General features: G+C 35.6%; 1 protein-coding gene across 1 annotated transcript; it reads left to right on the top strand.

Moving 5' to 3' along the window:
* The first annotated feature begins 19,261 nt into the window (after positions 1 to 19,261).
* LOC140149297 (uncharacterized) lies at positions 19,262 to 70,681 on the top strand. Its single transcript, XM_072171563.1, is given in 47 exon segments — positions 19,262 to 19,403; positions 21,487 to 21,644; positions 27,084 to 27,239; positions 27,985 to 28,098; positions 28,849 to 28,983; positions 31,193 to 31,300; positions 31,930 to 32,208; positions 33,062 to 33,097; positions 36,200 to 36,207; positions 36,210 to 36,521; positions 36,820 to 36,964; positions 38,382 to 38,557; positions 39,125 to 39,283; positions 39,721 to 39,865; positions 42,051 to 42,391; positions 42,545 to 42,692; positions 42,962 to 43,375; positions 45,173 to 45,298; positions 45,983 to 46,164; positions 46,517 to 46,736; positions 49,077 to 49,239; positions 49,590 to 49,834; positions 50,224 to 50,601; positions 50,711 to 51,130; positions 51,321 to 51,530; positions 51,856 to 51,940; positions 52,119 to 52,279; positions 53,492 to 53,542; positions 53,647 to 54,033; positions 54,570 to 54,695; positions 54,882 to 54,992; positions 56,563 to 56,679; positions 58,210 to 58,326; positions 58,921 to 59,070; positions 59,811 to 59,927; positions 60,704 to 60,820; positions 61,064 to 61,172; positions 61,418 to 61,528; positions 61,915 to 61,986; positions 62,456 to 62,527; positions 62,840 to 62,911; positions 63,127 to 63,198; positions 65,130 to 65,201; positions 65,359 to 65,430; positions 65,834 to 66,933; positions 68,617 to 68,828; positions 69,572 to 70,681. Coding segments are annotated over 46 exon segments (8,445 nt in total). The 5' UTR covers positions 19,262 to 19,403; positions 21,487 to 21,553; the 3' UTR covers positions 69,803 to 70,681.
* Positions 70,682 to 72,089: the final 1,408 nt, after the last annotated feature.

Raw genomic sequence — 72,089 nt, 5'->3', positions numbered from 1 at the left:
GCATATATTGATATGCATGTGAGGATTATTTCCTGAAAATTTGGTGGTTATACCTTTAACGGTTTTTATTTTACAAGCCAAAATATGAAATTAGATGGATATTTTTGGAATTGATTCGGACATGTCCGAGTCAAATCCTAAATATTGCATCTGTTTTCCGTTTTTACTCAATAACTTTGCAACGGAATGTTGTATTATCTTCATATTTCACACAAACACATGTAAGTGATAGGGCTTTACGATAAATAAAAAAATAGAAAAAATGTATTTGTTTATTTAGGGGGTGGTCAGTAAAAACATCGCTAATGCCTGGTTTTGCGTCTTGGCTTGGGTCTGAATTACGCGAAAACTCTTTGACAAAAAAAAGAAAGAATGATTTTTAAATGCAGTATTACATCGAATTGCTTCTAATTCAAGTGATAAATAAAAAGAACTGAATGAGCAATTTTCAATCAGCTATTATTACATCAAATTAATGTAATTGCACCCGTATCATAGATAGGGCAATTTTACGTATGTTTATATAAAAACATCATCAGTGCGGAAATTACGATGATATTTGTACAGTGCAGTAAAATATAGGTAGACATACAGAAAAAAGACGGACATTGGCTTATGACAAATATAATATGATGAAGAATATTGTAAAATAAAAATGAAAAAGAAATCTAAATACATTCAGGGGCTCGAACCCGTCTCCCACTGCGCCTGAGGCAGATGCCGTAACAATTGCGCCACAGAGCTGTGTAACTTCAACAGGCTTAAACTATAATATAATGCTATTCAAGATGCATGTATATAAATATACGCTCTACAAACGGTATACAGTCCGAAAAATTACTCTCTTACGGCATTTGTTTCATTAACTGAATATTTATCATATAGCAGGTGTTGGCTGACATTGTGCTTCACATTTAGTTCAGTTTTTGTCCGGGATAAATGACTACGGGACAAAATCGGACGGTATACACGTCTTTAAAGAGTAAAGAATTTTAATATAATATTACTTTCTTGTTTATTTATACAAACGTGTATATCGTTCGTTTTTGTCGCAAAGTCATTTTACCCCGGCCCAAAACTGAAATAATTGTGGAGCACAATGTCAACCAACACCTGCTATATGATAAATATTCAGTTAATGAAACAAATGCCGTAAAAGTGTGATTTGTTTGACTGTATACCGTTTGTAGAGCGTATATTTATATACATGCATCTTGAATAGCATTATATTATAGTTTAAGCATGTTGAAGTAACACAGCTCTGTGGTTCAATGGATACGGTATCTGCCACAGGCGCATTGGAACACGGGTTCGAGCCCCTGAATATATTTAGATTTCTTTTTCTTTTATTTTTGTTATTATTTTACAATATCCTTCATCATATTATATTCATCATTATATTAATTTTTGCCAATGTCCGTCCTTCTTTTTTTCTGTATTTCCACCTTTATTTTACGGCACTGTACAAATATCACCATAAGTGCCGCACCGAGTTGTTTGTCAAAATGGAAACTCGGATGGCTTTCAAAACAGAGCATCACGTGTCCACGGCCATGATGATTGAACTGAAAAAAGTTTGAAATTGCCAATCACAATGCCTAATATGGCCATTATATACCATGAGAGAATTTTCAATTCAGAAAAAAATATTTGAACCGTTTTTTACGAAAAATGTGAATTTTAAGGTGTTACAATCCAAACCGGAAACAAGTTTCGTTCATTCAGGTTGCATGAGATATGATGTGCATATAAATGGTAAAAAATGATGCTTTTATAGCACTTAGGAGAAAGTCATATTTTCAAATTACTGCAGATATACAGTTTTGTTGGTTGCGTTGGCCTATACAATTTAAACATTGAATATTGAAAAAGGATTTATTGATTATCGATAATCGATAATAATTGATTATCGATATTATTTTTGATTAATTTTAATTTTTGCATATTGAAACGAATATGGGGATTAATCCATGAAAATTTAGTGGCCATATGCTTAATGCTTTATATTTTATAAGCCAAAATATGAAATTAGATGCATTTTTGGAAGAATTATCATAGCTTTAAACTACGAAAATAATCGGCAATCATATAATATTCTTTTGACTTATCCTTTATTTCACAATATTTTTTATCAATATGAACTTTACATATTGATATGAATGTGAGGATTACTCCCTGAAAATTTGGTGGTCATAACTTTTATGGTTTTTAGTTTATAAACCAAAATATGAAGTTAGATGCATATTTTGGACGAGTTATCATAGCTTTAAACTTCGAAAATAATCGGCAATTATAAAACATTCTTTTGACTTATACCTTATTTCACAATAGTTTTTGTTAATATTATTTTCATATATTGATATGCATGTGAGGATTATTTCCTGAAAATTTGGTGGTCATAACTTTTATGGTTTTTAGTTTATAAACCAAAATATGAAGTTAGATGCATATTTTGGACGAGTTATCATAGCTTTAAACTTCGAAAATAATCGGCAATTATAAAACATTCTTTTGACTTATACCTTATTTCACAATAGTTTTTGTTAATATTATTTGCATATATTGATATGCATGTGAGGATTATTTCCTGAAAATTTGGTGGTTATACCTTTAACGGTTTTTATTTTACAAGCCAAAATATGAAATTAGATGGATATGTTTGGAATTGATTCGGACATGTCCGAGTCAAATCCTAAATATTGCATCTGTTTTCCGTTTTTACTCAATAACTTTGCAACGGAATGTTGTATTATCTTCATATTTCACACAAACACATGTAAGTGATAGGGCTTTACGATAAATAAAAAAAATAGAAAAAATGTATTTGTTTATTTAGGGGGTGGTCATTAAAAACATCGCTGCGCGCTAATGCCTGGTTTTGCGTCTTGGCTTGGGTCTGAATTACGCGAAAACTCAAAAAAAAAAAAAGAAAGAATGATTTTTAAATGCAGTATTACATCGAATTGCTTCTAATTCAAGTGATAAATAAAAAGAACTGAATGAGCAATTTTCAATCAGCTATTATTACATCAAATTAATGTAATTGCACCCGTATCATAGATAGGGCAATTTTACGTATGTTTATATAAAACATCATCAGTGCGGAAATTACGATGATATTTGTACAGTGCAGTAAAATATAGGTAGACATACAGAAAAAAAGACGGACATTGGCTTATGACAAATATAATATGATGAAGAATATTGTAAAATAAAAATGAAAAAGAAATCTAAATACATTCAGGGGCTCGAACCCGTCTCCCACTGCGCCTGAGGCAGATGCCGTAACAATTGCGCCACAGAGCTGTGTAACTTCAACAGGCTTAAACTATAATATAATGCTATTCAAGATGCATGTATATAAATATACGCTCTACAAACGGTATACAGTCCGAAAAATTACTCTCTTACGGCATTTGTTTCATTAACTGAATATTTATCATATAGCAGGTGTTGGCTGACATTGTGCTTCACATTTAGTTCAGTTTTTGTCCGGGATAAATGACTACGGGACAAAATCGGACGGTATACACGTCTTTAAAGAGTAAAGAATTTTAATATAATATTACTTTCTTGTTTATTTATACAAACGTGTATATCGTTCGTTTTTGTCCCAAAGTCATTTTACCCCGGCCCAAAACTGAAATAATTGTGGAGCACAATGTCAACCAACACCTGCTATATGATAAATATTCAGTTAATGAAACAAATGCCGTAAAAGTGTGATTTGTTTGACTGTATACCGTTTGTAGAGCGTATATTTATATACATGCATCTTGAATAGCATTATATTATAGTTTAAGCATGTTGAAGTAACACAGCTCTGTGGTTCAATGGATACGGTATCTGCCACAGGCGCATTGGAACACGGGTTCGAGCCCTGAATATATTTAGATTTCTTTTTCTTTTCTTCTTTGTTATTATTTTACAATATCCTTCATCATATTATATTCATCATTATATTAATTTTTGCCAATGTCCGTCCTTCTTTTTTTTTTGTATTTCCACCTTTATTTTACGGCACTGTACAAATATCACCATAAGTGCCGCACCGAGTTGTTTGTCAAAATGGAAACTCGGATGGCTTTCAAAACAGAGCATCACGTGTCCACGGCCATGATGATTGAACTGAAAAAAGTTTGAAATTGCCAATCACAATGCCTAATATGGCCATTATATACCATGAGAGAATTTTCAATTCAGAAAAAAATATTTGAACCGTTTTTTAAGAAAAATGTGAATTTTAAGGTGTTACAATCCAAACCGGAAACAAGTTTCGTTCATTCAGGTTGCATGAGATATGATGTGCATATAAATGGTAAAAAATGATGCTTTTATAGCACTTAGGAGAAAGTCATATTTTCAAATTACTGCAGATATACAGTTTTGTTGGTTGCGTTGGGCTATACAATTTAAACATTGAATATTGAAAAAGGATTTATTGATTATCGATAATCGATAATAATTGATTATCGATATTATTTTTGATTAATTTTAATTTTTGCATATTGAAACGAATATGGGGATTAATCCATGAAAATTTAGTGGCCATATGCTTAATGCTTTATATTTTATAAGCCAAAATATGAAATTAGATGCATTTTTGGAAGAATTATCATAGCTTTAAACTACGAAAATAATCGGCAATCATAAAATATTCTTTTGACTTATCCTTTATTTCACAATATTTTTTATCAATATGAACTTTACATATTGATATGAATGTGAGGATTACTCCCTGAAAATTTGGTGGTCATAACTTTTATGGTTTTTAGTTTATAAACCAAAATATGAAGTTAGATGCATATTTTGGACGAGTTATCATAGCTTTAAACTTCGAAAATAATCGGCAATTATAAAACATTCTTTTGACTTATACCTTATTTCACAATAGTTTTTGTTAATATTATTTTCATATATTGATATGCATGTGAGGATTATTTCCTGAAAATTTGGTGGTCATAACTTTTATGGTTTTTAGTTTATAAACCAAAATATGAAGTTAGATGCATATTTTGGACGAGTTATCATAGCTTTAAACTTCGAAAATAATCGGCAATTATAAAACATTCTTTTGACTTATACCTTATTTCACAATAGTTTTTGTTAATATTATTTGCATATATTGATATGCATGTGAGGATTATTTCCTGAAAATTTGGTGGTTATACCTTTAACGGTTTTTATTTTACAAGCCAAAATATGAAATTAGATGGATATTTTTGGAATTGATTCGGACATGTCCGAGTCAAATCCTAAATATTGCATCTGTTTTCCGTTTTACTCAATAACTTTGCAACGGAATGTTGTATTATCTTCATATTTCACACAAACACATGTAAGTGATAGGGCTTTACGATAAATAAAAAAAAATAGAAAAAATGTATTTGTTTATTTAGGGGGTGGTCATTAAAAACATCGCTAATGCCTGGTTTTGCGTCTTGGCTTGGGTCTGAATTACGCGAAAACTCTTTGACAAAAAAAAGAAAGAATGATTTTTAAATGCAGTATTACATCGAATTGCTTCTAATTCAAGTGATAAATAAAAAGAACTGAATGAGCAATTTTCAATCAGCTATTATTACATCAAATTAATGTAATTGCACCCGTATCATAGATAGGGCAATTTTACGTATGTTTATATAAAAACATCATCAGTGCGGAAATTACGATGATATTTGTACAGTGCAGTAAAATATAGGTAGACATACAGAAAAAAGACGGACATTGGCTTATGACAAATATAATATGATGAAGAATATTGTAAAATAAAAATGAAAAAGAAATCTAAATACATTCAGGGGCTCGAACCCGTCTCCCACTGCGCCTGAGGCAGATGCCGTAACAATTGCGCCACAGAGCTGTGTAACTTCAACAGGCTTAAACTATAATATAATGCTATTCAAGATGCATGTATATAAATATACGCTCTACAAACGGTATACAGTCCGAAAAATTACTCTCTTACGGCATTTGTTTCATTAACTGAATATTTATCATATAGCAGGTGTTGGCTGACATTGTGCTTCACATTTAGTGCAGTTTTTGTCCGGGATAAATGACTACGGGACAAAATCGGACGGTATACACGTCTTTAAAGAGTAAAGAATTTTAATATAATATTACTTTCTTGTTTATTTATACAAACGTGTATATCGTTCGTTTTTGTCCCAAAGTCATTTTACCCCGGCCCAAAACTGAAATAATTGTGGAGCACAATGTCAACCAACACCTGCTATATGATAAATATTCAGTTAATGAAACAAATGCCGTAAAAGTGTGATTTGTTTGACTGTATACCGTTTGTAGAGCGTATATTTATATACATGCATCTTGAATAGCATTATATTATAGTTTAAGCATGTTGAAGTAACACAGCTCTGTGGTTCAATGGATACGGTATCTGCCACAGGCGCATTGGAACACGGGTTCGAGCCCTGAATATATTTAGATTTCTTTTTCTTTTATTTTTTGTTATTATTTTACAATATCCTTCATCATATTATATTCATCATTATATTAATTTTTGCCAATGTCCGTCCTTCTTTTTTTCTGTATTTCCACCTTTATTTTACGGCACTGTACAAATATCACCATAAGTGCCGCACCGAGTTGTTTGTCAAAATGGAAACTCGGATGGCTTTCAAAACAGAGCATCACGTGTCCACGGCCATGATGATTGAACTGAAAAAAGTTTGAAATTGCCAATCACAATGCCTAATATGGCCATTATATACCATGAGAGAATTTTCAATTCAGAAAAAAATATTTGAACCGTTTTTTACGAAAATGTGAATTTTAAGGTGTTACAATCCAAACCGGAAACAAGTTTCGTTCATTCAGGTTGCATGAGATATGATGTGCATATAAATGGTAAAAACGATGCTTTTATAGCACTTAGGAGAAAGTCATATTTTCAAATTACTGCAGATATACAGTTTTGTTGGTTGCGTTGGGCTATACAATTTAAACATTGAATATTGAAAAAGGATTTATTGATTATCGATAATCGATAATAATTGATTATCGATATTATTTTTGATTAATTTTAATTTTTGCATATTGAAACGAATATGGGGATTAATCCATGAAAATTTAGTGGCCATATGCTTAATGCTTTATATTTTATAAGCCAAAATATGAAATTAGATGCATTTTGGAAGAATTATCATAGCTTTAAACTACGAAAATAATCGGCAATCATATAATATTCTTTTGACTTATCCTTTATTTCACAATATTTTTTATCAATATGAACTTTACATATTGATATGAATGTGAGGATTACTCCCTGAAAATTTGGTGGTCATAACTTTTATGGTTTTAGTTTATAAACCAAAATATGAAGTTAGATGCATATTTTGGACGAGTTATCATAGCTTTAAACTTCGAAAATAATCGGCAATTATAAAACATTCTTTTGACTTATACCTTATTTCACAATAGTTTTTGTTAATATTATTTTCATATATTGATATGCATGTGAGGATTATTTCCTGAAAATTTGGTGGTCATAACTTTTATGGTTTTTAGTTTATAAACCAAAATATGAAGTTAGATGCATATTTTGGACGAGTTATCATAGCTTTAAACTTCGAAAATAATCGGCAATTATAAAACATTCTTTTGACTTATACCTTATTTCACAATAGTTTTTGTTAATATTATTTGCATATATTGATATGCATGTGAGGATTATTTCCTGAAAATTTGGTGGTTATACCTTTAACGGTTTTTATTTTACAAGCCAAAATATGAAATTAGATGGATATTTTTGGAATTGATTCGGACATGTCCGAGTCAAATCCTAAATATTGCATCTGTTTTCCGTTTTTACTCAATAACTTTGCAACGGAATGTTGTATTATCTTCATATTTCACACAAACACATGTAAGTGATAGGGCTTTACGATAAATAAAAAAAATAGAAAAAATGTATTTGTTTATTTAGGGGGTGGTCATTAAAAACATCGCTAATGCCTGGTTTTGCGTCTTGGCTTGGGTCTGAATTACGCGAAAAAAAAAAAAAAAAAAAAGAAAGAATGATTTTTAAATGCAGTATTACATCGAATTGCTTCTAATTCAAGTGATAAATAAAAAGAACTGAATGAGCAATTTTCAATCAGCTATTATTACATCAAATTAATGTAATTGCACCCGTATCATAGATAGGGCAATTTTACGTATGTTTATATAAAAACATCATCAGTGCGGAAATTACGATGATATTTGTACAGTGCAGTAAAATATAGGTAGACATACAGAAAAAAGACGGACATTGGCTTATGACAAATATAATATGATGAAGAATATTGTAAAATAAAAATGAAAAAGAAATCTAAATACATTCAGGGGCTCGAACCCGTCTCCCACTGCGCCTGAGGCAGATGCCGTAACAATTGCGCCACAGAGCTGTGTAACTTCAACAGGCTTAAACTATAATATAATGCTATTCAAGATGCATGTATATAAATATACGCTCTACAAACGGTATACAGTCCGAAAAATTACTCTCTTACGGCATTTGTTTCATTAACTGAATATTTATCATATAGCAGGTGTTGGCTGACATTGTGCTTCACATTTAGTTCAGTATTGTCCGGGATAAATGACTACGGGACAAAATCGGACGGTATACACGTCTTTAAAGAGTAAAGAATTTTAATATAATATTACTTTCTTGTTTATTTATACAAACGTGTATATCGTTCGTTTTTGTCCCAAAGTCATTTTACCCCGGCCCAAAACTGAAATAATTGTGGAGCACAATGTCAACCAACACCTGCTATATGATAAATATTCAGTTAATGAAACAAATGCCGTAAAAGTGTGATTTGTTTGACTGTATACCGTTTGTAGAGCGTATATTTATATACATGCATCTTGAATAGCATTATATTATAGTTTAAGCATGTTGAAGTAACACAGCTCTGTGGTTCAATGGATACGGTATCTGCCACAGGCGCATTGGAACACGGGTTCGAGCCCCTGAATATATTTAGATTTCTTTTTCTTTTATTTTTGTTATTATTTTACAATATCCTTCATCATATTATATTCATCATTATATTAATTTTTGCCAATGTCCGTCCTTCTTTTTTTCTGTATTTCCACCTTTATTTTACGGCACTGTACAAATATCACCATAAGTGCCGCACCGAGTTGTTTGTCAAAATGGAAACTCGGATGGCTTTCAAAACAGAGCATCACGTGTCCACGGCCATGATGATTGAACTGAAAAAAGTTTGAAATTGCCAATCACAATGCCTAATATGGCCATTATATACCATGAGAGAATTTTCAATTCAGAAAAAAATATTTGAACCGTTTTTTACGAAAAATGTGAATTTTAAGGTGTTACAATCCAAACCGGAAACAAGTTTCGTTCATTCAGGTTGCATGAGATATGATGTGCATATAAATGGTAAAAAATGATGCTTTTATAGCACTTAGGAGAAAGTCATATTTTCAAATTACTGCAGATATACAGTTTTGTTGGTTGCGTAGGCCTATACAATTTAAACATTGAATATTGAAAAGGATTTATTGATTATCGATAATCGATAATAATTGATTATCGATATTATTTTTGATTAATTTTAATTTTTGCACATTGAAACGAATATGGGGATTAATCCATGAAAATTTAGTGGCCATATGCTTAATGCTTTATATTTTATAAGCCAAAATATGAAATTAGATGCATTTTTGGAAGAATTATCATAGCTTTAAACTACGAAAATAATCGGCAATCATATAATATTCTTTTGACTTATCCTTTATTTCACAATATTTTTTTCAATATGAACTTTACATATTGATATGAATGTGAGGATTACTCCCTGAAAATTTGGTGGTCATAACTTTTATGGTTTTAGTTTATAAACCAAAATATGAAGTTAGATGCATATTTTGGACGAGTTATCATAGCTTTAAACTTCGAAAATAATCGGCAATTATAAAACATTCTTTTGACTTATACCTTATTTCACAATAGTTTTTGTTAATATTATTTTCATATATTGATATGCATGTGAGGATTATTTCCTGAAAATTTGGTGGTCATAACTTTTATGGTTTTAGTTTATAAACCAAAATATGAAGTTAGATGCATATTTTGGACGAGTTATCATAGCTTTAAACTTCGAAAATAATCGGCAATTATAAAACATTCTTTTGACTTATACCTTATTTCACAATAGTTTTTGTTAATATTATTTGCATATATTGATATGCATGTGAGGATTATTTCCTGAAAATTTGGTGGTTATACCTTTAACGGTTTTTATTTTACAAGCCAAAATATGAAATTAGATGGATATTTTTGGAATTGATTCGGACATGTCCGAGTCAAATCCTAAATATTGCATCTGTTTTCCGTTTTACTCAATAACTTTGCAACGGAATGTTGTATTATCTTCATATTTCACACAAACACATGTAAGTGATAGGGCTTTACGATAAATAAAAAAAATAGAAAAAATGTATTTGTTTATTTAGGGGGTGGTCATTAAAAACATCGCTAATGCCTGGTTTTGCGTCTTGGCTTGGGTCTGAATTACGCGAAAACTCTTTGACAAAAAAAAGAAAGAATGATTTTTAAATGCAGTATTACATCGAATTGCTTCTAATTCAAGTGATAAATAAAAAGAACTGAATGAGCAATTTTCAATCAGCTATTATTACATCAAATTAATGTAATTGCACCCGTATCATAGATAGGGCAATTTTACGTATGTTTATATAAAAACATCATCAGTGCGGAAATTACGATGATATTTGTACAGTGCAGTAAAATATAGGTAGACATACAGAAAAAAAGACGGACATTGGCTTATGACAAATATAATATGATGAAGAATATTGTAAAATAAAAATGAAAAAGAAATCTAAATACATTCAGGGGCTCGAACCCGTCTCCCACTGCGCCTGAGGCAGATGCCGTAACAATTGCGCCACAGAGCTGTGTAACTTCAACAGGCTTAAACTATAATATAATGCTATTCAAGATGCATGTATATAAATATACGCTCTACAAACGGTATACAGTCCGAAAAATTACTCTCTTACGGCATTTGTTTCATTAACTGAATATTTATCATATAGCAGGTGTTGGCTGACATTGTGCTTCACATTTAGTTCAGTTTTTGTCCGGGATAAATGACTACGGGACAAAATCGGACGGTATACACGTCTTTAAAGAGTAAAGAATTTTAATATAATATTACTTTCTTGTTTATTTATACAAACGTGTATATCGTTCGTTTTTGTCCCAAAGTCATTTTACCCCGGCCCAAAACTGAAATAATTGTGGAGCACAATGTCAACCAACACCTGCTATATGATAAATATTCAGTTAATGAAACAAATGCCGTAAAAGTGTGATTTGTTTGACTGTATACCGTTTGTAGAGCGTATATTTATATACATGCATCTTGAATAGCATTATATTATAGTTTAAGCATGTTGAAGTAACACAGCTCTGTGGTTCAATGGATACGGTATCTGCCACAGGCGCATTGGAACACGGGTTCGAGCCCTGAATATATTTAGATTTCTTTTTCTTTATTTTTGTTATTATTTTACAATATCCTTCATCATATTATATTCATCATTATATTAATTTTTGCCAATGTCCGTCCTTCTTTTTTTCTGTATTTCCACCTTTATTTTACGGCACTGTACAAATATCACCATAAGTGCCGCACCGAGTTGTTTGTCAAAATGGAAACTCGGATGGCTTTCAAAACAGAGCATCACGTGTCCACGGCCATGATGATTGAACTGAAAAAAGTTTGAAATTGCCAATCACAATGCCTAATATGGCCATTATATACCATGAGAGAATTTTCAATTCAGAAAAAATATTTGAACCGTTTTTTACGAAAATGTGAATTTTAAGGTGTTACAATCCAAACCGGAAACAAGTTTCGTTCATTCAGGTTGCATGAGATATGATGTGCATATAAATGGTAAAAAATGATGCTTTTATAGCACTTAGGAGAAAGTCATATTTTCAAATTACTGCAGATATACAGTTTTGTTGGTTGCGTTGGGCTATACAATTTAAACATTGAATATTGAAAAAGGATTTATTGATTATCGATAATCGATAATAATTGATTATCGATATTATTTTTGATTAATTTTAATTTTTGCATATTGAAACGAATATGGGGATTAATCCATGAAAATTTAGTGGCCATATGCTTAATGCTTTATATTTTATAAGCCAAAATATGAAATTAGATGCATTTTTGGAAGAATTATCATAGCTTTAAACTACGAAAATAATCGGCAATCATATAATATTCTTTTGACTTATCCTTTATTTCACAATATTTTTATCAATATGAACTTTACATATTGATATGAATGTGAGGATTACTCCCTGAAAATTTGGTGGTCATAACTTTTATGGTTTTTAGTTTATAAACCAAAATATGAAGTTAGATGCATATTTTGGACGAGTTATCATAGCTTTAAACTTCGAAAATAATCGGCAATTATAAAACATTCTTTTGACTTATACCTTATTTCACAATAGTTTTTGTTAATATTATTTTCATATATTGATATGCATGTGAGGATTATTTCCTGAAAATTTGGTGGTCATAACTTTTATGGTTTTAGTTTATAAACCAAAATATGAAGTTAGATGCATATTTTGGACGAGTTATCATAGCTTTAAACTTCGAAAATAATCGGCAATTATAAAACATTCTTTTGACTTATACCTTATTTCACAATAGTTTTTGTTAATATTATTTGCATATATTGATATGCATGTGAGGATTATTTCCTGAAAATTTGGTGGTTATACCTTTAACGGTTTTTATTTTACAAGCCAAAATATGAAATTAGATGGATATTTTTGGAATTGATTCGGACAACCCAGGAAATTAATAGTTGGCACACCTGCACTAAACAATGGAAATGCGTGCCCTATTAAAATTGGGGAGGCGAGGGAAACATGCATGCAATATATGTGAAGTACAGACTCCCCCCTATATCTCACCCTTCCCCACTCCCCATCATTCAATGTTGGAGGGTCTCACGGACCTGTTGACAACATGGCTTGGTCCAACATTGAATTGGGGGAGCGGGGGCAGAGATATACCAAAAGACAGGCAAACTGTGCCAACCTTTTTTTCCTGGATTGTGGCTGACCATAATAGCGCATTCAACCGGTGCTAACGATTTTGAGGCCGAGTTTTGAAGCGATTTTAACTTAATTAGAACGGATCAATACGATATACGTAATATTAACCATATTGACCCATATTCTAGAAGACTTTATTTACACTGAAAAAAATATCCAGGGTTGTTTAGGTGCTCTGCTTAAACAACATTCCGAGGTTTCAGAACCAGAAAGACGTAACTCACTATGACCAGCTCTCACAAAATGAGCATTTAAAAGTTGGCTCTTTGTTTTCGTAGGGGATCTTGGAATTTCATTATCTGGACATCTGTAAGGGGTACAGGGCTCAAACTTGGTGACAACAACCCTCATGACCCGGGGAACATGTTAGAACATTTTTGCAGGGGTCAGGTAAAAGTTCATCTGGGAATAAATCTTAGAATTGCCTTATTTGGACATCTGTAAGAGGTACGGGGTTCAAACTCGGTGACAAAAAACTCATTACCAGATGGACATTATGGAACACCTTGCAGGGGTCGGGTCAGAGGTCATCGGGTCAAATCTTAGAATTATATTATCTGGACATCTGTTAAGAGTACAGAGCTGAAACTCGGTGACAACAAACCTCATGACTAGGAGAAAATTTTGGAACATTTTGCAGGGGCCAGGTCAAAGGTCATCTGAGGTCAAATCTTAGAATTGCATTTTCTAAACATCTGTAAGGAGTATATACGGGGCTCAAACTCGGTGACAACAAACCTCATGACCAGGGGAACATTTGTGGATCATTTTGCAGGGGCCAGAGACCTTCAAAACACGTCTCAGCTAGGTTTGTGGTCTATGACCACGATTTGGGACTAGTATTCAGCCTGTTTCAAACAACTCGATTTTTGAACGACCTTTTAAACAGCGTTCTTGCAGTGTACTATTTATTGAGGTCAATTCAGCGCTTCATGAAGGAATCCAATGAAAACGACCAATGATGTTGTTCTAATTGAAAAGTAAGGATTACAGATCGAATGGATAAATATAGTGGTCTTTGGATGACAGCTAGAGCATAGGCCTACCGTTATGAATTCGGCAGAGTGACGGATCCATAATTTTGAGCAAGTTGAGTTCTGACTATGTTTTAGGTGATCTTTCATTTCCATCAACAACAAAAAAAGAAAAATGTTATTCCCTGACGTATAATATCGAAATTTGGATTTGGACAAATCGCACCTACGGGTGCTAAAAAGGGGTCTTAACAGCCGTAGGCCTACATACGCGTCACCTCCAACTAGAGTCTATGGTGGAAGCTGGTGGAAGCCCGGGGTGGAAGCCCTTCCCCCGGGTGTTTGGTCTTAGTTATGACATAATGATACATGTATTATATGGCATCATATTAACATGAGAAACAGTCAATATTTTTATTTTTTAGTCGAAGTTTCAATCTTTGTTTTGGGCGATGCTTGATGCCAACCTTGTTGGCATTTTTCTTTCTTAATATTAAATGTGCAAGTATTAATTTTAGAAGGAAAACATTACACGCGTACCAATCCAAATATTTAGTGGTACGTTTTGTTTTTGCTGTTGCAGTGTTGTATTGAAACTTAATAAGGCTAGGGGGTGCTTGATACCAGGCCATCTCCTGATCTGGGCTTGTGTTTGTTGTTTTGCTGTTGTATTTTGATAATGAATGAAATGAAGATGAATGAATGAATGAATGAATGAATGAATGAGTGAATGAATGAATGAATGAATGAATGAGTGAATGAACGAACGAACGAACGAACGAACGAACGAACGAACGAACGAATGAAGAGAGAATATGCAGTATAGCCTACATATAAAAGTTGGCATTTATAACTGTGAATCCGATCCCCGTATGGTATAAGGTTAAATTGGGATTGACAAGAGCGCCCGCGGGCGATCGGGGTTTGTAAACAAAATCTGTAGACAACGTATAAGGGGGTTGTCATTTTCTTCGGGATGGGGGGGTGTCATGAATATAACGGGTTACGGGAGTCATAGAATTTTTAGACCCAAAACAGGGGGGGGGATCATTTTAACACCCAAAATAGGGGATTATAGAATTATAAGGGCTGGTAACTCAAAACTTTCGCGCGCTGCTCGCGCATTCTTTAACTTCACAATCAACATATACCTGTGCGCTCAATCTTTAGGTTTATATATAGTGCAAAATTTTTCGACCCAAGATGGGGGGGGTCTTAAAATGTTTGCACACGATAGAGGAGTCATAAAAATTGACCCTGGTCACCGACATTCCCCTAAATCTGTAGATATCTGCAATAGGCCTACCCCCTAATAGCTCCTAATTTTCGCGAAATTTCCGACGAGGACGATATATACCCGCGTGTTGGCCTACAGAGTGCCAGAACCGGGAAAGATAATCATGGGACGCAGGCAACGACTTGTCTAACTCAACCAGACTGTTTGAAATTGTAAGCTATTGTACATGGCTACATTATCTATATTAGACATTACCTAAGTTCACGTACTTATTCCACTTAAGGGTAATCATGTTTTGGTAAGTGCAATAAGCAAACTGGTATAGTTTTTGTGGATTTGACTTTTTGACCCGGCCTTAGTTGCCGTATAGTATACTTCCCTGGTTCGAGTCAGGCCTGATAAGCGTGCATGTAATTCTAAAACTCATCAAGTTGTTTTACGCCGTGTACCAGCTAAAATGGAACATCTATAGTGTGGGATCCATACATTGAATAAATACACAAACTGCGTGTTTTTCTCTGAGGAATGTTTTATGGGTCAGGTAAGTTTTGCCAAATCCTATCACTGAATCACTCAACGTATTGTGGCTTGTACATGCAGTATTGGGTATTGGTACTACAAAAATAGCTGAAACATACTCACGTTAAGGTTAGCAATTATTGTGAACTGTAGCGAATAGGTAGGTACAACACCGGGACAGCATCTTGCGAATGGTACAATGTAGTGAGCTTTGGCAAAAATTGCATTGATCAATCATCAATTCATAGCGAGTCACAGATACTTTTGTAGGTCATGTGGTTCTTGAGTTATGTTGTAATGAGGACCGAAACAACAACAATTTTGTAAACCCATGGACTGTAGAGATTTATTTCTACAGTCCATGGTAAAACGTTCATAACCCGGGTACATAACTCATTAACAACAATAAATTAAGCAAGTTTTCAAAGTATGATTTGTAGAATGAACTTTTGCAAAACGTCGAAGTGTTCTTTTTTTTTAATAATATATTGATTTAGATAATGAAAAATATTTTTGGCTGCTTCGACTAACCAGAGAAGATGAGAAGAAACAACTTTTCTGGACTACCTCGTCTACTCTTAGGTTAACGTTTCTAGTACCATTCACATGTGTGCAAAATATCTTTAAATCATCCTTGAACATGTTAAAACGTTCATGGTTATGTTTTGTTGAGTTCCGGTGAGAGGTCACTACACAATTCCAAAAGTTAAATGCGATTATTTCAATCTGAGAAGAACACATTCAATGAGTCATATGTATACTGTACATGCTTGTACATGTATATGGTCGAATCCAACCAAAAGTGTATACGGGTCCTTTTTAAAGTCCAAAATAGAAATGCCTCCACATTTTTTGGGCGGGTGCGGCGTGCCGCACCCGCCCTGTATTCTCTGACTATTGACCTACTTTTTCACATGCCGCAGTGTTGAGAAAATATTCGTGCCGGTGATATCCCAAACACCCACAGAGGTGATAGTTTACGGCAAGTTTTGTAATTATTACTTGCTTTTGATATGTAAGTAATACGATAAAGTTGTCATAGGCAGTAATGTGTTTGTATTAAAAGAAATAACAAAAATAATTATTTAAGTAATAGAAATACTATTTGGAAATTGCAGCAAGATTTGCAGATGTTTTTATTTGAACAGTACCAGTTCCCCAGTTTTGCTAGTTTTCCTAATCTTTGGGCTAAATTAACAGCATCAGCGAAGGTCATATATATCATTTTATACTGACAGCTTCTGTATGAACTTAAATACAGCTTGTATGTACATTGTGTTCAGTGTGTACATAGGCTATTTACTTTTCAAATCTTGTGACAAATTGTGCTTGATGATGTTTGTATAAGGTATTATAGACAAATTATTAGAATGCATGTGCACCAGTAGAAATGGCCCAGGTTGAATAAAAATAAATAAACATATGAATGAATATTGTATTCCCTGGATTATTTTTGTTGCGACAAAATAATGAATAATGATATAGTTTGACGCTTTGAAATACAGTTATGTTAATCATAATAAAGTTACAAAGTTAAAAAATAATATCGAAAGTATTGTAAAATCAAAGTTTTCCCCTCGTAAGTTGTATCAAAACAACATATTGAGGAAATTGATATGACAGATTTTTAAACTTTGATATGGAAAGATACCCCAGCCCTGTTGTCTCACCAGAGAAGATGAGCAGAAGTCTTTCTATAAAAAAAAAAAAAAACCTCTAGGTATGATTACGAAAATGTTTTAAATAACTATTATCTACAAAAGTCTCAGCTAGGTTTGTGGTCTATGACCACGATTTGGGACTAGTATTCAGCCTGTTTCAAACAACTCGATTTTTGAACGACTTTTTAAACAGCGTTCTTGCAGTGTACTATTTATTGAGGTCAATTCAGCGCTTCATGAAGGAATCCAATGAAAACGACAAATGATGTTTTTCTAATTGAAAAGTAAGGATTACAGATCGAATGGATAAATATAGTGGTCTTTGGATGACAGCTAGAGCATAGGCCTAGGCTACCGTTATGAATTCGGCAGAGTGACGGATCCATAATTTTGAACAAGTTGAGTTCTGACTATGTTTTAGGTGATCTTTCATTTCCATCAACAACAAAAAAAGAAAAATGTTATTCCCTGACGTATAATATCGAAATTTGGATTTGGACGAATCGCACCTACGGGTGCTAAAAAGGGGTCTTAACAGCCGTATAGGCCTACATACGCGTCACCTCCAACTAGAGTCTATGGTGGAAGCTGGTGGAAGCCGGGGTGGAAGCCCTTCCCCGGGTGTTTGGTCTTAGTTATGACATAATGATACATGTATTATATGGCATCATATTAACATGAGAAACAGTCAATATTTTTTAGTCGAAGTTTCAATCTTTGTTTTGGGCGATGCTTGGTGCCAACCTTGTTGGCATTTTTCTTTCTTAATATTAAATGTGCAAGTATTAATTTTAGAAGCAAAACATTACACGCGTACCAATCCAAATATTTAGTGGTACGTTTTGTTTTTGCTGTTGCAGTGTTGTATTGAAACTTAATAAGGCTAGGGGGTGCTTGATATACTAGGCCATCTCCTGATCTGGGCTTGTGTTTGTTGTTTTGCTGTTGTATTTTGATAATGAATGAAATGAAGATGAATGAATGAATGAATGAATGCATGAATGAATGAATGAATGAATGAATGAACGAACGAACGAACGAACGAACGAACGAACGAACGAACGAACGAACGAACGAACGAACGAACGAACGAATGAATGAATATCCAAATACTTTGTATCAAAATAAGATTTGAAGTCAGTTGAGAATATGCAGTATAGCCTACATATAAAAGTTGGCATTTATAACTGTGAATCCGATCCCCGTATGGTATAAGGTTAAGTTGGGATTGACAAGAGCGCCCGCGGGCGATCGGGGTTTGTAAACAAAATCTGTAGACAACGTATAAGGGGGTTGTCATTTTCTTCGGGATGGGGGGTGTCATGAATATAACGGGTTACGGGAGTCATAGAATTTTTAGACCCAAAACAGGGGGGGTCATTTTAACACCCAAAATAGGGGGATTATAGAATTATAAGGGCTGGTAACTCAAAACTTTCGCGCGCTGCTCGCGCATTAACTTCACAATCAACATATACCTGTGCGCTCAATCTTTAGGCCTATATATAGTGCAACATTTTTCGACCCAAGATGGGGGGGTCTTAAAATGTTTGCACACGATAGTGGAGTCATAAAATTGACCCTGGTCACCGACATTCCCCTAAATCTGTAGATATCTGCAATAGGCCTACCCCCTAATTTTCGCGAAATTTCCGACGAGCACGATATATACCTGCGTGTTGGCCTACAGAGTGCCAGAACCGGGAAAGATAATCATGGGACGCAGGCAACGACTTGTCTAACTCAACCAGACTGTTTGAAATTGTAAGCTATTGTACATGGCTACATTATCTACATTAGACATTACCTAAGTTCACGTACTTATTCCACTTAAGGGTAATCATGTTTTGGTAAGTGCAATAAGCAAACTGGTATAGTTTTTGTGGATTTGACTTTTTGACCCGGCCTTAGTTGGCCATACATTGAATAAATACACAAACTGCGTGTTTTTCTCTGAGGAATGTTTTATGGGTCATCAGGTAAGTTTTGCCAAATCCTATCACTGAATCACTCAACGTATTGTGGCTTGTACATGCAGTATTGGGTATTGGTACTACAAAAATAGCTGAAACATACTCACGTATCATAAGGTTAGCAACTATTTTGAAATGTAGCGAATAGGTAGGTACAACACCGGAACAGCATCTTGCGAATGGTACAATGCATGTAGTGAGCTTTGGCAAATATTGCATTGATCAATCATCAATTCATAGCGAGTCACAGATACTTTTGTAGGTCATGTGGTTCTTGAGTTATGTTGTAATGAGGACCGAAACAACAACACTTTTGTAAAACCATGGACTGTAGAGATTTATTTCTACAGTCCATGGTAAAACGTTCATAACCCGGGTAGGGTCTACATAACTCATTAACAACAATAAATTAAGCAAGTTTTCAAAGTATGATTTGTAGAATGAACTTTTGCAAAACGTCGAAGTGTTCTTTTTTTAATAATATATTGATTTAGATAATGAAAAATATTTTTGGCTGCTTCGACTAACCAGAGAAGATGAGAAGAAACAACTTTTCTGGACTACCTCGTCTACTCTTAAGTTAACGTTTCTAGTACCATTCACATGTGTGCAAAATATCTTTAAATCATCCTTGAACATGTTAAAACGTTCATGGTTATGTTTTGTTGAGTTCCGGTGAGAGGTCACTACACAATTCCAAAAGTTAAATGCGATTATTTCAATCTGAGAAGAACACATTCAATGAGTCATGTATACTGTACATGCTTGTACATGTATATGGTCGAATCCAACCAAAAGTGTATACGGGTCCTTTTTAAAGTCCAAAATAGAAATGCCTCCACATTTTTTTCAGCATGCTGGCCTTATAGGAACTAAAAGTGGCATTACTAATCTTGAAAATAAATAATAGTTAATGAGACAATCACATCATAACCCAATGTTATCTAGTGCCTTGAAAAATTGTTTTTGTAGGTAACCATGGTAACGTAAAAAATGCCACTCGAATAATTATCACAAAAAATCCACAATTTTGTATAAATAATGAAAAATTGAACAGGCAATCTTTGAATACACACCTTTTAGGAAATCAATACAGAATCAATCCAACAACTGCTTTTCATATTTTTTTGTATGTTTTTTCAAAAAATTAATATACTAAGAAATATTTTTCACAAATGGGTCAAAATGGCATGTTTTTGGGTCCATGTGTCCAAGTTTTTCACAGAAGGGGTCTTATTAGGTCTGGCGCGAAGCATATGACCGAGACGAATAAACACAATAAAAAACCCAAAAAAACAACAACCGAAAGCTGAGTGTTAATATGAGTTATGGCCCTAAACCCGGGGGGGGGGGGGCACTCCAACTTTGGAGGTGACGCGTATAGACCCCCTGTTTCAGCATCGCTGTCACCCAAAGACCCCATATTATTTTTACGTACACATGCTCTGTCACCCGAAGACCCCCTATTTTTCTATTTCATCTGTCACCGTAAGACCCTTAGAAGTTCAATTTGAACAGCAACTTTCATTTATCACTGATTTTTTTACTTATTTTGAAAAACAAAGAAATTTGAAGCCATTTAAAACTAGAAATTCGATTTTCGAGGTTTCTGTGGCGCTGTTTCGGTTCTCACCCAAAGAAAAAAAAAGGTCATGTTCTCACCCAATGACCCCATATTTTTTACATTTTGCTCTCACCGAATGCCAAAAATCATGCTCTCACCCAATGACCACATACTGTTTACATTTTGCTCTCACCGAATGTGCCAGCCCTACACCTATATCCATTTCAAATTGAAGTGCCCCCGGGTCCTAAACAAGCCGTGTACACTTTTTGTTGGATTCGACCATTTATGAGCTTATATGCCCGAATCATTCCTGTAAGGTTGTGATGCGTGTGATTTAGGCTATTATCTTTTTCCTTAACGTTTCCTTTTTATTTTTTGATATCTTGTATATAGGTTTTCTTGTCGTCTAGAAACCCCCACTCACGCATAATGTGACATTGATGTGTTGAGGGTAGTCATCATGCAGGTATACAGCCACTGGCAGAGGAATATAATGTGGCGACCACTTGCAATCGGAACTCTCACGCTTGTATTATTACAAATAGTTGTGGGTAAGTACAGAGACGAATAATAATACACTTTACTTTAAACTTTAAATCCACGTTATACTTTAAAAGTGCATTATTCTAAGCGGATACTAAAATTTAATACAACATAATAAAAATACATAGTATAAATAAAATACAAAATGAAAATAAAAGTTTGGAATGCAGAATAAATCACAGAAAATAGATAGAATAAAGCTTAATGTGTGGAATTGCGTTATATTCAATATTGTCATTATTCACTTAAGGGATCTAAAATGAGCGTTTATTGCGTTTCGACAGTATTTTTTGTGGCACATGAGAGCACCTCAGACCTATCGAATTGTATTCTGAATACGAAGCATGTCTTTCTGATATCAAATAATTTTCATTTTTTGAAAATCACAATATAATACAAATTTTATGACAAATTATAAAAAATTTGATATTTTTCGAATTTTTGATATATAACAGTCCTCGAAGTAAATTATATAAATCTAATGATATATTCTTAAAGTGTACGTAGCAGGGAGGAAAAGCCGACGGTCAATTGAAAATTTTGACCTTTCATATTGAAGATATGTATTTTTTTCCCAAAAAGACCTAATTATTTTTTGCGTTTTGGGAAAAAAATCCATATGTTCAATACGAAAGGTCAAAATTTTCAATTGATCGTCGGTTTTTCAATAGTATAAATCATCAGATTTATAAAGTTTACTTCAAGTACTGTTAAATATCAAAATATCAATTTTAATGATTTGCCATAAAATGTGTATTAAATTGCGAATTTCAAAAATTCAAAATTATTTGATATCAGAATGACATTCTTCGTATTCAGAATGCAATTCGATATGTCTGATGTGCTCCAATGTCCCAAAATAAATACTGTCCAAACGTTCATACCCCAGCCCTTAAGGTCAAATTAAAACATGAAGTTATCAATATTTTTTCTGACCAACAAGGTCGTAAATGTCTTACAATTGCAAGTTGTCCATTCAGTGGTAAAATTATATTCAAAATATCCTGATTGGTAGGTGTTACCAACAGATGTAACCATTGGTCTTCCAATTCTTGGGATCGGTTTGGTCACAGAAAAATGTTTTTCATGTTTCAATATGGAATTAAGTATAGTATTTTTTTATTGATTATCACATGTTTTTACCTCCTCCAAATTCACGAAACAAAAAGAATGATCCAAATAAATGAAAGCCGCGAACACATTTCCTTCCATGGATACTGGATACAAGGAAATATGGATTTGCTGATGTCCACAACTTTAATTCTTTTTCTTTTTTATTCCCTGTACTTATGACTGGTGGGGGAAAAGAGATATAAGCCACGCAAAAACTCATGAAAAAATGAAATTGATGGTAAAATTACAACAAAAAAAAAAAAAAAACCTAAACCCTTGGAAATTTCCGGAAAACTTACTTATATACATCTCTGATACAAAGATAATAACCACCAGCCCCTACTCTTAACCAACTACTGTTCACACAATCAAATCCAATGTTGTCACTAGTTTTGCCAAACGTTAAATCAATATTTTTGTTCAATGAATGTATACGTACCGTAATTTTCCACAGTCTATGGACGTAGACCATAAGAAAGGTTAATTAGTTGTCAAGAAATCCGTACTAAGACATTTACAAAAGCAATTTAATGGCCTCGAACGGTATTGCACTTTCATTATGATAGCCATTTTGTTCTAAATGCAATTTACTTTAATGATCAATATAATCCGTGTTTTTTTCGCTAAAGTAAAATTTTAAATCTCTGGTATACCAATGTATGACAAAGATGATAACCCCAGCCCCATCAAAATAATGAAGAGGAATCATTATTTTATAAGAAAACAACACATAATTGTACACAGTAGTTGTAACTTTAATTCTTGGGTTTAAAGGATTGGCTGGCATATTGAGACCATTGCAATACTGAAGTACAAAGGCATATGATAACCCGTTTGGGAATAATTGTCATTTATTAAGGGTATACTATGTATTGTTGGTCGAAGCAGCAACAAAAAATATCTGTGATATTTGAATTCTTCTACACGCTCGCTATGAATTGAGCAATGCAATTTTTGCTAAAGCTCACTACCATTCGCAAGATGCTGTGAGCTACTTTTTTCTGCTGCTTCGACCAACAATACATCGTATACCCTTAAGGGGAGTAGTTACTTTTGTGGTGTGTTTATATTAGGTTAACGCACATGACTCGTGGTATAGTATATTCTTCTTTAAAAGTTCAAGTTCATTGTGATGCTGAGTAGATCAAAATATGCGCCAACGAAATACACCATGCCCCTGGACCATGGTAACACATTTTAATACTTCCTGAGAACTTTAGATAGATATTAAAATATCTATCTAAAGTTCTCAGGAAGTATTTCCAAACATTTCCTTTCTAATATACAACAAAAAGTTTATTCACCGGAGAAGGCACTTCAATATGAATACAGACTTCACTGACTTTTTTCACGAAGTGCCCAGAAAAGTTTGAAGGGGATCTGCATGAACCACACGGACTAAATATTAATTGGGGGTGTGTCGGGAGATGATTTCAAATATTTTTTTGATAGAAATTGTGCTTTACATAATGAGTTGTAGTGAATTTGCCTAAAATGGCGGATTTAAGGAGGCTGAATTTGAGTTTTGTAGGAGCAAAATGTTTACGCCGGACAGGCAGGTATATCCTTATTAATAATAATGTTCTAAAAATATTTTAATAACATTCAAAAAACATTTTTGAAAACTTGGTACAAAACATTCTAACATAATTTAAGTGTTGACTAAATATTTTGTGAAAATAATTGCAAAATAATGTCCTACAATAACATTTTATCGTGTTTTCTATATCTATTTCATGACCAATATAAAATCCGATATTTAAATGTTAGTAAAACGTTATAAACAAAATCCATGACGTTTTAAAAACATGTTTGTGTTTGCTGGGTTCTTCCCCTTGTAGTCTGTGTCTACTACGTTGTTTTGTGAGAAGCGACGCACCTGTCTAGACTATTTTGAGTTAAAGATAAGATAGTGGCTAGAAATATTGTAAGGACACAGTTAGATTACAGTCCTAACTTATTAATTATACCCATGTTCATGTCACAAAGTTTGAAACATCACAGTTGGTAAATTTTCTAAATCTCTCTGAAATAAAATATTTTTTATTTTGAAGAACAGCAAAACAGCTTTAAAGTATATATAAACCGGGTGGGGGTTGTTGACTCGAGGAATTTTGAATTGCGTAATGATTATTTGCCATTTGCAGTACACCTATTTTTGCATAACTTGACAAAAATGTTGTCTCAAGGATAACTATAAAAGAATATATAACTGTCAGGTCTGTATCGTTAATGTGCATTTCTGTATGCCCTATTTACCAAATGGAATAATTACCACATGATTAGGTTTACTGAACGTGCTATTAATGCATGCAGGTATAGAATAACATCCATCATTGTCCACTAATATGAATAAATTAATAATACTTTTAACTGAACATGAAATGTTCAATTTTTCAACTTATTATTACTTAAAGTTTGAGAATGAGATATTTGCATCTTTTTAAAAAGGACATGCAATAAGTGTAACAAAGGTTCTTGTTAATGTTTTTATAAAGACCTGACGATAACATTGAAACCAACATGGGAGTAAATTTGATTATTTATGACTAAACTGTCGATTATGTATAAAAGCATGATAAGTAACTCAATAGGAAATCACTGGTGTGGATGGAATAGGAGGAGAAAGTATTACGTGCAGTATTGTGAGTCGTTGATAATTAGATAGCTCGAAATATTTCAATAATTAGAGCGGAAAATGAAATTTCAGACTTCATAAAACAGTTAGTTTCTGCGATCCTTCCGCACTCACGCACACCTTATAGGGGCACGGCGGCAGACAGACAAAATCCCCCCACATTAATACTTGGGGGTTGGGGGCACGTACCGGCCTGGGCGCCACCTTAGGGGGCGTCGAATTGATCAATTCAGCATCGATTAAGCGCTCCATCAAGCGATGAAAGTCACAATTTTTGCTCGCATTTCATCACAATTAGTCATTTGAATGATCAGTTTAAGACCAAAATTCAACTTCATCATAACCAAAATTAATTAGTGGTATTTTTTCCAATTTGTTTTCTACAAGAATTGGAGGGGCACCATTATGTATCCTTGGCCCGGGCGCCACATCCCCTAGTTATACGCCACCGAAATAGGCCTAAATATTATAATTTTCTGCTATACACGCAAAGGATCTGTACCTTTAATATGTCCGCGCCTAATTAATAATGAGTCTTTCACCATGCTCACACACCATGTGAAACTACTGTATCCCTGTAGTATTATCTACTGACCAGGTCCTAACAACTCAATGAAATGGATGCTATAACGTACCCAATCAAGTGAACATATCAAGGTCATATCAGGGCGTTATACAAAGAATGGTCAAAGGTCAACGTTTCCAAAGAAGTATAGTAATAGATGTTGACGCAAGCTTTCGTGCTGGAAACATAAACACATAGTCGCCAGTCGTGTGTTTTTTTTATGAGATTTGATAAAGCTATTCCAAAATCAGTTCCAGACCTGGTTTCCAGACGACAATGTGTGTGTTGTTACAAGGAATTCAAAGTAATTTTATTATCAAGTGACCCACATAGAGGAATACGACATCTATCGTGAGCCAATCTGCATTCTGTTGCCTGCAAAAGCCGACGATCAGGTAAAAATTCTAAAAGCAGCGTGACTAGATATTTGCGTTAATTTCATGATACGTGTAAAACGCATTGAAAACGCCAAATTGCAGTCATAAAATATATAATATTAGTAAATCGCCCAAGCGAATGTTAACGTAGGTATGTGGAAAAGAACTGCAATAACAATAACAAACTATGTGCCCAAATTAAGAGTTGTCTTTGGCATATCGCTTTTTTGAAATATCCCCAAAAATATCAAATTTGGGAAAAACGCCCCAAAATTTAAAACAAACACGAACCTTCCAAAATAAATATATATTAGCACTTGGCGGCCCAGTCACTACCTGCCGATGTGATTTGGGGTAACTCGTTGCTTCCCCTCTCCAGATACCTGTACTTCAAGTTCGCCCATTCCCCATGCCTTAAGTCTGACATAATTGTTTACAAGATAAGGCAACTTTCATGGCGTATTGTAATCAGCTTGCCAAACCTTGTTATTTATGCCCGGGATTTATGCCGAGAGGGGCTCAAATATAACATATTCGTTTCGATACCTCATACCTGTACATTTTACCATCGATTTAAGTAGAATATGCTTGTACGTGCGTAATGATTCAGGGTAAATTACATTTAGATGCAACTATATCACGTATAACCCTTGTGCATAACTATGTTATATATACGCACGTGTAATGAAGTGTCTGTTTCGTGTAGTGTTAAAAATAGTGCACATTGATGTCCAACTTCTTTTCTGTCATGTAGGAGAATGGGATTGTGTCGACACAGAAAGGAAGAAGTACAGTGGAACTGTGGCAGAGGCTTGCCCAAAGCAAACCTACGATATCGGCGGCTGTATACCATGCAACAGATGGGAAGATAATGGCAAAATAATCAATCCAATCAGTTACCCCGATGCAGGTTTGTTTATTTCATTGGTTATTCCGTAAAGACACAAAAGTAATCAAGCAAAACTATAGAGAACTATTTCTCTACATGGCATTTTCTGTGAACTTTTTTGTTGACATTCAATCTTACTTGGAACAATTTTGATCACATTGCAAAAGAAGAACTACCAAAAAAAAGAATTCAAGCAAATAGACCAATGCAATAAGATAAAAGATTGATATCAACCAACCTTTCTTTAGCACTGAATAGTAGAAAAATTGAGTAGCATGTATAGTCTATTGCATTACATCTGGAAAATGAAGTTGTTAAAATTATTGGAATGCGTACAAAACACGTCTACAAAATAATAATAAAAAAACCCAAACTGAAATACAAAAATGGCAAAGTGATATAGTAATCACAAGTTGATGTAGGGAAGATAAGTAGGGCTCTCCAGATATGCATTAATTTAAATAATTATATACAGGAGGACCATTCCACTTGGACGGCTTTGCAATAAAAGTATACCGTAAAACCTCGTCTACAAGCATATAGAATGTTTTTGATGAAAGATCAATTAATACGAAACAACCGCAAATATGCCAATGCAAAAGATTAGTCTTGCAATAACACTTGTTTGTATATATCCTTGTATCGGTAATTTATTTGCTCAAACTTCACAATGTTGTGATTTTGTCGATAGATATGGCGCCTGGATTAATTTAGCTTTCATCAGTATAATTCTTTATTAGTATAGTAGTAATCGTCTTCTTTTCAGATTTGGTCGAGAATTATTGCCGTGTCGCAAGTCTCAAAAATGGGCCCAGATGTTATTATCAAGATGCGAACAATGTTACCAAGCTTACCTTCTGCCGAATACCCCCGTGTCAAGGTACATATAGTATATATCGGAATGTGATTCATTATACAGATCACATGCGAAAGACACAGAAGTAGACAATTTTACAAGTAGACGTACAACTTAAGCATCTTATACTTTTATCAGCTCGTAATCGGCGGGCCTTATAACATCGCGGATTAATATCAAAATATTTTATTTTGAGAATTTTCTTGTGATATCTCACCAGAACCATCACGAATTATTAATTCAAGTCCGATACTTTCTCTACTTTTTTAACACACAAAATGTAGACCAGACAGGTCAACTATAGCACTCTTAACGTGTATATATTTTTCGGCGTAGTGGTAAAAGCCTAACATTTCCCGCCTATCACAAGCTGATCAAACTATAAGTACAAGTTAAATCGTGATTTTTGTATACTGCCGAAAACCTTCCATATATATAACCCATGAACTACGCGATTCGCCAAGAGCTGGTAGCGACCTAGCCTTACTGGCGACCATGACATTGGCTTTGATCGTAACATCGCCCTCTGTAGTCATATAATACAAGGGGTGTGGTTGCTGACGGGTTATAGTTGGACGCTATTCGTCATTATGCAGTGATCACAACGAGATGATTGAAAATAAAATCAATACGATTATGGAATCTGTCAAGGAAGAAGCCGACAGTTTTCGATAACTGTTTTATTTATCAACCATTTATTGTTCAAAATATATGCCGTCGGTTTCAAATAATAGTATCTAAAATTTTTCAAATAATGATTCTATTTTGTTGCAGCCCATGCTGGTTGCATGGTTGGCAATGGCTTCGATTATCGCGATGCCGCCATGTTTACTGAGAGTGGTTATAGCTGTCAGGCATGGCAAGATATGACGGATCAACCAGTTAACCCAAACACATATCCCAATGCTGGTAAGTAAGATATCACGGACTAGCCTATTAACCCAAACACATATTGCAGGTAAAGATATGATGGACCAGCCTGTTAATCCAAACACATATCCCAATGCAGGTAAGTAATGTGATGTGCCCTGAGCAATTATTTATTTTTGTTTACAAAATTAAGAGATATTTCATGAGACATTTGGGGAAATCCCTTCTCATTCATTAAGTTGATTAAAACAAATTGAATCATTTCTAATTTTGAATATTTGGGAATTCCCTTTTCCAGAACGTTCACTGTGCATTGTACCATTAGGGGAATCCCTGATAATATAAAGTGGATATATGACATCATGGAGAATACCCACAGGATATTCTGTAATGTGACAAAATTGTCTATTAATAGATTATGGGTTTTAGGAGTATAAAAGGGGAAGCTTTAGTCTGCTCTTTGCAGAATATCATGGGAGTTAGTAAACTCTCTATGTGTTGGTCATCCTGTGCTTCAAAAAGAGGTACATTTGAACCTATACATAGCCAATAATGTGCTATTTTAATACAACAACAGAGGAGATTTTGAGTACACGAATGTGCTCCTCTTCATCAAAGGATTAAAGTTCTTCTGTCGACCCGGGCTGGCGACTTGCTGCAGTCTGGGTTTTAAAACAACACATCTGTCAATAAAGTGGAGCAGTGTAGAAAGAAGCCTGTTTCCTGGAGAAAGAGAGTGATTGGTGAAAGAAACACCATTTTTTGGAGATTGTCATCTGCGCAAGGAATTAAGTGTTTGGAGAACTGCGCAAGGAGTTAAGTGTTTGGAGAAAGCAGCACCATTTCTGTGCAAGGATTTTATGCCCAAGGATATATAAATGCAAGTGTACAATAGACTCCGCTGAACTGTGATTTTCGCAGGATAAGCAAACGAGGAGATATACATCAGCCGTCCGGAACATTGCATTAGAACTATATGATCACCAAGAAGAGGACTGCTGGTTTAGTACTGATTAGTTAAAATTGAGATTGTATGATTATATTGTATGTGTAATTGTTGTCATCTACCAATCATATTTTACTTTCAATTAAAGACTTAGATTTTGTTGACTTAATCAAACAGTGTATTTGTGTTGTGCATTCTTGTGAATTTGGGTAAAAGCTGATATTGGCCTTGAGTCATTGTGGCTCATAACAGTAAGAGCTAGTAAGATATGATGGACCAGCCAGTTAATCCAAATACATATCTCAATGCAGGTAAGTAAGATATGACGGACCAGCAAGTTAATCCAAACACATATCCCGATGCAGGTAAAGATATGATGGACCAGCCTGTCAATCCAAACACATGCATATCACGATGCAGGTAAGTATGTTATGACTGACTTCTAATACTACTAGTATCGCCATAGGCTATACACATGTTACTACACCCCTTGTCAAAAATGTTGGGACACACCAGTTTTGAGGTTAACAAGTGAATGTTTATTGATGTATCATTGGAAACTCTTGAAATGATCAACAAGTATGACAAGATATTTATGTAACGTGGCATAACTACTTGGTGTAGATGCCACATGTGGTCTTTATGAGCATATATAGCAGTAATTGCAGATTTAGTTATAGGAGAGTGAAGTAAAATGATCCCAGTGGTGGTACTGGACGAGTGCCGTAGATTTCTTTTTGATATTGGGGACCGGATGGGTTTGGAAAAATGTTTTAGAAGTATTGTGATCCAGTACCTTTTGGCGACAGAATAAGTTTATGGTACAAAAACATTTGCCATATTGAAGCTAAAATGGTGAAATATGGTGCAAATTTTGCGCGAAGAACGTAAAAATTGACACTTTACAGGCTAAAATACGCAAATAGATGGTGAGGTTAATTTGGTCAGAAACCCACATTTTGAGTTTTTGAGCATTTTGGATCTATCCGTCAAAATGACCTTGAAAAGGGCGGCTAAGACAATGAAACTATTTTTGAAAAAAGATGCTGATGAACATCAAGGCCATACAATATGTAAGCTTTACATAAACTAAAGTAAATCTTCAATATAAATATACATGATTAAAGAGTTTAACTTCAACACTACACCATTTTTCGCTCACCTGGACCGTTTTAACTAGTTCGACTAGCGTCTTCAGCAGATGGTGATGCTGTGATGATATCTGTACTTCTTTGCTGTGTAGTTAATAATACCCGTCGTTTCCCAATAATGATCTTAAAATTGTTAAACTTTTTTGCACAGATTTGGAGCGAAATTTTTGCCGCAATCCGAACAATGAAACCAAACCGTGGTGTTACTATGAGAACAGAAATGGCACAATTGACTGGGATTATTGTCCAATCAAACCATGTAAGTTTACATCCGTTTTTAAATATTAATTTTCTATTGGAAGGTATGAATCTCAAACTTGCTCAACAATCATTGTTGGGTGATTCAATACGAACGGTGCCAATATAATTGTATTGTGATTTGAAACAATTTACAACGACCAAACGGATTATTGCTTACAGTCAGAAGCTGTCAGAGGGAGTAGCAAAGGTCGCTGCCCTGTTGGCTCCTTTCACAGGATACACGATATATTTCCTGAATTGGAATCATTGCATCGTCTTTCCCACAATAAACAAGCCTTCTCACATCCACCTGGATATCCGACCATTCTATTTACAGTTTATAAGTCTTTCAAATTTATTTGTTTGATTTTCAGCATTTATATTAATTTTTCATTGTACATTTTAATTATCATTATTTTGCGACGGTTAAGAACTAAGAAATCTTGAAATTATTAATTTATTGATTACAATTACAATTAATTTCGAGGGGTTAATGCCAGAAGACTATATCCGCAATAGCTGCCCTACAGACATTTGACAATATCTGCAATCTATATTGTACACATACGAATATGACAGCTACATGGCAGCTATTTCTCATGGGCTTCTTGCACTTATCCGTACCTCAATTCATGTGATACATTTCAGGTAAATCTGACGCTCTTTCCAAATTTACTCGAAATCTGTGGACTTACATAGCATCTCATAACAAGAAATACCACAGAGACCCTGACATAACAGCAGAGGACTGTGCCAATTACTGCCTAGCCGAAACATCATTTGTATGTCGTTCATTTGAGTTCAGAGAGGAGTACTACTATGATGACAGGAAGTGTATTCTTACTGATCAGAGTTTGTATACTTTGGATTTGTATAGAGATCCAGCACGAGGCGTTGAAATCGATCTCTTCACCAGAATTGACACAGGTTTGTTATATTACTTATTTCATTTAATTATATAGATTATATGCGCACTTGAATTCCTTGAACCTCTTACTTAGGCCACTATTACCTCTGAAATTTACCATTAGGAAATGAATTTGGAGAAAACCTTCTGATAATAAAATACTATGCTGAGCCATCAGCCTGGATGGCTCGCGCTCCAGTAATTTCAGATGATTGACCTCAGTAATACATCAAAGAATGTCTTCCAATTCATGAAAACAAAGAGATAATCATCTTATCGGACTAAAAGCTTAGAGGGAAGGTATTGCTGCTCAGCGAGTGTTTGTAATTATCATCAGGTTTTCTCCAAATTCATTCTCTAATGCAATGTTTTTCGTTCGAAAGTTTGAGGTTTTTCCTCAATTGATACTGTACTCTGTGCTGATGCAATGTATCTCCTAATATCAAGTCGGTATCAAGTTTTCCACGTCCTCACTTTTTAATCATTCTGATAGGATCGACATCTATGTCTAATGTATCTCTTGTCCAAGCCACATTCATTGTGTGATGCGATCAAATAAATTGAATTATAATCAATGTCTATTATTGTCTACCACCTATTCTGACTTTTTTTTTACAAACCTATGTTTCTTATAAAATTGATTCAATAAAGAACAAAATAAACTGGATGTTGCATCCTCATTTTAACGTTTAACTGTATCTCGACTTTCCTGGCATCGATGATTTGATGTTAGTGTGGAACGGTACAATGGCGATTAACGTTGTTCTCAATTTTATCTAAAAATTATAGTGGATGGCGACCTTGTCCTATTTGATTTCCCGTTTCCTTTTTGTTGTTGCACAATTTCCGCTTTTATCTTATTTATTATTTCAGCAGTCTGCGACGCTTTCCAAGCCACTAAGTTACCTGGTAAGTCATGGTGTTTGCATGGAGGATTCTACTCGTGGTAGCACAGTGACACTTGATTGCACTTCCCAGGAAAAATATTGCACATATTATTTTGAAGTTGTTAAAATGTTTGTGTTAACCCCGATTTTTCCTTTTCTGTATCTTCTTTTAATATTTCACCACAGAGTTTGTCAAAGTTATTACTATTCTATACCCAGAAAACTCAAAAATGTTCTTAAAACGTTATGAATTAATACGTTTTGATTTTATTCAAAGCGTTTTAATAAAAATTTAAATGTCGGGTTATATAAAGGCACTGAATCGTTGTAAAACATTTTAAATGAAAAAGCACTAGAGCAACATTTTACAAATTTTATTTTAAAATATTTCGTCAATACTTTTAAGTAAGTATTTTTGAAGCGAAACATTCCAACATAATGTTATTTAAAAATAACATTATGTTGGAATGTTTCGCTTCAAGTCAATTTTTTATTATTATTAAAACGTTTTATACCCTTTATAGAACCCAACAATTAAACGTTTTCTGTAAAATGTTTTGTGTTTACTGTGTAGCTTCATTTACTATTTAACATAGGGTTTGTCCAAGTTATCACTATTCCTCCTCGTACACTTACTATTCTTGTTGTTACTTTGAGGTAAGCTAGTGTGGTATTTAGATTGTGTAATTACCCTGTAAATTTGCCAATTAGCATTGCATTATTGCATATTGTAGTATTACGCAATCAGATGACCCTGAATTCTAATCATGAACCATTACACAGAATGTCGATAAATACCAGAGGCTATTAAAATATTGTGAGCATATTAATGGCAACAGGTGAAACATACTATCAGATATATATTAATATTATTATTATTATTATTATTATTATTATTATTATTATTATTATTATTATTATTATTATTATTATTATTATTATTGTATTATTATTATTATTTAGATAGGGGATTGTGTCGGAATTTTTATACTTCGCACGTTAATTACAAAAAAGGGAAATTGTTTTGATATGAATTACACTAGCGTCTACCACCATGAAAATAATAATATAGATCCCCTGACATTTTTCAACACTAAATAACAGGTTATTGTCATGTAATTCTCAGGCCTGCTAATTCTCGCGATTCATAACACGATGCGCCGCCAGCGGTTGTTCTTGTCAGTCCAATTTTTGACCTGCAACCGTTTTAGCCACCATTGGTTCACGCGAGTGTGATAATAATATTGTTTAAATCAGCTCCATTAAGTATTTTGTGTAATCAATTGATAGGAAATGGATCTACTATTATTGTAAATTGCTATTTTAATGTGCTTTCACGTTTAAGGTGGTACTACACACCTTGATAATTTCTCAAAAATAACTACACACTGGTAACAAAAGTTATGTATATTATAGGGCAAGGAATCCAATTACTTCACTGAAATTTCAGTGATTCAAGACAAGTGGTTCATTATATATGTTAAGAAATGAGGTACATTCTAGCGGTACCTCCTTTCTTATCATAAATAACGTACCGCTTGTCTTGAGTCATTCCAGTGTAGTAACTGGATTCCTTGCCCTATAATATACAAAACTTTTGTCACCAGTGTGCTATTATTTTTGAGAAAAATGCCAAAATAGTCACAAATTTATCAAGGGGTGTAGTACTACCTTCACATCATTATATTGTCATTTGAACGGACAATTGACGACGTTGACGTAATAATGTTTCTGTTGTATTCGAATTACGTGGACATTGGATGCACTGCGTATTTTGGCTTCTCCCCAGCAGCCGCTGAGGGCGTATCGTATTGTGAATCGACCCCTGGAATCGACCGCATTATCCAAATAAACATTTCACTCTTTTGGAGTGAAATCCACTCTTTTGGAGTGAAAATGTCACTCTCTTGGTCTGATTGTCACTCTTTTTGGAGTGCATAGATACTTTCGGACCCAGGGGCGTATCCAGCCCTCTTTGCCAGGGTGGGCAAGGCTCCAAAAATCCCCCCCAAGTTAATAATTAAATAGAGCGACCACTAGCGTGGGGTCCAGGGGCCCGCTCTAGGGCCCCTGGTGGGGGTCCTGGGGGCGAGGCCCCCGGAAGCTCATGGGTTTGGGGCATTTTTATACCATCAGGTGAAGCCTCCTTGAATACATTTGTAAAAATTTTGCCATGTAAAAAATAAAAATGTAAAGTTTTGATTTTAGAATTTTTAATATCTGAAAGGAAACAAAAATGAATTTACAATGTAAGAACAATACAATAAAACAATACTAATATTCTTGAGTGGATTTAACAAGTTGATACATTCACTATTACATTCACTAAATTATTCCGCCCGGTCTACCCGTTATTCTCTTTCCTTCTTCTTTACATTCTTCAATTTCTTCCCCCTTTCTCTCATTCCTTCCCCCTTCCATTACACTCACTTAAATTACTTCCCCTCAAATCACTTCCTTAAATTCCCTGTCCTTCTTCATATTCATCAATTTCTTCCCCTTTCTTACACTCCTTCCCCCTGTGCATGAATTGCTTCCCCACAATAAACATGCAAGTTGTTGTTTCTTCCCTCTTTCATTCCCCTTTACCTATTCCTTCCCCCATCCCTTTCTTTCATTTTTCCTTCTTTCCTTTCTTTTTCCTTCTTTCCTTTCTTTTCCCTTCTTTTTTCCTTCTTCTTTTTTTTTCTTTCCCCTTTCCTTTCTCTCTTTTCCCCTTCTCGCTCCAAAATTTCCCCCCAGAATTTTCCAGGGTGGGCGAGTCGCCCACCCTGCCCACCCCTAGCTACGCCACTGTTCGGACCACTCTATTACATTTTGAGAGGTAGTTGAACAGAGACGGTTGGCAAGATTTCCCCCAAAAAACATACCACCGTGTTTTAGTAGCAAAACTATCAAAGCTTGGAAGCGACAGCTGGTCATTGCCTGATAATGCTGAGTTTTGACATTGTCATTTAAAACTCATCGTTGTATATATATCTTGGGTTTAATTCTTTCTTACTTCTATCAATTTTGTTGTGCAAAAGTGTATTTTTATTTGTGCATGTGTGTGGATTCAAATCTTTGAATGAGTGTTATAATTATGTCTGAATGGTATTAACAAGGAATGACTATTTGGTGCTAGATGACTGCCCCTTACACTGGGTATGGAAGATAACCGTATACCACCAAGTGACGTGACAGCTTCGAGCGAAGCAGACGACACCCACACTGCTCATCATGGACGACTTAATTCTGACTCTTATTGGAAGCCCGCCAACAACGACACCGGAGAATGGATGCAAGTCTGTTTTCCTCAGAGGATGTTGATCACAGGAGTAATAACTCAAGGTGGCGGCACAGATGATGATGTGGGATGGATTGAATACTTTAAAATACATTATCGAACAAACCAAGCCAACTGGTGGGTGTACAAAGATTATGCGCCCGCTGATCCGCAGGAAGTGGTAAGTTGGTTTAAATTGCGGATATATCAAAAAGTAAAGTATTTGTAAATTATATCAGACTACCAAGACACCCGGTGGGTGTACAAATATGACAAAAGATTGTGCGCAAGCGGACCCCAGGAAGTGGCAGGCCTAAGTTGGTGTTAATCGATAAATTGCGACTATCAAAACGTTTTTGAAATTAGTGAACTGCTACCACAAAGTGAGCATAAAGTCGCAAATTGGTAGTTTCGTGACCTCCTGGCTGCTGAGTTGATGTTCATATTTGATACAATTCGATTTTTACACTTTCTTGTAGGTATTTCGTGCAAATGGAGAGACTACGTGCGCAAAACCCATTATATTTACGTCACCAATCCGTGCAGAATGCATTCGAATTATACCAATCACGTGGTTTAATCACATTCATCTGCGATTTGAACTTATTGGTTGCCATGATAACGGTAAGTTTATTTCGTACGTATAAGCACAAACCCTGGATCTGTGATATAAAAATATTAACTGTTATCTCTTTCAAGTGATGGACGGATCATTCGAATAGAGAATGGTTTCCACTTTCCCTTGTGAAGAAAAAGAAAAGAGGTAAACACTAGAACCATTGCTTTGTAACTTGTAAGGCGTCTTTCTTTTGCGGCTTAAACGGTCATAGTGCAGTTATACTGCACAGCTAACATGATTCGACCTTTGCAGTACTTAAACCTGGTTAACAGGAAACTACTCCAGTAAATCAATCGATAAAGTCTAGTCTATCATCCACATTGAATGGTGGACTGCACTTATGCCCAAATATGGCACTTGCCAATCAATAATCACCCACTTGAAGTCCCCTGACTCGCTGCACTGACCAAAGTTATGGACATATATGGAAGCTGTTTTTGCTGTTATCTGTCATTTACATATCAGGGAGGTACGAACATTTGCAGATGCTCCACATAGTCGGTTTTTAGCCTACATGTAATGTATACAGTATTCTTGATTGACAGCAAGTACAAGTGGTCAAGTGGTTTAGCTTTAATGCCCTTCGGAAGCGAGTAGTCTACAAGTGAGTGATAGTAACTAAAAGTTGCATTCGATTTACACAGGGAATTTTGCAGGCCATGCCGTGCCCTACTTACTAAAACACCAAAGTGCGAAAATTTCCAAATATCTAAATTAGCTAAAAATTTAGGACATGTTACAAAACTATATTTCCTAGAATTTCAGAGAGTACAACAAATATTGCCCTATAGCTCTAACATACACTGTTTGTAGAAGCCACACTTCAATGGTGAGAGCACTGTGAATTGTGTATAGGAAAATGAACAGTAACTGCAGTATGATTTTGTTTGAGCTTGGTCCCATCCGGACCAATCAACACGAAGTGACCGTATAAACAAACTTGCTTGAAGGGACGCTCTCCGTTTATTCGTTACACCATGTTTGACGCGGTCAACTCTAACCTAACCCAACTTATCCTACAACACACCGCAACCCAAACTGCATGCCCTAAACCCTAACCCTGTTGAAAGTCATAAGCAGGGGCGTAGCAAGCAGGTGGACAGGATGAAGTCCAGGGGCCCGAGGGTTCAGGGGCCCGAGCAAAGGCGAAAATGAAATAGGGCTGATAAAGGATATGTTACGAGGCCCAAGTTTCCATAATTCCAGGGTTAAGATCATCCATAAAAGGGCCCGCACTGCTCCTTGTCCATGGGCCACGAGGCTCTTGGTACACCTCTGATCATAAGTAATCCAGTCTTTGTTTTGATTGCGTGTCGCACAAGCCGATTGTAGAACAAAATGAAGGAATGCAGCTGCAGGCATTGTGTTATTGCTATTGTATATTTCTTCTATTAATTTCTTTGCATTTCATCCATCCTTTAGATTGTGATCATGCTGCTGGTGTCTCCCTACACAATGTTTGGGATGAGCATTTTCATGTCACTGCATCTAGTGCAATAGACGATGTCAATAGTCCGCAGTCAGCTCGGCTTAGTTCTTTTGGAAGAGCTGGTACTGGATGGATTCCTAAATTTTTTGATCAACATCAATGGATACAGGTTGGTTTATAGCCGCTATTCCTATTTTTTGACAAGAGTTTGCAACAATGTTATTTGTTCAACAACATGCACGTATTATTTTTAAATATATCACATGTATATTAATCAAAGGGAATTTAATGACCCAAATACTCCTTTTTACAATAATTGCGTTTTCGTAACTAAAGATTTGATTTTTTTTTTGAACTCTATGTATTAGTCCCAGTATTAGTCTGTTAGTCAAGTCCGTTTTTCAGCTATGACGAATGTAGAGATACAGAGCTTGGACCATAAATAAATCGGTTTTGTGGGGCATTTATCGCATAATATTTTATTTTGTGTGGTTGATGAATAACAAAGGCGAGTGGCATGGCAGGTGCCATATCTTTCCACTTTTAGCCATTTAACTAAAAAGGATACTATTGGTTAAGACCAATACATTGTGTTTCTGATTTTCAATTTGGATATTTATCCATGCATGTAAAGCCAAGGATCTCAAACCATATCCGGTACCCAATCTTTCAGAAACAGGCAGAAATATTACTTTGTTTTACACGGTTGTTTTTCTTCATTCATTTTGCCATAAAGGTTGACTTGGAGGTACAGTATTCAATTCACACGGTGGCAACACAGGGTTGTAGTAACGTTGATTATTGGGTAACATCTTTCACTCTGTCCTATGCTAGCGATGAACTTGATGAAGAAGATGTCACTACACCATACCAGAATCAGGAAGGCCTTATAAAGGTAATGAGTACATTGCATAATAAGTGTTTTGTTCTGAAGCGTAACCTACCTCGCATCGGAACGAGGACTCATTCAGTTAAGTAGAATACACGAGAAACTGCTGATTCGTAGAAACGAATCCACGAGGTGCTAGCGGAGTAGATTCATATCTAGGAATCAATACTTTCTCGTGTATATTCTCTGACTTGAACCATTGTATTATACTACCAACTACTTTCTAAAACTATGGATATGTACACCTGGATTAAAATGTTTGTTCTGAGGTCTCAATGGTATAGACTAGAACTATCAGACGCAACACACATTTTACCTGTAACTAGAAGGTTACATGTCTACGGTACGCCGTGTAAGTGTCATGAAATATATATTAATGTTGTACAGTTTTAACTGTAAAAGTAACAATATTTCAATATTTCCTCCTCATTTATTGACTACAGGTCTTTGATGCCAATAAAAACCGCGAGTCTGTGATACGAAATTCATTTCACTCTGCGATTAAAGTTCGTTTGTTGAGATTGCACCCTGTTACATGGCATAATGGAATATGTATGCGTTTTGAATTCATAGGATGCGTTTTCAAATGTAAGTGTTGGTTAAGTCATGGTTTTCGCCGAATCACTGATTTCCTTGGTAATCGTGTAATAAACTCCTCAACACAAGTTTGGAAAGTTTTTTCAAGCATCTATATTTCAAATTATTTGTGACATGTTCATATCGTGTTGCATATCAATGGACATCTTATCTATTCATCTTTACAATGACACCACATTTGCACGGCTGAGTACACGTCGTGTGGGGTCTCAAACAGAATGACATTGTGCCAAATTGACCATTATCCTGTGCTTGAACAACACTGGTCACTGACCTCAATAGCGGGTGGAAAACCATACTCAGCCACAACAGTCAGGTACCTCCTCCTCATGCTGCTCACCAGCCTGGACATACGTTGCTGTGGGATGGCATTTCATTCTTCAACCATGATTCGTCGCAGGTCATGTCATGTGGTTCCATTGGCTACTCTAGCATTAACAACAAGCTGGTCCCACGAGTGTTCAATCTGGTTGAGGTCTATGCTGATGACAGGCCATTCCGTTCTCTCTCCTCCTATATTCTGTAGGCAGTCGTTGATTACCCTGGCTCTGTGGGAGCGAGCGTTGTCATCTTGGAGGATTGCATTAGGTCCCAGATTGCGAAGATTATGGGATTGCAGCTTGCTGCACAGAATAATGGTCAAGTTGGCACATTCTGTTTGAGACCCCACCACATTCACAAGACGTGTACTCAGCCGTGAAAAGGGTGATTATTTAAAAAGTGGTGTCATTTGACTGTGTCAACCATCAAGACCTATGGAACATCATGCGGGATATGGGATTCCCCGGTCACGTGGTGAAGCTCATCAGTACGCTATACCAGGATCAGGAATCTTCAGTCAGGACGAGTAGAGGTGACTCAGAGTGGTTCCAAATTGGCAGAGGTGTGAGACAAGGGTGTATTTTGTCTCCTCAGCTCTTCAACATCTATGCTGAGAGCATCATGAGAGACGTTTTGGAAGACTTTGGAGGAGGTGTTACCATAGGTGGTCAGCGGATCACAAATCTCAGATATGCAGACGACACAACCCTGGTTTGCAGTAGCAAAGAGGAATTGATGGATCTATTGAAAGCAATAAAATCGGCAAGTGAACAGAGGGGACTCATCTTGAACACAAAGAAGACGAAAGTCATGATTGTAGACGCAGGACGAAATGACACAGATGCAAACTTTTCCTTAGAGGGTGATTTCATTGAAGAGGTGGAAAGCTTTGAATTTCTGTGTTCCATCATTAACACCAAAAGTGACTGCACCCAGGAGATAAAACGAAGATTGGCAATAGCTCGAGGCGTAGTCTCAAACCTGACCAAACTGTGGAAAAGTAAACTTCTTTCATCCCTCAAGGTTCGTTTGCTAAAATCAACTGCATTTGCTGTGGCATCATATGGATCTGAATCCTGGACGATGAAACTATCTGACAGGAAGAGGCTGGATTCTTTTGAGCTGCGGTGCTATCGACGAATCCTGAGGATTCCATGGACTGCGAGGAAAACAAATGAGTGGGTTCTCCAAGAGCTTGGAGTTCAGAAGACCTTGCGAGCCAATATCATTTCTAGAAAGTTATCATACTTTGGCCACATCACCAGACATCACTGTCTTCAGAAAACAATTGTCCAAGGAATGGTTGAGGGAAAACGCAAGAGAGGCAGACCTGCAGCGAGCTGGCTTGACGACATCAAAATTATCACAGGCCTGAGCATCACTGAGGTTACCACGGCTGCCGCTGACCGCATTCGATGGCATACTCTCATAAGAACCACACCTGCATACGTGTATGCAATGTGACCTTAGAGAGAGAGAGAGAGAAGTGTCATTGTAAAGGGGAATACATTGGCCATGTTAGCTGTTTATTGATATGCAACACGATATGAACATGTTATAAACAATCTGAGATATAGATGCTTAAAAACCTTTCCTAACTTTTGTTGAGGAGTTTAGTATGTATGTCAATTGACCTTGAGGTTTGGACCCCTATTATACGTGACGCCAAAGCGTACATCGTTGGCGAACAGTGAGCATCGATGCGGTCCATCGTCGTAAAGGCTTATAGGATTTACCAAAAGAGTCAATCACTTTAATACAGACTGGATCAAGAAAGAGCAAGAGAAGAGGCAAGAGGACCGTTTTTGTAATGCTATAACTGTGGGTTGATGTAAGTCTATATCTTTCTTTTCAGCGTGTGCACGTCGACTCGGAATGGAATCGGGAGAAATTACCGACGAACAAATATCAGCATCGAGTAACTTCAACACTATGCCTCCTCAAAACGGCCGTCTTCATTTCGAAAGTGACGTCAGCAATCGAAAATCTTGTTGGGGCCCGCGACAAGAGCTTGGTCAAGAAGAATGGCTTCAGATAGATTTGAAAGCTCTGCATACTATTACAGGCATCATTACGCAGGGAGATGGTGATAATTGGCGATATCATTGGGTTACAACATATAGGATACATTATGCTAGTATGAATGATGGCAGTAATGAATGGCTATCATATAGGGAATTAGATGGCACTATAAAGGTATAGTAACTAACCTGTAAACCGTAGTTTATATATTCTATGTGATAAACGATTTATGGGTTACAGATTGTAATAAGGCATTGGCAAACTTTTTAAGTCTACGTTTATGTCGAAGTTTGTTGATTATTTTCTGGTTTTTGTTTTTAATATTAGGTGTTTGAGGGAAATACCGACTTAACAACAGAAGTTCGCCAATACTTAGATCGTCCAATCATTACTAGCAAAATACGAATTAGTCCTCGTAGTTGGCATAACGTAACCGCTTGCTTAAGGGTAGAAATTGTAGGCTGTCCACTAAAAGGTAATATCAACAGTTCTATCGCATCCCCGATCACACACACACACCCACACAACCCCAACGTACAACCAGCGTTGCTCCATTTGCAAATATCACTCTCTCCCTCCCTCCACACAAGACCCCAACAAACCCCACCCACACCACACACCTACCATACCCCTACACACCACATTGGTTCATTTTTAAAAGCGTAGTCTACTGATAAGGACTTCTGTAATAATTAGTTTCATAATAAGATTGCATTTGAAGTCGGTAACTCTTGTAATTTGAAGGTACTGGGATTGTGTGCGGTCTTGGTCATAGTGTTCAACACGAAGGATATTGCTACGGAACTGTGGATAGCAACACAGAAAATGCGTGTCATACAATATTTGGAGAGGGAAGTAATTTGGCCATTATCAATTCAGCAACAACTCAAGATTATATCAAGGAAAGCATGAGCACTTTGAAGCTGGAATACAGACATCAATATATCATTGGACTGGTGTACAATGCTTCTGTTGGGAATAGTGAATTTATGTGGCATGATGGTACACCTTTGACCTACAGTAATTTCCGGTGGCCACCGGAAGTGATCGATTTATCTGCAGATTATTGTGTGTCGATGGACTATGAAGATTCAATGCGTTGGCGGGAATATCAATGTGATGAGGTTAAAGTACAGCGAGCCAGTATGTGCCAAATTGGTAAGTAAAACTTACACCTTTCTTTTCAACATAATTGCAACAAATACTATTAGATCAATCATATCCAGGCTTATCAGCCTTTGTGAAACTTTTCCACTGCATATACTACAGTCTATTTGTTCAACCAGTCGGTCCGGTCGGACACACTGGGGTCCTGAGATGGGACCAGGCTCAAGCAAAATGCTCGAGCCAAGCTAAAAATCTCATATTCATTCATAATATTTTACGGTCCTCTATCTCATAGTACAAAAAGCATACAATAAGTACATGGTGGCAGACATTATTACATGGTGACAGTCACACTTAGTCACACTTAGTCCCACTTAGTAGCACGGATGTGGTGATGAAATATTAAAAGTAAGTTATCTTGAGAGAACTGTTCAAGCATTCATTTTACCAAACATTATAAGCATAGTCTGTATTAAGGGGGAATATGCCTTTGCAAGGGCTTTAATTAGAAATGATATATTTAAAGAAAGGGGAAAATTACGTATCTTTCCCTTTTTGTTTGACCTCAATCGGAGCTTCCGTTCAAAAGTTATGGTCAAAAATGTAACTTAGTGAATTAGAATCTCTTATGTATTTCATTGTTTTTCAACCTGTGATATTTCTTATGTATTCTATTGTTTTTTTAAGCTGCGATATTTAATTTTTCCACTTTAAAAATGTATATCTCAAAAACTAATTAAGCTTTTAGTTTCAAATTTTCTGAAATATTTGTGAAAATTCAAGTACTAATTTTTCACAAATTATTAAAATAAAATAGTGTTTATAAACTATGGAGATAATTAAAAAACGGTGTTTCTATACATAATTGCCAATATCTCAGAAGTGAATTTTAACGACGCGTCATTGTGCCAATTTCTAAAAAAAATAATTATTTTTGCCACTGGGATCAATGAACCCCCTCAAATGGGTTTGGGACTAAAGTTTTTACTTCATTTTATAGCCTAACTAATATGTTTTAATTTGCTTTTTATCCCATCTCCATAGGGCATATCCTTTTTTGCGCAGCGATGTCATTGTCGTTAAAATTCACTTCTGAGATATTGGCAATTATATATAGAAACACTGTTTTTTTTTTATTTCCATAGTTTAGAAACATTATTCTATTTTAATATTTTGAGAAAAAGAAGAAATTGAATTTTCACAAATGATTATGAAAATTTGAAACTAATAACTTAATTAGTTTTTGAGATATGCATTTTTAAATTGGAAAAATCAAATATCGCAGCTTGAGAAAACAATAAAATACATAAGAAATATCGCAGGTTGAAAAAAAACAATAAAATACATAAGAGATTCTAATTTACGAAGTTACATTTTTGACCGTAACTTTTGAACAGAAGCTCGATTGATGTCAAACAAAAAGCAAAAGAAAAGTAATGTTTCCCTTTCTATAAATATATCATTTTTTATTAAAGCCCTTCCAAAGGCATATTCCCCCTTAAGAGAACAGAAAGGAATATAATTGAAGAAGAGCCACTACCAACAAAGCAATACCGTATACTCTAAGCCCTTGGGTCGAGAAATTAAAAAAATTAAAGATTTTTGCTTCCATGCCTCGATATACAAAGGCTTTTATTTGGAGCTTATGCTTGCTTTTATCTTGCACAGATTATTGACACCAATTACGTCATTTAACGGAATGTCACTTTTTACAACCCTGAATAAGTAAATAACGGAATTGCATGAGATAACGAGCTTAAAAAAGACAAATACAAAAGCAAGACGAAATCAAACGTTTGAATGGCCCATTATTTATAGGACGATGAATTCATTATTTTTTTGCTTCAGATTTGGATGAGTGCCTCACTGATCACCATCAGTGCTCACACACCTGTCACAATACTCCTGGCAGCTATTACTGTGAGTGCCCACCGGGATACAGATTAGATCAAAACCAGCCTGGCCATTGTGTTGGTAAGATACATCTTTCATATTCGTCACTATAATTGTGAGTTTCCTCTCGAGTGAACATTATCTAGCAAGGGTACTATCAGAGAAGATGTAAGAAAGCTTCTCTGGTATTATGAACACTTCTGATTCGGTACAGAGATGCTCTTGACTACGTAATTTAGATATCTCTCCTCATGCAAAATAGCAGTGACAGGCAGATTGTAATTAGATAATAGCATTGGGTCGTTAAAAATTAGTTCATACATGCAGGTGGCAAGTCTGATTAAAATATAGGATACATGTAAATCACTTCAATTCATAACGTTACGGCTTGGCAAAATGCTAAATATCGATTAATCAGTTTCTTAGCTTTACGATATACATGAAGTAGCGAACAGGGTATTAACCGCACGGTACGACACCGTTAACTGATCCGGTATGTCGCCTTCGATCACCCACTTATCATGCTGCATCACCGTTAAATGATTGATATGACGCCCTCTGTCTCTAAAGCGTTGACCCCCTTTCGCCGGTTCCAGAGAATACATGTTACAATACATGAATTTAACAAAACGAATAGATATTCAGCAGTATGACAAATTCAAAATAATCTGATGTATAATATCCCCATCAGAACCATTCACCAGTCAAGTTTAATTTGTTTTATTAATTTTTACATACATGTGTTGCATTTCCTTCTTTGTACAGATTTTTGTGACAATTCCGAGCAGACCATTGGATCACCGTCCACCTGGTTACGTAAAGATGCAGCGTGTGTCTATATTACTACAGATGAATTCAATCAAACACAGTCTCATATACATTGCAGTGAAGAAACTAATACGATGACACCTCGAAATTATACCGACCTGCTGGTTATGCTACTTCAGGTTTGATTTCAATTTGAGAGTACCTATTGTTTGTCCATTTCATTGGCGCATCTTAATCAATTTTTTTATCCTGAAACAAGGTCACGCTACTGCGCATATTTTGAGCATTTTTGGTTGGGCGTGGCTTTGATGACGTACAGTTCAAAATGCTGCAAAGCTCATAAAGTTACAAAAGCGGCCGTTCTTGTAGAAGCGTTCATCACTACCCCAATGACCTGTTTTGGGTTTCTCTTTTGCATTTTTATACCCCGTGTATTACAGAAGTTCTGTATTTTGTTGATCTTTAATATTTATTGTTTTTTCCTACATGTAGAGAGACTCTTTAATATTTATTGTTTTTTCCTACATGTAGAGCGACTCGATTGCAAGCAACGTAACACTCTGGATTCCAGGATGGAGTATTGATTTTATGAAGGATGTACGCAGTGGTCAGATAATGTCACCAGGACGATCTAGGTTACGTGATGATCCTAACGAAGACAATGAATGTACTGCACTTAATTATTACAATGGAACCTTCACATTGCAGCCCATAGATTGTGCCACATACCTTCCATTCATGTGTGTCAGGGGTAAGATTACAACTTTTTACAAATTTTGTTAGTAGACAGATGCTGTCTATTCTACTATAACAGTTATTGTACATTTCTCTGTTGTTTGCATGCTGCTTTATTTTTTATCCTTTTTGTCCTTGTCTTGTTCTTTACATCATGTTAGCATACCTGATACTGAGTGTAATTTGTACTTTATATGTAACGTATTCTCACAAACACTTTTAGACCATCTCACCTCATCGCACCTCACCTAGGCTGTTTCATCCTCTGTAGTATGAAGCCCTCTTCAAGAATCTTCCATTTATGTCAGTCTTGCGCATCCCTTGTCTAAATGCTGCCTCTATCTCGCCATCTTTCCCGTTTTTGGTTGCTACTTGGTGACTCATTTTGTCCATCTATTGTCGTTTTTTCTTGCCTGCTTGGCACATGTCCTGCCCTTCCCCATTTCGCTTTACCAATCCTTAGCATCCTGTTTTACTTCTTATGTCACTGTTTCTGACTCTATCTCGTAAAGGTATGTTTAGCATGCGGCTTTCCATGGCTCGCTGTGTCGTAATGAGTTTTTGTTTCAGATCTTTAGTTGTCGACCAGGTTTCAGCAATAATGTCATGGTAGGTAACACACATTGATTGTACATACTCCTCCTTAATGTCATTGGTAGACTTATATCGCAAAGGATGTCTTTGTACCTACCAACACAACATCAGCCGGCCTCTGATTCGCAGTAAGACTTCCTCTCTTGTGTTATATTCCATCTTAACTGTCTTGCCCAGACACTAGTCTTGTAACTATCTACTTTCTCTATCAGTTCATAGTCAATTTCAACGGACTCTCTAGTGTCAAAGTTCGGTCATGTATTTCGTTTGCTTTATATTTTCAGTCCAAGTTTCTTGCTCTCAGTATTCAAACTATTAAGCTGAACTTCCAAGTCTTTAACTGATTGTGATGTAAGGGCTATGTCATCTGCAAACCTCAGGTCGGTTAACCATTCTCAGTCGATGTTAATACCTCTTTCTTCTAAATCTAGTTGTTTGAAAATTTGTTCTATGGCAGAGATTGGAAAGATTTTTGGAGAGATTGTGTCCCCTTGCCGTACTCCCTTATTTAGGTAGATTGTAGCTGTTGCGTTGCAAATAAGTCACTATGTTCCACCGCGTCAAAGGCTTATTCGTAATCTATGTCATGTATGTAGTCTTTACAAAGCTCAGCCGATACTTTTTTAATCAGTTGGTTCAAAGCAAGCATGCAGATGATCAGTTGTTAAAAAGCCCTCTCTGAAGCCTGTCTGTTCTAAAGCTTGATATTCTTCAAAGATTCTCTTGACTGTGTTCTGGGATGATTCGTGTGAAAATTTTATATGTATGTGATAGCAGACTAATTGGTCGGTAGTTTCTGATATCCTTTTTATCTCCTTTCTTATGACATGTATGAAGAAGTGTAAGTTTGTGTTCCTCCCAGACTACTGGTATCTTCTCATCTGTTAATATAAGTCTCGTTAATTGAGTGTTAATTTCTGTACCTCCTCTTTATATACACGTCACTGGATATACCATCAGTGCCAGGTGCTTTGTTGTCTTTCATTTGTTTTACTGCTGTCTCTACTTCTTTAACAGTTACATTTGGTATTGGTATGTTTGTTTGATCTGGAGACAAGAAATGTGGTTTGCTTTGGTTTAGAATGAGACCTATATAGGTCTTTGGTAGAACTATGCAAAGATGTTGAGTATTTCTTCTCTACTAGATGTAGGAATACCATTTTGGTTTTTCATCTGGCTGATTCTAGCTTTCTTACTGTTCCTTTTTGAGATCTGTGTTGGTCCTTTGCCACTTTCTAAGATGGGTTCAAATTGTTCTCTTGTTTTCTTCTATTTCTCTGACGCCTCTTCTTTCGTACTGCCTTCACAGTTTCCTTGTTCTACTTTCTGAGTAGTAGTTTTGTCTATGATTTCTCTGAGTATCTTTCGTTTCATATCTAGCGCCTCAATCTCAATATCTTCTTTGGTTTTTTGTTTCCTTGTTCTGTACTTTCTTGTGGTGCTATTTCTTCAGCAGCCTCTGTTACTATGCTAGATATAAGTACAGATCTCGAGTCTATATCCATATCTTCCATATCCAGTGCTTATGAATCGATTCTTGAGCGCGAGTGAGTTGAAATTCTTCCCTCCTTTCTTTCAGCCGCATCATATTAATTTTGTTCTTTTTTGAATTCGTCATTAATTGGACCAAGTATCTTTGTTCAAGTAATAGTTTCCAGCAGTATGTGAGAAAAAAGAGCAATGTTAAAATGTACACAACAATATTTTGCTGTCTTCACTAATGCTGAAAAGACTCAATGCTGGTATTTTGTTGTTTCTGCAGCATCAGCTAATATAAATTGTCCGACACTTTGGGAAGCAAATCAGACCATCGTGAGCATCACAGAAACTCATGGATATTTACAAAGTCTCAGCTATGCGCCATGGTATCATTCAGGTTCAACGTGTGAAATCATTATTCAAGTGCAGTATCCTCTCTTTATAAGGTATGGAAATTCAAGATGAGCAATTGCATTTACAAAATAAGGTGAACGGATCATCATCCAGAAGCAGAATGTTACCAATCTGTGATAATCAATATCCCTGCAATGAACAGCTTAAATATTTGCTACAAATCGGAATTAAAGGCATAATGGTATCAATGTTCTCATATTATCTACCTCATCATTTAGATGTCATCATCATCATCATCATCATCATCATCATCATCATCATCATCATCATCATCATCATCATCTTCATCATCTTATAAAATTAGCGACATTGTATATATCGTCACGTCACGAGCTGCATCAAAATAGTAATGAGATATTATTTTGTCTTTTGTTACACATAGGTTTACATTCTCCAAACTAGATTTACGACAACAAAATATGTATGCCTCTCGTTGTCTGGATCATCTAGACATCTATGACTTCCTAAATGAAGACGGCGAGGTACTTCGAGGATCATACTGTGGTACAAGATCCGGCTTGGAGGTCATTACACGATCAAACAATGTTACCATTAGATTAATGATTGGAGAATTGAGCGCAGATATGCCAGACGAGTTAGGATTCGTGGCAGAATATGAAACAATTGGTAAGTATATTAGCTTATATTGGAAAAGGCAATTGCAATTTGGCTCAATATTTTACAAGTTTCTATTTCTTTGGTAATATACAATGTACTCTGATACATATTCAAAACTAGTGCAACAACACATCAATGAAAAACTTTTTTATGTGTGGTGGTGGATACCAGAGCCAGGCCATAGTCCGAAACAGCAAGTCGTGCTGTAACTATACATTTATTTTCATATTCATATTCCCGATTTGCGTACTATGCCTACATTAGATAGACACGGTCCTGTCTATGATTTGTGGCGTATGTGGCTGGGGCTTATATGCCCCTTTCGAAAGACTGGAAATAGTTATTATAAATTTGCTCAGAACAACCGTTTTACTCCTTTCAATCATATTGTGTTTCAGATTGTTTGGTAGAGGAATGTGATTCAAGTTGTGGGGTAACAGGCATTCTGACAAATCCGTCGGGCTTCTTCTCTACAAAAGACTACCCATCTCAATTACCGCCATTTAGTGCTTGCCAATGGACGATTACAGTTGCCAGTGGACGTTTCATCCGTCTGGAATTTAAAGACTTTCATGTTTTACGAGATGATTTCACTGATGAATGCAGTGACTACGTGCTCTTACAAGAACAAGGCCAGGACATAGCAGAAAGTGAAAGACGGATTTGTGGGACTCCGCCGCCATTTTTTCTCTCGGCCACATCACAGTTATTAGTTGTTTACAAAACAGGATTAGATGTTATGTCGTCAGGATTTGTTGCCGCCTATGAAACATCTGGTGAGGCTCTTTATATATACTTAAAGATAAGAAATTACTAAACTAATATGTTCAGTGTAGCACTCCTTGACTAAACTTTGATGGAAATGTATTTTGTTTGTATTTTCAGACGTTGGAGGATGCGGGTTGGGGTCATACACATGTTCTGGAATACAGCATTGTTGGATAAGTCACGCTATCATCACATCAGTTAACTTTCCATACAAATACAATCCAAACAGTCGATGTAAATGGCATATTCAAACAGAGCCAGCCACTTATATAAGTTTAACCTTTCACGATTTTGACATCCCGTCAATAATAGAACTTTGTATAGATGATGGTGTACGTGTATATGATGGTGGATCTGCAGATGATGAGTTACTAGGGATATTTTGCAACTCAAACCATCCTACTTTTGACGTTCTTGCCAGTTTCAATGAAATGACTATAACCTTTGACACAGATGATACCAATGAAGGAATCGGATTCCAAGCACAGTACCATGCAAGAAAATTTACTTCAGAATTTGTGGCACATTCAAGCGATGGTAAATAGTCGTAAACCATTTAAAAAACATGGCTTTTGAATACAAATAAATCTTTTGACACCTATTTAATAGCGTTCATCCTTGACAATTAAAGTTATTGTGGCTCGAGCTAGCTCAAAGTCGGTAACGCTGTGGAATCTAATTTATATTACTACTTTATTATTGTTAACTAATTCGATTTTTGTTTCAGAGTATGAATGTCCCAAAGGATGGGTAATGTACAATGGATTTTGCTATAGTTTCCATGTAGGAAATGAAAGCTTGCGTTGGACGGAGGCAGAAAACATGTGTCACAATTTAGACGGCCACCTGACGAGTATCAAAGATTTTAAAGAAATGAACTTTCTACAATACAAGCTAACGTCTGAATGGTTTACTGGCGATCTCAAAACTTACATTGGTAATGCAAGTAGAGTGTACTATATTTTGTTATGAATATCCACTCGTATAAATCTTTTAATAACTTGGAAAATAGAACTAATATATCATTACCGAAGTAACATGACAACGAACAAGTCAATAACAAAAGTAAAAAAACGGACGATTTTGTAGTGTTTTCTCATTTGCCTTCATTACAACTTTAGTAATTTGATATACTTAAAACCACTGATTCACGTGTTAAAAGTGCCTTCTGCCTCGTAATGTCCATCGAATACATTGTAAAATAGGCATAATCTTTATTTTAAAGCTATACCATTATTAACCTGCCATTACCTTTGCTATAGGATTGAATGATATCGTAACTGAAGGGGTTTACCGATGGGTAGATGCTACTCCAATGAGCTACTCTGATTGGTCAGTTCCACGAAGGTATGCCATCGCCCGCATATACTGCATTATCTTTCCTGTTTTCTAGATTACTGTAATTTTCATTTCTATACCGGAAATACTAAGGCAAACTAGATAGATGGTCGTTGGTAAATCAGTAGCAATATCGTTTGTTATATAGTTACATGTAAAATGTTATATGTTATGTTCTTCTGTTAAGATACACGGATTTGCTAAGACCGCAACCAGATGGCGATTTATTGGAAGGTTGTTCAGTTATAAAGCTTACCAGTCTTCATTCAACTAATCATTGGCACGATGTCTCCTGTGCGTCTATGGAAGCTAAACAGTATATATGCAAGAAAAGAGCTCGACAAGCTGGTGAGATATCTGTAAATGTTTTTTTTTTTTTAAACAAATGTCTTATATATTCTGATCTGTCAATCTATTTTAATGTTGCAATTGTTCAACATTGTACAAGTGATACACCATCTGTCAATACCATTTGGATTCTTATTTAGTTTCTGTCGGTTATTTCAAGTACAGTAAACCAATTTCTCCCTAATGTTACGGGTAGGAAACATCCAAGGCCAAAAGCACCTCTTCCAAGTTCGTAAATATACACAAAAAACGCTGATATAACAAATAAAATATGTAATGAAAAACATAGAGAAAGCAAACACGTAGAAGAATAATTATAATGTCGTAAAAGAATATTTAAATATTCTTTTACGACATTATAATTATTCGTCTACGTGTTAGCTTTCTTCATTAAATGTCGACGCAGTTAATTTAGTATGATTGGACAATGCTTAAACTGGTAATCATTGTTAGCTATTGTTTTAGGGTCTGAATTACTACAAGAAGGTATGACAATGTCTATATAACCAAAAGTCTTGTTCTTGTTGGTGATTAGTTTCATTGTTATTCATACGTCACATGGAGTGGCATAATATAATACTTTGCATACAGAATTCTTGCACAATTTCCAAAACGGTGTCGCTTTCACCACTCGCTCACTTTCTTTGGGAACAGTATATTGACAAACGTGTTGTTTCATAAACCAGACTTCAGCACGTAACCAGAAGAGTAAGAGCTAGTAAGCCTATATCCCCTTTTTGGGAATGATGTATACTTTTGGCGTACTCCAAATTTCCTTCGTTCTAGCCGGATTAGTTGCACATTGGCTACGCAAAACAATGACTGGTTTGCAAGTACTATTCTTTGAGGGCACGGCTGCAATCACATTAACCCAATACAACACTTCCATAAATCTTCCACGAAAATATCCTGCTTCTAGCTTTTATACCAAACCCTACATCTGGGAATTCCCTGCCTCTAATAATAGACATTCTCATTTTAAATTGCAACACATACTTATATCTGGGGATTTTCCCCAATACATAAATATAAATCTGACTGATCTTTTCTTGTACACAATATAGGGAATTTTACTCTCTTACCTAATTACGTGTTTCCCCCTGTTGTATGATTGTAAGGGTACACATCACACTAAATAAGACCAAAACATTGTTATGCCATGTGAATGCATACCCTAATCCGCGATCCGTCACTACTTTTGTCATTATACAGATGGCAAACAATATATACCAACAACCGAAATTGGATCCATGAAAGAACGAGGTACGTATAGAATACGAAGATGGCAGTAGCATGTACACCATATTAACCTTTTTTAAAAAAAAAAAAAAGAAAAATCTTACCCTTACTTTTTCATAATATTATAGGTTGCAAAGATGGCTCTTTAATGGCTGGCGGTTGGTGTCTCACCCTTCATTATCACCACTACTCCGCCAATAATTCTAGACTTACTGATCAATCAGGAATGTCATCAACATGTCCTAACGAACAACAGGGCACCGGCAATCTGGACCTGACAAACTCCATGTTGATGAACATTAAATACTTCGTGGAATTTCTATGGAGGATCCCGGCAGATGCGGGATATAGAGTGTTGCTGAGAATTGATAACGCTGATGGTAGCTCAGGATTTACAGAAAATGAGCTGATTTGTCACTTTTTGGAATACTCTGGTGGGAATTGGACGTTCCAAGATGATATTTGCAAAGAGGACATTAGGGTTCCGGCCAAAATCTGCTTCGAGCAACCCACTGGTATGTTATTCCTGTGATAATTGAGAAAAGAGCATAAATACGATCATTATGCCTTCGATAATTAATGTGAAGTCGCGAGTTGGTAGTTTCGAGATCTCTCCTGGCTGCTATGTTAATGTTCTTTGTGCACGTGTTCAATCCATAGTTGTGAATGCCCCATGCATGTTGTGTCCCATTCACAAATAACATACTACTGGCTAATGGCTTACAGAATGCCCCATTCACAAAGGACATAATACTGGCTTGCAGTATGCCCCATTCGCAAAGACGTGCTGCTACTTGCATGCAGCAAGCATTTGATATCAGAACTACCAACTTGCAACTTCTATGTGCATTTCGTGTAAGCACGTCACGTTTTGTATTTTCCGCGAGTTTACATTATTTCATTTTTACTTTTTACTATTACTTCAATTAGTAAATTTTATGCCAGCATAATGCATGATGACTTTTTGTTGCTATTGTCATTGTCGCCGTTCACTAACGATATGCGTGTTTGCGCCTTTTCATTCATACATTCCTTGATTTTGTTTATACAGCATATTTCCTGCAGTGTCCACATGGAATGTTCACATGTGGTTCTGGTGAATGTATACAACCTATATTAATGTGTGATGGCCAACGGGATTGTAGGGATGGCAAAGATGAAAACAACTGCCCTCAAAGTAAGTTAGTTCTGTCATTAATATGTAAACTGACAGGAATGAAAATATATCTGTCTCAAACTAGATTCTTATTATCTTTTATCATTTATAATGATTGTTTATCATTTATAAGGTAAATGTATTTGTTTAAATCTAAAAATGCCACCTTTATATTTCACAAAATGCTTCTCTTCATTGATTCTTCAGACGAATGTGGGAGGAACAGTTTTGAGTGCGAGGGAGGAAGTTGTATATCTGCATCATTTTATTGTGATTTTATCCCTCATTGTGCCACAGCCTCCGATGAGACTCAATGTGGTAAGTTAATCTTATGATACATCATTAAGCAATACAATTGTTGCACTTCTCTCGGGTTAGATAGAGTTTGTTAATGTTGCAAATCTTGGAATATCAATGTGTATTATAATGTGTTATTGTCAGTGTTGACTGGTGAGGTCATTCATTCAAGACCTTCCCGTGTGACATGTTTTGTATTGTACAGGGTGTTCCTCACAAAAAAACAGAACACCCATTGCGCCCTCTTTTTCTGAAAAGTTAATCAAATATATTTTGGTATGTAAAAAACATTTATTCGTTAGCTTTAATAAACCGAAAGAAATATTTCAATCGGCTCACAACTTTTGAAGCTATGCTCTTTTAAAGAAATGTACCCGTTTTTCACTCTGTCCACGGAGGGAGGAGGTTTGGCTACTTCAAAGATTGAAAAGGAGTACACGCACCATGCATGAATATCAAGCATTCCTCAATGATAACTTTATAAAATAATGAACTTTATTCAGGGAATGGGTTTTACCGGCTATGGATTGTGTTAAATGGCATTAACTTGTCGGCAAAATGGATGTGGGATGGGACTTCTCTTGCTATACTTACAATTAAACTTATTTTTTTCTTGGTTATTTATGCCTTTTTGTTTTATTATGTTTCTTACTTTTTTACTTTGTTGTTTCTTGCTTTCTTTTACAACATGCCCTGAAAAGGGCCGTTTGGTATGTCCTTGGTTCTTCTGAAGTGAGTTTACTGTGCTGCTTTGCCCTCTATCTGGTTGCCTCCTTGACGAATACATATTTCAGCCCTGGTCCTCATTGCATCAATTGCATTGCGTACCCTCCCTGTGCGCCGTATACTTGCGAATGCAGCAGAAATACGATTGCGAAGATATTGGGGGCTACCTGGTGATCCTCGCTCCAGAGGATGATTTAAGGAAGCCCCATCATGCACTGTAAAAGTGTTATCACTAGAGTTTCAACTGCCACTTTACTTTTCAAATCCCATTGAACTCTGTGCAAAAGATGTTGTTTTAGAATTGCCCGTGTGTCATTATTTCTTGGTCGATTTCAGATCTAAAGTGATGTATGCATGAAGGATAATTCACACCTTCTGTAGATAACATAAAATGTGAAATCGACCAACTTTTTGAAGGTGTTTTTATTGTAAATATATCTGTCCAAATTCAAATTTAACCATGCACGTGTGTATGCAGTGGGCGGGCAGTGGTGTCATGTTCACTCACACAGCTGTGCTAACCGCAAGACTTGCTGGGAAGAGCTTAAATCATCCTCTGTCCTCGCTCATAGCGAATGTGTTCATTAATCGTGTGTTTCGTTTTAATCTTTAATGTAGCCAAACCCCATCCGTGGACAGTAAAAAAAACCGGGCACATTTCTTAAAAAAGGACATATCTTCAAAAATTGTGAGCCGATTGAAATAATTGTTTTGGGTTAAAGCTTATGATGTAAGGTTTGTTTACATACAAAATGTAATTTATTTGATCAACTTTTCAGAAATAGGAGAAAAAGAGGGCGCAATGAGGGTTCTGTTTTTATTGGGACACCATGTAGTTTAAGTTACCAAATTTGTTGTTTTACAGAATATCCGAAATGTAGTAACGATGAGTTTACATGTGACAACGGTCAGTGTGTCAGCTTAGACAAACGATGTGATCTCATCATAGATTGTGCTGATACGTCCGATGAAACACTATGTGGTACGTTATAATAACCAATTCAACCCTGTTTGTAGGCTAAACGATTCTGCTTGAAACCGATCTGTATTATAATTTCAAGCAAAGTTACTATCAAAATGTATGTTCAAAATGAATCCTTTTTAAATACATTGTATAACCATACGGTATATTTGAAGAACTCTGTGCATGATTTATCGAGTTTGAAGTGCCATCTTTATAATCCTCACTTTCAGATGCTTTATAATTTCTAACAATATATTAATTTGATGAAATGTGGGACATACTAACAAAACAAAACTAATAAAAATTCCTTTAAAAGGAATAGGGTGGGCAAATGAAAAATTGTCAAGAGAAATGAAAGAATGAGTAAGTCAAGTTCACAATTAAAAACAGGGAAAATATGACACAACATCGATTTCCAATAGGGGAATAACACAAAACGTATAAACAAAGTTAAAAGAGTTTTTAACTTTATACGTTTATACGTTTGTTATTCCCCCATTGGAGGTTGTGTCATATTTTCCCTGATTTTAATCTGATCAATTGCTTATCCTGTTCTCTGCTGGTCAGTTGGAACAGATTTTCCCTGTTTTTATATTAACCCTTCACATCATAACACAAGACGTTTTATGTTAACATTTTATATAAAACATGGTTATAAAACTTTTGTAGATAATAGTTATTTAAAACATTTTCGTAATCATACCTAGAGGTTCTTTTATCATCAGATAGAAAGACTTCTGCTCATCTTCTCTGGTGAGACAACAGGGCTGGGGTATCTTTCCATATCAAAGTTTAAAAATCTGTCATATCAATTTCCTCAATATGTTGTATTGCAACTTATGAGGGGAAATGTTTGATTTTACAATATTTCGATATTATTTTTTAACTTTGTAACTTTATTATGATTAACATAACTGTATTTCAAAGCGTCAAACTATATCATTATTTTGTCCCAACAAAAATAATCCAGGGAATAATGATATTCACTGGTGCACATGCATTCTAATAATTTGTCTATAATACCTTATACAAGCATCAAAGATTTGAAAAGTAAATAGCCTATGTACACACTGAACACAATGCACATACAAGCCGAAGCTGTCAGTATAAAATGATATATATGACCTTCACGATGCTATTAATTTAGCCCAAAGATTAGGAAAACTAGCAAAACTGGTGAACTGGTACTGTTCAAATAAAAACATCTGCAAATCTTGCTGCAATTTCCAAATAGTATATCTATTACTTAAATAATTATTTTTGTTATTTCTTTTAATACAAACACATTACTGCCTATGACGACTTTATCGTATTACTTACATATCAAAATCAAGTAATAATTACAAAACTCGCCGTAAACTATCACCTCTGTGGGTGTTTGGGATATAACCGGCACGAATATTTTCTCAACACTGCGGCATGTGAAAAAGTAGGTCAATAGTCAGAGAATACAGGGTGGGTGCGGCACGCCGCACCCACCCAAAAAAACCTAAACGAACATGATATAGAAGTACCATTTTGTGCATATCTTACTGTTGTGATTTCCAGATCATTGCCGTGGAGGCTTCCAATGTCATAATGGTAGATGTCTGCCACCTAATGCTGTATGTGATGCTACTAAAGACTGTCCTGGAAATAGCTGGGAGGATGAACCGCTCTCATGCCGTATGTATTTGAATTAGTCTTCTTTTTATGCGTAGTTTTACCATTATTTGAACATTAAGATGGACGTTTCGTATTATATTGAATTCACATTACATTAGAGAACATCGTAAGTAGTTAGTGGCCCTGAAATGTTAAGAAATGCAATACAGGCGCCATAAGATTCCGGTGAGTGTAGGGCAATAGCCTACTATTAAAGAAATCCATTTGCAACACGGGACCCACCCACTACGAATCATCTAATCTGCAGTTGAATTTAAACGTAACATTTTTAAACTGTAAATTCTGGCAATTTCTGGTAGATCCAAAGTTTACTATTTACCTGACATTGAGAAGTGATATGTTCTGATCATTTTTGTAGATGAAATTTAACAAATGATCTTAAGTGTCAAAAGAAAGCAAACACAACTTCTATTTTACTGTCAGCCTTTGGGTCATGCGATAGGAAATTCTTTATAATCCAATCTCGCTGCCAAAGAGATTGTGATGGTGAAATAATTGAAATGCAATTTATCATGGTTAAGTAAGAAAGTGTGGATACATTTTTGGTTTGATTCCAAAATCATGTAAATGAATTTTTCTTTATGATTAATACAGCATATAATCAGCCCGGTTTCACCTGTAATGACGATGAGATCCAGTGCAACAACGGCGCATGTGCTGATAGTAAATATCTATGTTTGTACGATTTTGACGAGTTTGGACTTCAACGTGGTTGTCGGGATGTCACTCATTTAAGATATTGCGGTGAGACACAAGCAAACACAAAGCAAAGAAACATATTTAGTAGTCATATTCATACCATAGTAATAGTACTCGTAATTTGTGACGTTATTATACTCGGGCGGGCGGGTTAGTGTAGTGGTCTTCTCACTCGCTTCTCACCACTGTGGCTGGGGTTCAATTCCCCGCGGCGCCACATGTGAGTTTGGTTGCCGATCCATGCTCGTCCTCGCAGGTTTTTCTCCGGGTGCTCCGGTTTTCCTCCTGCATCTAAAATCGGACCTCTTCCCATATCCCTGTCCCATCATATCCGGATGGCGTCCCTTAAATTTAGTAGCCTCTGAGCACTATTGGGATTAGCCTGGCTTCGGCCGAATGTTATAAATATAAATAAATAACTCGTACTTATGGCAAAGTACTTGTACTCACAACCAAGTATTCATAAGAAAGTAATCACACTACAAGTCCCGTATTAACACCATCAATCTAGCCATATAATAATATCTTTTAAAAACGCAAACCCACAGCAAAAAAACAAAATAAATCAATATAATCGTTTATTGAGAAATTGGGCTTTTCTGTTATCGTTTTACACTTACAGAGTTTTATAGTTACCTAGTAGTATTCTGTAGTGTATTATTATATAGTCCTATATTTCTAGTAGCAAACAGTGAGTGTATGTAGGAATAATGTAAGAGTGCGCAGTACTGAAAACGATATTAATGTGGTTTTTTAAAACCTGTTGCCTCATTCATTTATTTCAGAACATTTTTCTTGTGGAGCCTTTACGTTTAAATGTCCCGGATCGTATTGTATACCACTACGTAGACGATGTGATGGTGTCAATGATTGTCCTGATGCACAGGATGAATATGGATGTGGTAAGGAGTCGTATACGCTTACAGTCTTAATTCCCGATATGAAAGGCAATAGAGCGTTTCATATTGAATATATCTCAAACCCTTAAATGTGAATACGAAAGATTGTTTTGTAAATTTTGATATGATTCAAATGCATTATGTTTTCAACGGAAATATCAAAAAGCAGCCCAAATGTGTATCGTACACTTTGATACCCCAATCGTGCCAAAATTGTTTTGTTTTTTAATCTTTAAAACACGTCAATATTGTTTAGGCAGAAAACAAGATACAACGTAGGCAAAAGCCGAAATACAATGTATAAACAGACCGTCACGAAATTCATGGATTATGAAATACATATATTGTGCGCATACAAAGCAATGTTTTAAAAATCAAATCTGTACTTTGACACTTTGACAAATGATGACTCTTTGAAAAAAGATGCAGATTCCAAAGCTGCAATTGTAAAGCTACTTAAACCACCTTCATGAATGGATATGGACCACAAGGCACTCTACAAACAATCCAACAATTTCAATGGGTTTAGTTAATTAGTTTCATCGTTTTCATTAAAGAATACAAATGATACAAATGGGCTATTAGAAATTATTGGGCTTCTTTTTTTCTAAATTTCACTTGGAAAAAGTTTCACAAAATGAGGTATTTACTCTTTGTGATGTCTTTCGGAAAAAGGTTTCATATACCAGAAACAGTAAACTGCAATCAATATGTACATCTAGGGAATATAATATTATAACTCTTGCGATTATTCTGTTCTGGATTCTCTTTCTATCTAGGTAATTTCAGCTGTGATGGTGCATATCGATGTCATGGAGCCAGTTATTGTATTACAACAAACCAGCTGTGTGATGGTGCCAAAGACTGCCCTCATGGAGATGATGAGTTTTTCTGTCGTAAGTCGTCTTGCAGGGAACGAGTTTATTATGTTTTCAAATTGTGTATTTGAAGTAAATATTTCAAAGTAAACAGTGGGTATGTAATTAGGCGACAGCATATTTGAAATGGATCATGATAGTCTACATAGGAAAAGAAATATAACCTATTTAGGAAAGTAAACTTAAATGATACGGATGATCGAGGATAGGTTTGGATGATTGTCAAACCTATGGTAACATAATTCATTATTGTTCTTGCAGAAATTCAATGTCCATCATCTTGCAACTGCACAGGGCTGACATTTAATTGCAAAGGCGAGGAGTGGAATCCAACTGCAGCAGCAAAGATTCCCGCCAAAATCAGAATGCTGTAAGGTGCCATTAAATAATGATAATTTAAAGGAAATTTTTGAGTATATTATGTATACCGTATCAGCTTTGCTGCACTTTTAAAAGATTATTTTATGCCTTAATATTTGTCAAGAAAGTCATGCATATAAGAAAACCATAACTAAAGCCAATAGGTAACCAAAAAAGTTAATTCATACATAAATGTAAATATAACCAATCATAGGGGTTGGGATTCATATCAAATTTCTTCATCTTTGATTTCAGTTCTATTAATGGAATTTCTAAAACGAGATATCGACGATATGTGAATAATATGACGACGATAGAAATGGTGTTACATATAGAGCTTCAAGCGTTTCCATTTTTACTTACACTGTGAGTAGAGTGTGTATTATAATGAGTGTATTATACAAATATCATATTTTTCTAGGTCATCGTGCTAGAAATAAATCTAATTTAACTCATTTTTAATGTGTAATGTAGTTATTAACAGTGAAATTTAAAACTTTTGAAATTTTTGCATTATGATAGTAAAAAAGACTGTGCCATTTGAGCGTAATAATTTGTTTTTGCTGTGCTAAGTCTGATAAGACAACAAAAAGAACTCGATTTGTCGGATGGACATACACTTTGCGTGGTTAGATCTTTTCTATAATTCAAGTGGAACATTACACGTGGTATTTTTTTTAAAGATACCGTAGTTGATTAATTTAAAGTATACCGTAACTAATTCACCACATATTTTCTACTTTGTTTTAAAGTGATATAGCTAACAATGGTATTTCGAGCCTTACGCCAGGGATGTTTGACAACCTACGCAACCTGCAGAAATTGTAAGATATTATTAAATAAGCAACTGTTGATGGTGAAAAATGAATTAAGAGTGGAAACAAGCCATTAACAGTCTGCACGAAATACTCAACGAACGAAGTTGCATAAAAGCATTTTTATTTTAATGTTAAAACAGTCTTTATAATTAGCGAATTACCTTTAATCTTAACCACAACGGATATAACGACTTAAACATATCAGAAAACCCGGTCAATATTTCAGTTACCTAAATGCTAAATATAACTATTCATAAACCGAACTTTTACTATTTTAACCAGTCGGTCCGGGCAGAAACATGCCTGGGTCCTGATTGGACCAGGCCAAGCAAAGTCAAGGCAAGCGGAAAAGCTTATAATAAGCATGCTGGCCTGTAATAAGAAAATAATAAAGTAACAGAATTGAAGAAAAATAGAAGTAATCAGAAAGGCCACTCCCAACAAATAAAGTGTACAATTTTCTTGCTTATTTCAGAGATCTTTCCTACAACGAAATTGAAGTTCTCAGAAGTGATACTTTCAGGGGGCTAGATAGATTGCGCCAGTTGTGAGTATCATATAATATGAATATAAACTATGAAAATTGGATATCAGTTGTTTGATTATCAACAACTTCCTTCACCCAATGGAATTTGGGGAGCTGCACAGATAATTGGTGGATGTTACGGATCTATGTGCGGATAGGTTTGCAGCGCTTTGAACACTACGAGATCTGTGATAAGGCGCTATATAAATACCGAAATTCATTATTATTTATTTATTATTTATTTAAACTACTGACAAAGAATTATAATATTGTCACGCAAAACAATATTTTCTTTTGAGTACATGTAATGCTTCTTATTTTTTTAATTTGCAGAAATCTTCATGGCAACCCAATTGTTTCACTAGATCCGGGAACCTTCAAGCATCTGTCATTCCTACCAAAGTTGTAAGATTATTATGTTTCATTTTCTTTGATTTATGTGCTTAGGCAACTGAAACATCAATAACCAATTTGAGTGATTTGAATTGATGATGATATGGTTGAAGGTGATCGTGCCAATGATGACATGACGATGGTGGTGCCGTCATCATGGTAATAATGATGGTGATGATGATGATGATCATAACAAGTAGTTTTTTTTCTTCTCTTTCCCACAACAGAAACCTCAGTAATCTGCATATTGAAGAATTAAAGGAGCATACTTTCATCGGCATGCCCGCCCTGACATACCTGTAAGTATATATAAACTAGATTTCGCGGTTCTCGGGTTGGGTGGTTCTTGTGACTATCTCTAATTACCCAACACCCGTTACCCATAGGCCTACTTGCCCTGACCTTTGATATAGGCCTACGTCTCTCAATGATCAAGACCCAATTTGACACAATAATCAACTTAGTAGTTTTGTAGCTGTGATGCTTACTTGGCTGTAATCTGGAAACCCATCGTTCGCCTCTTCTCCTGCTACCACATGTGAGCCCACCCCCCAATACCCCGAAATTAGTATCTGGATGTAGGCTGTTACAAAACATGATAAAGTAATAAAATCAATCGGGATAAATGTGAACGAAATTAGGCCTAATATAACGGGTTACAGGTTAGGGTTTAACTACGGAAAAAATATTGCACCACGGAAATAGTCATGTTCTGCTACTAATAGTATAGGCCCCTGCACGTGTGCCGTTTTGAAATATGTGTTGAAAATAGGCATATTGATCCGATGAGAACTGGATGAGATGCACTTGCACGATTAACCACACTGTAATGCTTTTCCGATGCGCGCACTGTACTCCGCGCACACTCCCGTTGATACGCGATAGTGCTCCGCGTGAACGCGAAACGCGCGGACGCAAACGCGATAGCGCGCGGACAGAGAGACGGACGGACGGACGGACACGCCGTTATTAGTATTAAGATGTATTTTTTATATATAAATATATAATGAATATTTAGTAAGAAACAAACAAAATAAAAGTAAAGTCTGTTTTATCATTCGTTAGCCATTTATGAATTGAAAACTTGTCGCAAATGGTCTCTGGGAACAATATTGGGCTATTGACTCAGATGAGGTATGAAAACGTGCAGGACAGGATTTAGTTTCAGCTAGAAATGTGCATGCTCTAAAACGGGGATATTTCCGCTTGTTATGGGTTTGCTTTATAATTGCAGTACATGTAAAGTCTGCACAAAAAGTAACTCAGCTGTTATAAACACGCCTATAGATTCAGAACTAATAATTGTTTTCACAATATTTCAACATAGAGAGAAGGATGATTTATTTACACGCATTTTTATACCCCATTCGTCAAATGTCGTTCAATATTAACAATACAGTAGTGCTTTTACAGAAAAATACCCGAATGTAAGAGTAGCAGTTTACAGCGATCAATGGTTACAATGCCAGCACTGTAACACGTAAAGCCCGCCATTATCTTCGCGCTTACTTCAAATCAATACAAATAACTGCAACTTTTAAATTGGGGTATTTTTCTTTCAAAACACTGCTGTATTGTCAATATTGAACAAAATTGGGCAAATGGGGTATCAAAATGCGCGTAACTAAACCATCCTTCTTTTTACGTTGAAATATTGTAAAACCAATTATTAGTTCTGAATCTATAGGCGTATTTATAACAGCTGAGTTACTTTTTGTGCAGGCTTTATAATGCTTGAACACATGAGACCCTAGCGTTAATTGTTACACCGCGACTGCGCGATTTTAATGAATCATTCAAATCCTGTCGAACCCTCAATCACTTGAAATCACAGCCTACTCGACCTATTTTAAAGTGATTAATATTTTATATTAAGCGGGTTTAATGACTGATCAGACAACTGCCAAAGCAGGGACTTTATGATTATATCGGTTGAAAGTTGTCCGTGAAATTTCATTTTATGAAATAGAATGATTAGATTAGTTTTTACACGTTTGAAAGCAACTTTTGAAGAAATGCGTTTATTGTAATCCTGATATAGCAATTTGCTTGAAGTGGCGATTCTACTTTTATACCCCAAGGAAAATCATCACTTGGATGTACTTCAAAACGGCATGATTCCCAAATGCTACGTACTGTAAAATATATAAATTTGCTTATACAAAAGTGGTTTAATTATATTGTGAACATATAGAGTCGTTGTATTTCATAACATTTGTCTTCATTGCAGGGACATCCGTAACAATAGAATTTCAAGTATTGAATCTCGAACGTTTGAAGGGTTGAATGCAACAGAGATATTGTAAGTATTCAAAATAGAGGGTTCATTCACTGAACTGATTATTTTATTGATATTTTTCATTAAATTTTCAAGCAAATTACAATTCACAAATTGCCATTTTCAGCATTTTATCTAAATTGCCGTGTTACTATTTTTTGTTAACAATGTTCTTTTTCAGAGACTTGAGAGAGAATGATATAAGTACATTCGATGAAAAAATGTTTGCTGGTTTGAATTCATTGAAGTCTTTGTAAGTAGCATTAAGTAAATGAGAGTAAACACAATATTTAGACGTTTTCATTTCATTATTTTAAAATGTAATCTAATAGTCTCTATACGGAATTATAAATGAGCGCAGTATCGGTGTGCTTTAGATTTTTCGGTTGAATTCATGTATAAGACATGAATTCAACCGCATAAGTCAGTTATTACGTCATCACCATTTGTGTTTATCGGAGTATAATTTAAGATGCTAGTAGCAAAAGGCTATGAAATAATGAGTTGCATTTTCTAGATAAACAGTATAGTACTACACGATGAAATGGTCATAACGATTGGATGAGCTCGACATTTATAATTATATAACATGAAAAAGTGGTGTATCGATAAGAAAGATTCCATATTAATGTTCCATTTTCTTATTGCTTCCAAAGGAGCACCGATGAATACCTGTTTTGTTGTGTCGTGGGCGATATCAAACACTGTGAACCGGAACCGGACCAATTTTCTTCGTGTTCCGATCTTATCCGTAACCCAGTTCTTCGTGCCTTCATGTGGATCCTTGGCATGAGTGCCTTCGTTGGCAACATCTTTGTCATTATCTGGCGGCTTAAAACAAAGGAACGGTTTAGAGTTCAAGCTTCATTAATTTTAAACCTTGCTATATCTGACTGCCTTATGGGAATATACATGATTATCATAGCAGGTGCTGATGTTTATTTTCGTGAAGTTTACATTTATCACGCAGAACAATGGAAAAACGGAGTAACATGTGGTTTTGCTGGATTCCTTTCAGTTTTATCGAGTGAAGCATCTGTGTATACCTTAACTGTTATCAGCGTGGATCGCTTTATTTGTATTATGTTTCCATTTAGCCAAAAGAAAATCACAACTAAATCAGTTCGGATAATTATTGCCATTGGATGGATTCTATCTATTTTACTTAGTTTAATTCCAGCCATGCCTTTCCTGAGTTACTTTGGAGAAGGATTCTACGGTCGTTCAAGTGTATGTCTTGCATTACCTTTGACACCAGAAAGAACTCCAGGTTGGGAATACTCTGTAGCTGTGTTCTTAGCTCTCAACTTTCTTAGTTTCGTCATTATTTCAATATGTTATATTTGTATTTATATTGTAGCAAAGCGTTCATCAGCTAAAGTGCGCAATTCGAATCGAGGACTAGGGAAAGAAATCAAACTAGCAACAAAAACCATGTTGATCGTGGCGACTGATATGTTTTGCTGGCTGCCCATTGTACTTATGGGGATTCTTTCATTAACTGGCGCAGCGGTGATACCACCGACAGTTTATGCCTGGATTGCTGTTTTTGTATTGCCAATTAATTCATCCCTCAACCCATATTTATACACCATATCATCGCTGGACCTGAAAGACAAGATTTCAGAATTATCATACAGTGGCAACAAATCTTGTCCACATTGTAAGCATAGGAACAGCAGCAAAAGTGACAACTATTCCATGGACACATATAAAGCTGCAGTAGTTACTAACACTACGCAGACAAGTACACCCAGTAAGTATCTCATAAATTTCTTGTTTAACTATTTTAGTCTTAACTTGCATTGAATAGATTCATCAGGTTTGTTTATCTTATCAAATATAAATTTTGGAATTTGTGCTTGTCAAAACCAAGTGACTTTTATTCACTACAATATTCCGTACTTCTGGTACTTCTGATAGTGTCTTATGATCCACTATCCCGGAAAATGCCACCCTCTTTGTTCAGGGTCTGGGTCCGTCTTATGTCCATGGCAGTGGTAATAACATCCAAAAAGTATATTTTAATCTTGGTAACAAATGTACTAACCTCCCATCAGACTTGCAAACCAAGTTTTATTGTACTGTGTGCTTTAATATAATCTTTTAAATCCTACTTTGTAATCACTCACTTAAAGGAGTATCCTAGCATCATCTTTTTATGACATTTTCAGTAGATATCCACGAAAAAAAAGCTTATTCCTAAAATTTCAGTTGATTCCGATTTTGCGTTTGCGAATTATGCATGATTATGTGTATTACGCTGCTCCGTAGACAATGTGTTGTAATGTCGTTCAATTCAAATTTCACGATATCTTTGCTAAACGAAATAATCTGCAAGAATTTTTTTGTATATAAACATTATGTAGCGAAAGGTTTCCAGTGATATAAAAAGGATATATAGGGGGATGATGCTGTGGATCACGAAACGCCCTTTTAAATGAGTGATTTGTAGTTTATGAGAGAGCGTTGCCATCATTTGAAAAATGCTTTCCTACGGATTGGTTATAATGGTTAAAGATTAATTAAACACCTTTAACATAACTCTCCTCAATGGGACCAAGTTTAAAAATGGTGAAAAGACAGAGGAAAGTATATTTCAACTTTGGCGCCTGTTTTACGTTTAGAAACGTGTGTTGTTAGATTACTAAAAGATATTATTAAAAACAAATGTCATATGAACCAGAGAACAGTACATAATATTATTGGGGTACTAGACTAGTTCACAACGCAAACTTAAAAATACGGGACACGTCATTTATCGGTATGACATTTTCGTATTGGTGCTGCCCTATAATACGGTATGGGTTCCCTGTACTAGTGCTAGACCCCGGGGGGGCACATCAAATATTTTTGGTGGGTATGCTCCCCCGGAATTTTGAGGTGGTGGGTCTTTGGGAGCTGATGGCGTACCGGTAAAAGGGGTCTTTCGGAGCTGTGAACCGGGCTGTGAACAAGTAAAATGGGGTCTTTTGGAGCTGCGAAAAGTCAAAATCAAGGGTCTTTCTTGGCTTTTTGGTTGAAAATCGCCTGAAAAAACAAGAAATAGCAAGGAATTAGCAATTTTTGGGTCTTTTAGAGCTGAAATGATCAAAATCAAAGGTCTTTCGGAGCTGTATTTTGGTCAAATATCGGGGGTCTTTCGGAGCTGCGAAACCCAAAAAGGGGGGTCTTTCCGGGGAGCATATCCGTATGGTCATTTGTGTTGAGTGCCCCCCCCCCCGGGTGCTAGACCAACATGGGGGATTGGACTACCACGGTTTGTTCATACCTTGAAGGAAATATATCATATATATTTCACTACGATTTATATAAGAGAAAATAAAACATACTGAGGTTTCTTTAGATGACAAACTCTCTATTGTGATTGGGTAAAGTACCTTTCAGGTATTTTTGTTTCCTTTCCTGAGATCCTTTCATGTCTTGTTTCTCTATGCAGTGTTATCATCAGACACTACGGATCTTTCATCACTGCCCGCACATGGACGCTTCATTTTATCTCAATTGAAACCAGTCACGAACGACGTGTTACTAACCATGGCCGATGTAGAATGCATAGAAACGGATCTCAAACATACCCTCGCTAGACTGCATGAAACTGGTATTTACCATGGCAATATAACAGAGGAATTTATCATTATTGAAAAACAGGTATGTATTCACTAGGAGAAATTTTTCTGTGAAAAATCAGACTGGTTGCAAAAGAAATTACAGATTTTTCACAGATTTTTCAACCGAGCACAGATTTTTGTAAGATTGATTTACCCTTGCCAAGGTCGGATTCATCACAAGGCCAGATGGGCTCGAAACCCTATGTGTAATTTTAATTTTAAATAAAACACTTGAACAGGTGGATTAATTGTGGAAATGACAACCACGATCATGTTTCAAGCATTATCATTAATAAATTTCTTTAAAAGAATTATATTGTGTATGATGACAAATGACCTATTTACAATAGTTGAATTCAGAAAATTGGCAATAAGATACAATTCGCGCGTTAAAGAAATGAAAGAGAAACTAATTATTTTGAGAAGATATAATGAAATTATCCCTGAACATTTATGAGCAACATGCAGTTGTAATATCATTAAAGGCATGGAAGAATGTGTTTAGAACGGTAACACAAACAGAAGGATATATTGTTTTCAGTAGTATATATCAACTGGGTGACTGTATTATGTGATAAATATTTGGTTGCCTTAACAATGAACACAGTATGAGTGAATCATCAAGTAGTTGTAAACAGGAAATGTTAGGAATCTTTCTGGAACCTATTTTTTGTCAGTGTGAATCCCCCAGACTTAATGACCTGCTGAATTGTTTTATGTAGAATATGATCTGTACATACCTACCTGGATCATGTAGATTGTGTTTATTATTTCACTTCACAGAAAGTATGTGATCAATGGCATGGCTTTCTCATTTTGCCTCACAAATCAGTTGATGACATCGAACCAGAAGACGGTGGCATAACAGAAAATCTGGACATGATGATATTAGAAGACATCCAACAACTGCGCAGGGTATTGGACATGCTAATTGCCTTGACGGGTGATTGTGAAATTTTTATCAACAATCAAGCTGGTTTTAATGTTAATGATAACGGACCAACTAAATTATAAAATGAGAGGATTCTTATATTCAGCCCTATACAGAGTGTCCCAGAATGATCTATACTGGGAAAGATGGAATTTTTTAGGTATGAAGGGCATGTTGAATGGTCATATTGTTTTGCATTTTAAGTTCTACATATATTTAGCTTTCTCAGATTTTTTAGATTTTAAAAATTGGACGTTTCTAGTAGAAGTTATAGAAGATTGCGTAAAAATGGTGAATTATAAGTTTTGACAACGCAACCTATTTTGAAAATCTGTAACATTACTAACCGTTCAGCACAAAGTTATTTGGAAAAAGTTATGCAGGTATTTTAGTTGTGCCCTGTTCATATTTCCACTAAATACCCGATATCTATCTATTATTTATGACGTTACGAAGCAATCATTATATGGAATTAAGGATTTGTGGCCTAATCCCATTCTCTCTTTGGCGGTAGTTTTAAATATAGTTATTGTGGTGTGAGGTCCATGTCATTTGAAATGCTTGCAGAGATCAAACTGGTTGTGGTACAGAAAAGACGGCTCCTCAATTTACTGTACAGTAGCGTGGATTTCTTTCAAAAACTTACGCAAAGAAGATTCATTAGACGATAGTGTATAACGTAAAGTTTGACGAGCACGGAACTGTCATCGGCAGAGTGAAGCTTCAGGTGCTCGTAAGACTGTAAGAACTAGAGCGAACATTGCAGCTGTCCGGCAAGCTTTCAGGCGCAACCCCAACAGTAGTTGTCGTCGAAATGCTGTGCCAAACATCCCACGTTCTTCATTTAATCGTATCGTGCCATTTTTCAAAGGTATGCGAGTCGTTTTTCATCGATTTTACATTATTGCATGACACGCCAAAACAAATAAAGGTAGCGTGCTGAAATTAACAGAATAAGTAGGAGACATTAATTATTGGTAAATTATGCTTTACAAATCCACTTGATTACTCAAGTGGATTTGTAAAGCATAATTTACCAATAATTGATATCTACAATCCTGATGAACTTATTCAAGAAGTAGGAGACATGTCCAACATTATAATGCTGGTATCACAAATAGATACACTGCCCGTCTTCTATTTTTAGTTATTTTTGCAAACACGGTACAAATCATTCTGGGACACCCTGTACATACGCCCTAATTTTGGTAAGGGTGTAAGCTTACTTCATTTACATCTTATTTCCTTTTATCTTTGGTCAATTTTTTTTCAATTACCCCATATGGTAAAAGAACGTAACCTGTACAGACAATGATAGGACGAGCTTTCTTTTGCTGAGGTGCATGTAATACATGGACAGTGCCATACAGCTAACGGGACAGCTAAAGTGCCATACAGCTAACGGGACAGCTAATGGCAATTATTGTAATCTCTATGTATGGTACAACCTTTTAGGCATAGTGGAGGTACACAACCATTGACAATCTTATTCCTTGGGACCAGAGGACCAGGAGGATATTTTATAACTTGATTAACGTATTTCAAAAATGTAATTCCCTTGTGTGACTTTTGACATCAATAACTCAATTTGTCAAGAGTGCCCTCATGGCTCCCAACAGAATGTAAAACTACATACCCTCCTCTATTACCTGAAGCAACGAAAACTGCATTAGTACGCAACTTCAAGGTCATACTGTGTCGTCAATGATCTTTAAATTAATTATTCGTAATGTAAATACTTTTACCATGGTCTTTCAATGTACAATGGCCTTTTCTGTTACTATCTCGGGTGGGTTATTAATGGGTTCGCAAGTTCTAGATTCCCACTAGTATACATTTTAAAATCAATCGAGTGACATGAAAGAAATTACCAAAGAGACTTGTAATCTAACTTGTGTTACACACCGGGCCAATTGACAATGTCGTTGTGTTTGGCCACAATAGCTATTATGTAAGAAAAGATTTTGAAAGTTGCACTTTGGTCCATTCAACCCTCAAATAACACAGTAGGCCTGACCTGTACTGTATCTGCACGCTTTGTGAACATTACACGTTTTTAATTTGTCAAAACCAATCGAAGAAACTTACTTTTTTTCTTGCTGACAGTTTTGTCAGTGAACCAATGACTTCTTTCAAATTTTATTGTTGAGATGATCCACAGCTGATGACTGCCGAGAAGTTATGTCACTTCCTGTGCCAATGTTAGAGTTGATTTTAATCTCCAACAGTGAACGTATATTTTAGAAGCTTGTAGATTTATTGGTAACTCCATCAAACTCATGATTTATAGAAAAAAAAACCCACACAGACCTGGATTTGCCTAAATTCACAAAGTGTTTCAATTAAACAAGACAACAAATAAACACAGAT

Source organism: Amphiura filiformis, chromosome 3 (assembly GCF_039555335.1).
Source record: "Amphiura filiformis chromosome 3, Afil_fr2py, whole genome shotgun sequence".
Lineage (NCBI taxonomy): Eukaryota > Metazoa > Echinodermata > Ophiuroidea > Amphilepidida > Amphiuridae > Amphiura > Amphiura filiformis.
Note: the sequence above shows the minus strand (reverse complement) of the source record. Positions and strands in the feature narration are given on the sequence as shown.